General features: G+C 40.5%; 1 protein-coding gene and 1 long non-coding RNA gene across 2 annotated transcripts; one reads left to right on the top strand and one right to left on the bottom strand.

The window, feature by feature from the left end:
* Positions 1 to 8,650: 8,650 nt before the first annotated feature.
* LOC148998820 (uncharacterized) lies at positions 8,651 to 10,612 on the bottom strand. The gene is made up of 3 exons (XR_016171102.1): positions 9,929 to 10,612; positions 8,936 to 9,341; positions 8,651 to 8,783 (listed from the first exon to the last, which is right to left on the bottom strand). It is a non-coding gene; the product is annotated as an uncharacterized LOC148998820 (long non-coding RNA).
* A 19,379-nt stretch (positions 10,613 to 29,991) lies between these two features.
* Positions 29,992 to 62,497, top strand: LOC148998819 (vacuolar protein sorting 38-like). Its single transcript, XM_089141697.1, has 6 exons — positions 29,992 to 30,378; positions 30,688 to 30,894; positions 36,242 to 36,422; positions 36,604 to 36,737; positions 37,006 to 37,233; positions 61,448 to 62,497. The coding sequence occupies exons 1-6, from the start codon at positions 30,193 to 30,195 to the stop codon at positions 61,565 to 61,567; spliced, it is 1,056 nt and encodes a 351-aa protein (XP_088997823.1). The 5' UTR covers positions 29,992 to 30,192; the 3' UTR covers positions 61,568 to 62,497.
* Positions 62,498 to 72,089: the final 9,592 nt, after the last annotated feature.

Raw genomic sequence — 72,089 nt, 5'->3', positions numbered from 1 at the left:
GCCTATGCTTCTCGGCAATTGAAGGATTATGAGCGGAATTACCCCACTCACGATCTAGAACTTGCCGTCGTTGTCTTTGCTTTGAAGATTTGGAGACATTATCTTTACGGTGAGAAGATTGCCATTTTCACGGATCATAAGAGTTTGAAATACTTCTTTACCCAAAAGGAGTTGAACATGAGACAAAGGAGATGGTTGGAACTAGTCTCCGATTATGATTGTGATATTCAGTATCATCCTGGGAAAGCAAATGTTGTTGCCGATGCTCTTAGTAGGAAGAACCAGAAGAAGACTTTGGATTTGAATGCTTTGAGTTTACCATTGTGGTCTTCTATTGAGAGTTTTGGTTTGGAAATCGTCCCCGAGAATTCTGATTTTATTCTTTCTCGCCATGACGGCAAGATCTGGTCTTAGAGATAAGATTGTTGCTCTGCAGAGTTCCGATCAAGAGTTTTTGACCAAAGTTGAGAAGATTTCTTCGAATTCCGAGTCGGACCCCGACTTTGGTATATCCATGGATGGTGCTTTGTTGTTTAGAGGAAGACTGTGTGTGCTCTGCGAACGATGAAGTTAAGAAAGAAATGTTGAAGGAAGCACACCAGTCGGTCTTTCTTGTACACCCGGGAAGCACCAAGATGTACAAGGACTTGAAGGAACATTTTTGGTGGATTGGTCTGAAGGCGGATGTTGATGATTTTGTTGCCAAGTGTGAGACTTGCCAACGTGTTAAAGCCGTTCGACAACCTCCATCTGGATTACTTCAACCCCTTCCTATTCCTAGATGGAAGTGGGAAGATATCTCCATGGACTTTGTGACTAGCTTGCCTCGGACAAGTAAAGGCAATGACACTTTGTGTGGGTGATTGTTGATAGGTTGACCAAATCAGCCCATTTCATTCCTATGAAGATCACTCATACTCCGGATAAGCTAGCCAGGCTTTATGTGGATAATGTGGTTCGTCCCGCATGGTGTGCCATTGAGTATTGTTTCGGATCGTGATCCTAGGTTCACCTCAAGGTTTTGGAATAGTTTGCAGAAGGCCTTGGGAACCCAATTGAACTTGAGTACAGCTCATCATCCACAGTCGATGGACAATCCGAGCGGACAATTCAGACATTGGAAGACATGCTCGGATCTTGTGTGGTGGATATGGGTGGAAATTGGGATGAACACCTAGCTTTGGTTGAGTTTGCCTATAACAACAGTTATCAAGCAACAATAGGCATGGCTCCATTCAAGGCTTTGTATGGTAGTACTTGTAGGACACCTTTGTACTGGACTGAGACAGGTGAAAGAAAAGTCTTAGGTCCAGAGATGATTGAAGCTACAAGTGCTATGGTAGATATGATAAGAGAAAGGATTAAGTCTGCCTGATCGAGACAGAAATCTTATGCTGATAAGAGAAGGACCGATTTGGAATTTCAAGTTGGAGAGAAAGTCTTCCTGAAGGTCTCACCAATGAAGGGTGTGATGAGATTCAATGTTAAGGGAAAGCTTAGCCCTCGTTACATTGGACCTTTCGAGATTTTGGAAAAGGTTGGACCTGTTGCGTATCGATTAGCATTACCTCCGTCTCTTGCTGGTGTGCACAATGTGTTTCATATTTCGATGCTCCGAAAATACATAGAGAATCCGGAACACATTTTGCAGCAAGCACCTGAAGGACTTAGTGCTGATTTGACCTATGATGAAGAACCGGCCGAAATCCTGGATAGGAAGGACAAGCAGCTGGGAATCGCGCCATTCCTTTGGTGAAGATTCGGTGGAAGAACCATACCCCTGAAGAAGCTTCTTGGGAGAAGGAAGAAGACATGAAGGAGAAGTTTCCTTACCTCTTTGGAAGCACAGTACGCTTTCAATTTCGGGACGAAATTTCTTTAAGGGGGGGAGAATGTGAAACCCAGCCCTAACCTTGACCCGGAAACCTTGTTATTTGTAGGTCCGATGACCCGAAGTAAAGTAAGAAGTCAGCTTTGGGCCATCCCAAAGAGAGGACTTGGTGTCCGGCTTTGAATCCATGAAAGTTGATGATGAGGTTCTATTTATGGAAACGGAATCCTGATGAAGATCTAATTAGTTGATGGACTTGGAGTGCTCTCTATCTTGGTTTGAAGGCATTTCTACCTACTAGGTAAGTCACTTGACTTGTGTGCAAAACCCCTTTAGGTTTGGATTTGATCCTGGGCCTTCAATTCCCTGTTTTGGCCTTCTTTGTCGGCATTGGTCGACCGATTGGTCGATCGGGGCCAGTCGACCAATCCACTCGACCAATGAGTGCTATCTTTGGCAATTAGGTTGATTCTTGCTCTATTTAAGTCCAACCTCGAGTCCACTTCGTATTTGCTGCCTCCAAACCCTCTGGAACGAACCAAAGACCTCTGCAAGTCATCTCTCTTGCATCCTTGGTGTTTTCTTGACGGATCTTCGTCGGAACTCTTCTTTTTGCATCAAAAGGTATGTCTACTCTCTCTTCTGCTCCTCCATCTTTGTTTTTCTTTCCTTTTTGAGTTGAGACAGTAGAAGAGATGCTGCATCCTCTGTTGCAAACATCTCTGAACATGTTCTCATGATCATCCTAAGGATTTAAGGCTAGAACAATGATCTTAACCATGATCATTGCAAGCTTTTGAAGGATTCATGATCAAACCATGATTTAATCTCTGTTAATCTTCTAATCTGAATTCTGATCTCTTTGGATCTTCTTTCATTGATCATGCTAGTGGTTAATGGTTGTGTTTTCTTTCCATGATCCATAATCCATAGAATTCTAGTTGTTCTCTTCTACCTTACTATGTGATCTTCATGATGCATGATAGTTACATATATGGTAGGTTTTATTTCCTTATTTAGATTTATGCTTCTAAGCCTTATTCCATGAAGACCTATGCATGTTTTCATGTTTTCATTACCAAAAGCAATGATCCATCCTCCTATAGTTCTTGTCTTTGTTTTCTATTTCAAATTCATCAAGATCCATGTTTGAGTTAATTATGGTAACTTTTTGTTTCCTATTTTGGATCTTGATATCTTGATTTGATTGGTGTTTTGAGGTCCCCTATTTGTTAGAATACTACTGATGTAGTCTACCCCTTGATTAGTACCCTTTTGAACCACCAAATTCGGATTTCATATCTTAAAACTCTGATTTTATAAGCTACTGTCTGCATTGGTCGACTGATTGGTCGACTGGACCACTCGACCAATCCACTCGACCAATGAGTACAGCAACTCCAGATTTGGTCTGTTTCGGATGTGTTGATATCTTTTCTGTTAGGGATCTTTCCTAATATGTTGTATATACTTGTTTAGGACCTTCTTCTCAAGTTTGCCAAGATCTTACTTAATTTCTTAGGATTCTTTGCGAGTTATAAAAGGTAAGGATGGTTATTTCCTTAATTACATAGATAGCATGAATCTAGTTTCTATATTTGAATATCATTAATATGTTTCCTAAATTAGATTTTTACAATGATATACTACTGTTGCATAACTTTGATTACAGTAGCATTACTTATTCATATTGAATTGATTCATGTATGATTTACTTACCAATGTTATACAAGTGATTGTAATTACTGATTTCTTTCCATATATGGAGTTACCATATATGTGATGATATGAATTGATGCATGTGTATGCTTACGTATGGTTTGGAAAGGAGAGGTGTCCTTTCGACACTTCTGTCCTTGGACTACTACGGGAATATTATGGGATGTTTCCGGAGATGCCCTCTGGACACCTTCCTAAACTGTTGGATGACATATCTAGGATTGTCTAGTAGTGTTTGGCTAGGATGTCCTGTTATGTCAGACCCTAATCGGAGGGGTATTGAGACCGAACGACCCGTGGTAGCAATGGGGATTCATGGGCGCTTAAGACCGGTAACCAACCCGTGAGAGGACAGGAATCACATTGTGGGGGCCATTTATTGGTAGGGTTGCATATGGTTAGACTTGGGCTCACGGGCGCTTAAGACCGGTAACCAACCCGTGAGAGGACGTGAGAGCTTCCCGTTTACCATATGTGGATAACCAATAGGGTTGATGAGTCCGTAGTCCGAGCTGGTCGGTGCCATAGGATACGCTGACTCTAGTGTGAAGGATACCGGAAAGGATCGTCAGGGACGAGGAATGGAAGTATCTGGATCTGACTTGATGTAACCAAGTAGAAGACTTGCATTTGGCTAGGTTTTACCCTGACATGCGCCAGTACTTATACCAAATGGTTGTGAGAGAGTGTGTTGACTTAACCCCCTGCCAAGGTTTGTCCTGAGGGATGAAGGACCCATTACCAATCGGCTGCTCAAGACCGGTGAAATGATCCGTGAGAGAATCCAAGATATCTTAAATGGTTGAGGATGTGAGTGGACTTTCCTAAAGAAGTACGGTGCTAAGACTTAAAGCATGTCTGCCAATAGAGACCAGCATCCATAGAGTTAGATTCATTCATTCATTGCTTGTCTCATATCATATTGCATTTATGATTGTTCTGGAATCCTGCCATTTATGTTATTATGGATTTTTAATCGCCTTCTTGAGTTTCTTTGAAACTCATTCCTTTATTGTACAATGTTGTTAGACTATCCTGCAGTACTCGAGTACTATGACGGTCCCTATGAGGAAGCGCAAGGCGAAGAGACATATCTCCAGGAAGGTGATTGCGGTTACCACAATTACTCTGAAGATCCCGCGAGTGGTTATGCTCCGTACGATGCTTAGTCCGACCATTGAGTGGAAGCGTCCTTGTGCTATTTATGAGATCTATACCTACAAGGATGTCGTCTATAAAGTGGAGAATAATTTAGTTACCCAATGTACTTGCTACTGGGATTAGATTTTGTCTAGTTTATTCTTTAGAGCTACTTTTCCGCTGGATGTAAAGTGGGATTTTTGCTTCACTTTACTTATCTGTTTGATACTCTGATTATATCTATTATTCTGATTCGTTTATGATTCATTCTTTCATTATTGGATCTATGATTTATCTTCCGCACTCTTGTTATGATTGTTCATGATTATGTTATTGTTTATGTGGGAGGTTGATCACTCGATACCTGATCTTCGGGCTGTGGATCACACTCTCGGGTATGCCAGATAGGGTACCGGCTGGGAGGGCGTGACAAGCGCTCTTCCTGGCAGTTTTCTTGCTCGAAGGCTTGGACGAATCGGAGCACTGAGGGCCTGGACAACGGGACCAGTCTCTGTGGCTCAGCCTTTCTTCACTGGCTTTCGGGCGAAAACCTCCTTGGTATTCCCACTTGTAATGGCCCGAAGAGCGTCGATGTCCAATTTGTTAGCCACTGCGACAACAAACGAAGAAGATTAGAAGATCCAAGATAAGAAAATCCACAAAATTGAAGAACGTCAATGAATAAGGGGCTCACCCGGAGAAAAGCCCCACAACTGAAGAATAGAAGGATACTCAGACAAGTACCCGTGAACTGCAGCTGAATCTCCTTCAACCTGGATGATCTTTTCTAAAGCCATTTCTTCGGCGGCAGACAACTCAATAAGATTATTGGGTTCTTTAAGATCTGATTTGGATTTCTTCATAAAAGCAGTTGGGAATGGCGGCAGGACTGGGGGCTTGCAGAAGAAAAAGTGATGTCTCCACCCCTTGGTGGACGTAGGCATAGACCCCGACAAAATGATGTTGCCCGACCAGTCAATCGCATCAGTTACCCGACGATGAAGAGATAGCCAACCCCCCTTTGATTGACTCTTAACTTCGAAGAAACGTTGAAGAAGGGGGAATGTTGGTTTGACTCCAACATTATAACAGAAACCAACAAAACAAGTGACATTTCTCCAACTATTTGGAATAAGGTTGGTAGGAGAAATTTCATAATGAGTTAGAAGGTCTTCAATAATTTTCTGGATGGGAAGACCTCCTAAGAAGGCATCATAATAAAGGGAGAAGGCCCCATCAGGGGACTCTCCAACTCGACTGGACGAAGACGGGAGCGAGAAGGAATAATCCTTTGGAAATTCACAGAAATCCCTTAAACGCTCGAGATGGTTCTGGTTAAGATCTCCGGGATAGAATTCAGGACCCGAAAACTTGAGGTCATAATCAATGTGAGAAGGCGTCTTTGGTTTGTTCCTTTCTTCAAGAGTTGCCTCTTCAGAAAGCAACTCAGTAGGGAGAAAAGGTGGCCAACGATTCCGGCAATCTTGAGGACGAGAAAGGGGTGGACAAGGCGAATAATGCCTCTGACTAGCAACTCAGAATTTAGCAGGATATTGACTAATACTATCAACCTCCGGCTCAGCCAGAGAATCCACAGAAGGATCGAAATTGACTAAGTCCGTTCCTAAATCAGAGCATAGGGGTTCTTGGTCAAGAGGGTCGTCCCTAGCTAAGTCAACAGCTGCTCTCACAATATGAGAGTCAGGAGAATCTGAGAAATCATCTTCATTGGAATAATGCATAGATTGAGTTCGGGAAGACATCTCGGGACTTGAGATCTCAGTAGTCGGGACCTCCAGTCGGGAGGTGGCTCGGGCTATTTCCTTGCCTTTTCTTAACTTATCCATAATACAGAAATGACAAAGGAAAGAAATGGAGAAAAGTTAGAGATAACTTACTGGTTGAAGAATTGGATTAGCTAGTTGAAGAAAGCAAGCAACGCAGGTAGGAGACTTCAGAGAGAGTTTGCAAGCAAAAAAATAAAAATGAGGATTGAACCTCTATTTATAGTGAGGAGGAGGAAGATGAAGAGACACATCCAACGGTTGGGAGTCAAGCATGGCGACGGTTGAGATCTGGTACATGAAAGGTCACGATCCAACGACTGAAGATGAAAGGCCACGACGGTTGAGATTGAAAAGACTCAAGATCTCAATCAAACGGCCCACGATCGAGTATCTCAACGGTTGAGATAACGCAACCGTTGGCATATTAGAAGCTACAATGAATGTGAATTAACACAATGGTTGGGAGTTACAAACCCCAGCTTTAAAGAAGGCTTTGGAGAAATAGTGGCTATTATTCAAGACGACGTCTTAAAGTTTCTCCAAGAAGAAAGGAGACTTTCTAAGAAGCCTGAGAATAACATTCCATATGTTCGAGAAGTCAATCGCACAGAATGGGGGGCTCTGTTGTGGGGAACTAAGGTCCCGAGTCTCCCCCCCCCTCGGGAGAGATACACCTCCCTCGGGCTGGTGCATCTCTTCCCTCATAAAGGGTCCCGAGTGCCTCACTCGGGACAGATGCATCCCCTTGGGCTGGCTCGTCTCTTCCTTGGAAAAGGTTCCGAGTGCATCACTCGGGACGGATACACCCCCCTTTTGGGCTGGTTCATCTCTTCCTTGGAAAATGTCCCGAGTGCATCACTGGGACGGATACACCCCCTTTTGGGCTGGTTCAACTCTTCCTTGGAAAAGGTCCCGAAGTGCCCAACTCGGGACAAATACATACCCAACTTCAGTTGGTGGATATCTTCCTTGGCAAGCCACGCTCGAGGCAAGTCTCAGAAGACTCTCTTGACCAAGTCAAGGAGAGTTAGTTACGAATAACTACTCAGCATATCTATTCCGAGAATTGGGGAGATGAGTCAACATAACGGCTCTATCTGGTGCGACAAAGAAGGAGCCGTTATTCCAAGGATACTCCACTCGCTCTCCAACCGTCGATCCGAAATTCAAGGAAGCGCCGCCTCCAGGTAACCTCTATATAAACCCACCTCCTACATGGAGAAAGGTACGAGAACTTCCATCTGATAAATTATTCATTACGTTCTTGAGAACTCTCTCAAGAACTCTTATTGTTGCCTAGGCTAACTTAGGCGTCGGAGGCGGTTCCCCTACCAAAACTAGGCCGGACAGTTCTTGCTTTCTTTATGTGTGCAGGCATCCCAGTTATTCCAACTTAGCTAGAGAGCTCTTAAGGTGGTCATCTCAATATCCGGCCCTCGAAGAAGTTCTAGACGCAACATGTACAAACTCAGGGAGAAAGCTTGACAGAAGAAGAGGTCGTGAACTCAACCGAGCTGTTTCTGCATCTGAACTATACAATCCCCATGATGGGTTGTTTCCGTACTATTGCTCAGTAGAGGCAGGGATGTGTTTTGTAAATTCGAAACCTTTAGACTTTTAAATGTAAAACTCAAATTTTGCTTTTACAGTTACAATCGTCGGATTTCTTTTATCTTATGTGGCTTAATCTTAGCCAGCAACTGCAGCTGTTGCCGCAAATAAAAATCCAAATAAACCCAGGTCCATAAGGGCCTGTTTGGTTACATGAGTCTGGAGATTTCAAATATCTAGAGATTTCAAATCTATAGACTTCAAATCTATGGAGTTATAATTTATAAAATTAAGTGTTTGGTTGTGGAATGAAATATGTGAATTCATTCTAAAAATTTATTTGATCGACATGATTTTTGTGAATGTACAATTGTATAGCTTTTTTGAAATCTCTGGATTTCACCCCTTACCCATAAATCTATAGATTCACCTTTTTACATTAAAAACGTGAATCTGTAGATTTCATGAATCTATAGATTTTTACAACCAAACGAGTATAATTCTCACATTCATGAATCCAGAGATTTGAAATCTCTAGATTCATGTAACCAAACAGGCCCTAAAACATTCTTGAACCTTTTTATTTAAGTAGTCTAAACTGGAAGCAAGACACGTGAGCAAATCACTGTGGGAATAAAAATGGAGCAACTTGATAGCATCCTCTCTGTGTTTTTCCACACTTTGACAGGCTGTCCGCGCAATGAATTGCCAATCACCTTAAAAGCCAATGGAAGTCCCCTACAACCTTTCACTATCTGCAATTTTAACAATTTCCAGTAAAGTCAGTGATTTTTAAAAACGGATGAATTTCAGTACAGAAGCATCCATTACAAAATGTCCAAGTCTTGCCCATTTTTACAGAAAAATTGAATGCATGATATAAGTGGATATGATTAAGATATAAGACCTTGTTTTGAAGATCCCACTCAGGCTCCTCACAGGTTCCACTTTGCCGTTCCCAGGAAAAGCTGACTGACAAAAAAGAGCCATGGCATCTGCATCGCCGAGCATTTTTAAAGAATGTTTACAGTCAAATGATTGACATGCAGTTCTTGAAGTAACCAGTATCTAATATCCTCCTGTTCTGAAGATAAATTTCTGAACAACTGAATCCCAAACATCATCAAGAACCAACAGTAAAGGCTGTTTTTCTCTCAGCATCAGCAGGTTTCCCAGCTTCATCTCTGCATCTTCATCATTTAGAAACTGAGGGACTGGTGAACTTGGAAACATCTGTTCTGATAATCTTTTTAGTATTATTTTAAAGTTAGGTGAGCTTGAAATGCTAAGAAAGCATATGTTCTTGAACCCCTCTGTTTCAATAAGAATGAAGGCATAAAATCAGGAGAGCATACAGTTGATGTTTTCGGTAATACAAACTTAAAGGTATTTAAAGATAAAAAGACATAACTTGGATTGTTTCCATGAGAAAACCTTACACATAAGCATGTGAAATCATATTATGAGGTGAACTGCTGTGTGAAGTTGATAACATATTTTACAATACAAAATGAAAGGAAACAAGACTAAGAACCAGCTTCTTCACAAGGTTTGCAAAAAAAAAAAAAAAAAAGGGATTAATGTGTTTAATGGTGTTTGTAACCCCAATTGATTATGGGCTCCCGAACTGTCCATCCTCTTCTAATCCATTCACTCCAGTCTTGATATGAGTTCATTTCATAAACAACTTGTTCATACATCCAACAGGGGAGACTAAAAGGTAACCGATGTCAAAAAAATTGTTTTATTTGTAGAAGTGTTTGAACTAAATAGAACTAACTAAATCAAAAGGGTTTCTACATAATCAAATTTTAAATGAATATAACTAAAATAAAGCAGGAAAGAAAATTTGGGCTCCAAGAGGGTAAACAAGAAGAACGTTTGCAGATTTTATACACACCTTTGACATCGCTGTCTCGGCAGATCATGGAAGCCAACGTTATATGCCACAGCCACCAGGAGCACAAAGCCCCAGAACCATAATATCCTCTCTAAACAATTGCATCTTCAGTTCCATCAGAGGCACGTCCAAACCAAAAACCTTGTTGCTAATTCGAGGAATCTCGGATTTCAAACTGAACGAAGAATCGAATTTGGCGATCATGTCTCTCAGATTAACCAGAATATGCTTATTGTTGCTTATTGTCAAGCCAGATATCATTGTGCTTTTTGGTTTTTAACAACAGAAAGAATAGAATAACTATGGCGTGTGGTTCGATGAATTACCACAAACGATATTATAAAAGAACAAAACAGAGTGGGCTCGCACGGACGATCAATCTGCTATTCTTAGAACAATGTCCAAATCTAAGGAGAAGCCATTCATGGGGACCTTGGCAACCCATCTTTTGGACTAAAGTCGACCCACCCGAGCGATTCTTTCTGATGTTGTGGGAGAGAATATGCTTTGAGAGGAGAATACAAAGGTAGGCACTGAATTAGGATAACACGAAAGTGAAGTGAAAAACTGGGTAGAGGGGCTTTTGGAACTCCGAGGTTATTGGATCAACAAACAACCCAGAGAACAAACGGACAGTGAAGGAAAGGTGAAAGAAGAGGAAGATGAAGGTTTATGCGAGGTTAATTGTAGTTGCGATGTTGAAGATAGAACGAAGAAAATGTTAGGATTAGGGTTTAAACACAGTTCTACAGTTAGTTGGACTCTCCTACTAAGGCCCATTACACCGTTAGATCGTAATTGATCCGATGGCATATATTAGAACATACGTTGGGTATAACTCAGATACCTCAACCTTATTTGAGTATGACTCAGATACCTCAACAATCTCCTCCTATGTTCTATATATGGCTCTAGCGTTAGCCCCAGTAATGTTCAAACTCAATACAGAATCATTCATAACTTTCCAAAAGAGAATAGTATAGTATTCAATTAAATCTAAAAAAACACTTTGAATCAAAACATTAGTTTTAGAACAAATCTAAACCCAATCTAATTAAAAGTTCTTCTTGGAAGCGAATTACTTATTCTCGCAAAAACAATAAAATTGTTCCTTGCATCCTTGAACAATTTACTCATAAAGTGAATCATCTCTGTCGAGATCCATCCTGACAGTTTTGAGTGATTTTACATGTCAAGTAAATCTTTCCACTAAGCCAGAGGATTGGATTCGCTCCTCCATTTTCGTCATCGATTGCAAATTTATCAAAATATGAATCTCATAATATATGAATTCAATCATTTGCATAAGTATCTAGTTCAATCAAAAAAACTTAGTACAACTCACATGATGACTGAAAATCATTTGAATTCTCAAAAGTTTCTATACAAGAACAAGATCTAAATGGAAATCTTGAGACTGGAGAATATAATTCTGATTCCATAAAAGATAGAACTCAAAACAATACAGGTTCATCTTAGATTTCCTTTCAACAGCCACTTCACCTAGTGTAAAAATAGTCACTAATAGATTTGATGTTTCTATTTCTGAGCAATAGAATGCATTAGAATTATCCTTCCAAAATTTGAGTATGTAAAATTTAGAGAAGAGCATAGTTTAAAGTTCCATTAAGGTATCTTATTAGCCTTATGATATGGAGAAAATATAATCGAACCTGGTTCAATCTTGATTCCGACCCTCGACCCCAGTCGGGACGAAAGGAATCGACTCGCTTCCGAGCGAGCCGGGTCCAAGAGATAGCTTGCTGAGGAAGTAAACTTATTTAGTCACAAGCACGCCCTAATCCGCTACGATCGAAATAGGCTAATCGACAAAGATACGGGTAGCGACATTTGGTAGGCTGTCACTTATCGCTATTATATGGATAACGATCGTATTATCAAAGGAGTCATCTACTAGTCCAACCTAGTAGGGATCTATCACTCAACGGATCTATCTGTTAAGATCTGACGACTATCCGAAGAAGGCTCAAATACATCCAACGAAGGAGATTCGAAAGTAACTCTATATAAGACATCACCTACTCACGAGGTAGAAGGACACATACAATCTTAATCGTATTCTCGTTATTCATTCCTTAGCTCTGTGCTCCAGCAGAGCCGTTTGTGACTAAGTTCATCAACTGACTTAGCCTTTGGAGGTGGACTCCCGATCCCAGCGGTCGGGCCACATCTGACGTTTGTTTTTGCAGGTCATTCTCAGGAGATCTAAGGGGTGAGCAGATTTTGGACGCATTGTCACATCCCCCCGACCGGTACCCTAACTGGCATACTCGAGAGTGTGATCCACAGCCCAAAAGATCAAGTTTAGGAACGATCATATCCATTTAGCACAATAACATAATCAAAAGCAAGAACAAATCATAATGTTCATGTAAGTTAATAATAAAATTCAAGAAAATATCTCAGAAGGATCACTAGAGAATATCAGAGTGCGGAATAACAAGATACCAAATCAAAAGACAATTGTAGAATATAGCGGAAATATACCCTACAAACACATGCAGAAGGTAGATCGAAATCTAAATAAAGCTCTAAGCTAATACAAGTAAAGTAAAAGATAAGTCTAGAAGAATGTAGAGAAAACTATTCCACATCTTCAGTCAGCTCTTCTTCTCCTTCAGTCTTATCTTCTTCACCTTGCGCTTCCTTATATGGACCGTCAAAGAAATCCGAACCTGTAGAGAAGTCTAACAACAGATTGTACAAAAATGAATGAGTTTCGAAAGAAACTCAGTAAGGCAAGTTAACTCATAACAACACAAATAACATGCGGCAGAACATAACAAGATGCAACGCAATATGAAACAGATAATGTATGTATGCATTTAACTCTATGTATGATGGTCTCTATGGCAGACATGCTTTAAGTCATAGCACCGTACTTCTTTGGGTAGGTCACGCATACGGCTCCTGTTGGTAGTGGGTCCGGCATCCCTCAGGACAAACCATGGCAGGGGGTTAAGTCAACACTCTCTCTCACAACCATTTGGCATAAGTACCGGCGCATGTCAGGGTAAAGCCTAGCCCAATGCAAGTCATCGACTCAGTTACATCAACTCAGGTACAGATACTTCCATTCCTCGCCCCTGGCGATCCTTTCCGGTACCCTTTCCACTAGAGTCCTAATAGTCCTGGATTACGGACTCATCAACCCTATTGGTTATCCACATATGGTAAACGGGAAGCTCTCATGTCCTCTCACGGGTTGGTTATCGGTCTTAAGCGCCCATGACCCAAGTCTAGCCATATGCAACCCTCCAATACATGGCCCCCACAATGTGATTCCCGTCCTCTCATGGGTTGGTTACCGATCTTAAGCGCCCGTGAATCCCCATTGCTGCCACGGGTCGTTCGGTCTCAATACCCTTCCGAATCGGGTCTGATATAACAGGGGTACAACCTAACCAAACACTGCTAGACAGCCCTAGGTATGACAACTAATGATTCGGGAAAGTGTTGATGGGCAACCCCGGAAACATCCCATACTATTTCCGATAATGTCCAAGGATAGAAGTGTCAAAAGGACACCTCCCAATCCCAAACCAAACTTAATCAAACACAGTCTCAGATCAGTCATGACATATACAATCAGCAACTCATTATATAAAAAAGAATGTAAAGTCATGATCAAATCATAAAACAATATAGTAATAAGCAATCTCACATGAGTCTAAGTAATAAAAGAAACATGATAAAGAGCTACTGTTCTCACAGTAGTACATCAGAATATAAAGTGTACAAACAGTAAACAACTCATAGTTTCGTAAAGTAGAAACCAGAGAGTATGCAATCTATGTAGTTAAGGAGATAATTGTCCTTACCTTGATTATCGTCGAAGATAATCCAAAGATCAAAGAGAGAGGCTCCAAACTTAGCAAATAAACCCCTAACAATCATAGATATAACATTAGGAAAGATACCTAAAAGATCAGAGAGCAAACGAATCAAACTGAGCGAAAATTGAAGCTACTGCCTTCATTGGTCGAGTGCCTTGGTCTACTGACCCAGTCGACCAATCGAGTCAGTACGAAAATTCGAAAACTGTTTTCATCATAACTTCTTCGTTTGAAGTCGGATTGATCCGAAATTCGAAGGGGAACTTCCTAGGATGTATTAGAATCATATGGGAAGATAAAATCATCAAGTCATGGTAAAAATATGGGTTCTTGATTTGACCCAAGAAACTAGGGTTTCAACCTTATGGTTCCCATAAAAAGGTTTTGATCACGGAAAGAGAGGGAACGATTGTTATCAGAAAATAACAAGAAATCATAGGAAATCTAGTTTAGGTTAACCATAAATATTACCCATGAGGTTTCCCTCACATGGGAGGTTACAAAAGGTTTCCAGAAAGATCATACAAGGGTTAGGGTTTCAAGGAATTTATTTGGCTAGGGTTAAGATCATGATGATGATCATAGATCTCAAAGAATAGAATGAGATCATGGAATAGATGGTTGCAAAGATGCATCATCTTTTTCCTCATTTCAATCAAGAACAAGAACGAAGAAAGAATAATTAGAAATCCTAATTAGGTTAAACATGGATCATGAAGAAAATATAGTATGGTTAAGGATAAATAACTAGGATATGAAAGGTTACAGATCTAGTAAGGAAAACACATTGATTGGATGTTAACAAGATCAAACTAAGGGTTCTTGGTTTGATCCAAGAAGTTAGGGTTTCACCTTTTTTGGCTCGCAGGAAAAGGTTGAGATCACAGAATGTAAGGGAATTAATGATTGGCCAATTAAAACAATAAAATCATAGAAGGTCAAATTTAGATTAACATAAATATGACCCATGAGGTTTCCCTCACATGGGAGGTTACCAAAGGTTCTCCGGATGATCACACAAGGTTAAGGTTTCAAGATAGACTTGGCTTACATAATCCAAAATGCCATGATCTATCAAGTGACTCATCCGAGGGGAGCAAACCTTGGATACGGGCGACTTCTGACGCGGATCTTCGAGCACTTCGGGGTCGACCTAGAGGGAGAGGAGGCTGTCCCGGTTGGGCATGGCTGTACGATAGGTCACAGATTGGTCGCTCAGGTGCACTTACTGGGTGGACCAAACTCACCAGAGATGCCAGCCGAGCCGGAGGACATGGATGTAGAGGCTGATGATGAGGATCATGCAGACTCGCCACCACCTTCCCAGTTCAAGACAGGAGGCACATCCGGGACTCAGGATACTTCGGAGGTCGCACCACCTTGGGCTAGAGGTCTGTTCACTCTGATGGACCAGTTCGAGCGAGGGCGGTAGAGATGAGGGGCCAGATAGCAGAGTGCCTTGACATACTCCGCCAGATGAGACTAGCTCCACCACCACCACCACAGCAGTAGATAGACTTAGGTTTTGATTCAATCTGATTCAGTCCTGACTTTAGGGTTTAGATATGTTTATTGTAGTTTTTATTCGGCACATGTTCATTTCCTACTATTTTGTAAAGCGTAGAGTACGCTCCAAATTATGTAAAGCTTTATCTTATTAATGAAATACAGTTATGTTTGTTGCACTTATATTATTGTCTCTTATGCACTTTCTTGATAATTACAATGCGAGAAATGTATTTCACTTGACTTATTGTAAGTGATACAAAAGAAGATTCACTTACTTTCTCAGTTTGTTCCTAACAAAGATGTTCTATTATTCACTCTAATTCTTTTGAGTCACTTCTGGATCTATGACTCAGATTGCGCATCTAACACTTGTATTAATTATTATTGATTTCGTAAAACAAAGGCTCTGATACCACTCTGTCACACCCCACCCGCCGGTCTTGGTTACCCGCCCGACAACCCGTGGGTCCGATTCGTCACAAGATCCAAGGTTTTAGTCTATCAACAATATTTAAGACAAATAAAGATAATCAATAGCAAAGACTATTCAATAACTGAATTAAATGAATTACAGGAGTCCAAAATACTCCAATAACAATAATAAAGGAAAGAAATAATGAATAAAATGAATAAAGGTTTCAGTGGAAGTAAACAAAAAGGTTATATCAATTTCTTCCCAGTTCCCTTTTCTAAATCTAAAAAGTGTTTTTCATGGATCTCAAGGTAAGGTTTTCTCCAATTCAACTCTATTCGCTGAGCAAACTTTCTGACCACCCTCCGCCTTTGATCATCAATAGGTGCGATAAGCGCACTTCATGCAGCTACAGGAGCTCCCGCACATGCTATTTCCATCTCCCACTGACGGTGCCACATCTTCTTCATATGGGATGGTTCCTTCATTGGAAACTAGTCCATCTTCCTGTAAAATTCCTTCTTCTGTGCAGGCTAATAAACAATACAAAATAAAGACATGAGTTTTAGAGAACTCAGTAAGAAACAATCACAATCCCATCAATTATCCAACAATGCCAAGATACATGAATAATATGAATGAACGCAAAATATGAATGATACTATGATTTCTAACTATGCAGGTCTCTAATAGTTGACATGCTTTAAGTTATACACCAGCCCTCCTCTGGGTAAGTCTCATCACTCTGATCCGGCAAGGACTAGCTACCTCTGTAGGGATCCTGGGAAAAAGGGAAAAGTCCACACCTGGCTCTCAATTCCATAGCTGGGGGGTTAAGTCAACACTCTCTTACCATGACCATTGGTAATGAGTACTGGCACATGTCGGGGTTTCTAATCCAATGCAATGTCATACTGGTTACATGTCTACATGAAGTCCAGATACATCCCCTATGGCACCAACCAACTCGGTTCCGTATCCTTCGCAACCTAGGAGAAAGAATCCTCACGGACTGGTTACCGCTGTTGAACTCCACTCCTTAACCCTATGTGTCACATCCACCCAGCCGGTACCCTATCTGGCATACCCGAGTGTGTGATCCACAGTCCACAAGATCCAGTAGTTAGTGAAATCATCCTCCCACATTCACAACAATATAATCAAGAACAAGACTAAATCAATGTTAATAATTTTATTCAAATGAATCATAGATAAGTAACGAGATAATCATCAGAGTGCAGAAAAGATACGAATAGATATATAAATCAAAAGTAGAGTGAGGCGGAATCTCACTCCACGAGTACAACGGAATGTAGTTCGAAAATCAAATGGGATTACAACTGATTCTAAAGACAGGAAAGAAAGATATAATCTAACTAAACTAGAGTCTTTTCTACTTTATAAAGGATGTCCTCATAAACGTAGACTTCATTGATGATGCTCAGACGCTTCCACTCCACGGTAGGGCTAATCCTGGTAATAAGAGAGACCACTCGAGGGATCCTCACAGTAATCTTCGTAATCGCCAACACTTTGCGTAAGGTACGCTTCTTCGTCTTGCGCTTCCTCATATTGCGCTTCATAGCCATCAAAACCTATAGAATAGTCTAACAAAAGATATTGTACAAAAGGAGTGAGTTTCAAAAGAAACTCAAAGCAAGGCAAGTTATTCCATAATAGCATAAATAACATAGTATCACAACAAAGTAATAAGTGATATGATATGAGACAACAATGCATGTATGAGTCTTAACTCTATGTATGCTAGTCTCTATAGGCAGACATGCTTTAAGTCATAGCACCATACTTCTTTGGGTAGGTCTCATCACACAATGCCGGTTGGTAGTGGGTCCTTCATCCATCTTGGACAATCCATGGTTAGGGGTTAAGTCACCTCTCTCTCACATCACCATTTGGTCTAAGTATTGGCACATGTCAAGGTAAAGCCTAGCCCAATGCAAGTCTTCTACTTAGTCATATCAACTCGATCCAGATATGTCCATTCCTCGCCCCCGCGATCCTTTCCGGTATCCTTCACACTAGAGTCGACATATCCGACTCTCTCAAATATGGACTCATCAAACCTATAGGTCATCCACATATAGTAAACAGGAAGCACTCATGTCCTCTCACGGGTTGGTTACCGATCTTGAACGCCCATGAGCCCAAGTCTATCCATATGCAACTCTACCCACAAATGGTCCCCACAATGTGATTCATGTCCCCTCACGGATATAACTCACCGGTCTTGAGCACCCATGAATCCCCATTGCTACCACGGGTCGTTCGGTCTCAATACCCTTCCGATTCAGGTCCGATATAACAAGGGTATAACCTAGCCAAACACCTGCTAGACAAGTCCTAGGTATGAAAACCAATAATCCGGGAAAGCGTTAAAGGGCAACATTGGAAATATCCCATACTACTCCCAATGAGGTCCAAGGACAGAAATGTCAAAAGGACATTCCCCAATCCCAAATCATATCTAAGCAATCACAATCATAATTCAGTCATATCATCCACGACAAATATCTCATCATATGAAAGAGTATAATAAGACAAGCCTAAATAAATAAGAAAACATACATGAGTAAGTATTCATACATAATCCAATACATAAAGTAAATAAGGAAATAAGATCCTAATGTACTTGCAGCATTCATATCATAATATAAACTAACATAACAGTAGCAAATCTAAGTAGTTCCCCAATTAGAAACTAAATCTATGCAAATCTATGTTAATATGGTAACAACTTTCCTTACCTTAAATAGATTCGAAAGTATTCCGGACGGACAAGAGGATGAATCCAAAGTTAGCAAATAAACCCTAGAATAGCATCACACAATCATTAGGAAGTAGTCCTAAAAGAATAAGCATGAATCGAATCAAATCGGACGAAGAAAACAGATTCTGCTGTTGCGGGTTGATTGGCTGGGTAGCATTGGCCAGTCGACCCAGGCAATCTGCCCAAGAGCAAATCCGAAAATAAAAATAGAATCTTGATCCGAAACCTATGCTACACAAACCGGAATGCGACGAAACTTGGAGGGATTGTCTAACACAGTAGTCTAAGACTAAAAAGCATAATTTAGACATCAAACCACCATTAAAACATTACTTACTAATTTAGAACCATAGTTTCTATTTTGGTAAAAATCATAGTTTTCATTGGAAACATGCTATGAATGAAAGAGATGAACTAGAGATGATTAGATCTCATTCTAGTACAAGAACACAGTAGATCAGAGGTATGAATAATCATAGAGAAGCATCTATAATGCTAGAATGAATCAAAATAGGAAATATTATCATAGTTTAAGAAGAAATCATAAGAATCATGTCAAGAATGAATGAGATGATCTTAGCACAAGAGAATGAAAAGAGATTGTAAAGATATGACTACAAGGTTGCAGCATCTTCATCATAATCTCAGTTCAGAGATGAGAGTGATCATGGAAAGAATAAATCATTAACATAAAAGATAGATTACTAACCTTTAATTGAAGAACAAGAGAGAGAGTTTGCAAGATTGCAAGATTAGGTCTTCTTCTTCACTCTTGGAGGCTTGGAGATGGTTTCCCTTCGTTCTCTAAGTGTTATGGAGGCTAGGGATACTAAAATCACGAAGTCATGGGGTATATATAGCAAGATTCTCAAAACAGAAGATTCTGTTCGAGTTCAGCAACTCTAGGTCGATTGGCTGGGTAGCATTGGCCAGTCGACCCAAGCACTCGACCCAGGCTGACAGCAAGGCCAAAAATAGGGATTTGAGGGTCTTCCACTACTCGGAATCAAACGAAACTTTAAACACATATTCTATAACATACCTAGCATGGAAAAATGGCTTTAAATCATATCCCGCCAAGCTCTAAGGTCATCAACTAATCTTCTATTCATCAAGGTGCAGTCTCTTCTCTATATCTAACACTGTCTTCAAGTATGGGGCATCATCTTCAATCTCCATAGGTTCGGAGTCGAACACTATATCTTCCACCAATATGGCCCATAGTTGACTTTCACTTCTACTTCGGGTCTTCAGACCTACAATCAAAGAGTATCCGGGTTAAGGTTAGGGCCGGGTTTCACACTATGGTCATCCACATATTATTGGGGCAGATGCTCTCATGATTCCTCACGACACCCAGTCCGATCCTTGGACATCCATGAGCCCAACCCTAACATATGCAACCCTACCATTTATATGACTAACAGTGGACCACAATGTCACCTCACTGTCATCACGGGTCACTCGGTTTCAATCCCCCTACCGAAAGGGTAGTAGCATGTGGGGGTACCTAACCATGCGAATCTAGACTCTACCTAAATAATGCCATCAAGTAGTAAAGACAGTGCTGGAGACATCAGCAGGCATGTGTCCCATTCCACAGCCTTCTGATATCCCTAGCTAAGATATCCCAAAATAGATACCTCATCCATCAAAACCATATACCAACAACCATCCATACATAAAATTCATAATCAACACAATATGTATATAAGTAAGACAAACAGCAGTAAAGTAATATGATTTCTATATAAGACATATAAACAGCAGCATATATAAAGAAATATAATTTCAAATATACACTAGATTAACATATTATGAGTCTATTTAAGAGATAGGATGAATTGTCCTTACCTGCATATAATAAGATTGTCCGTAAAATTAAATCCGATAACAATTATATGACTTTTCTTTCAAACAATGTTTACCTATATACAGGGTTACATTAATATATAAGTTAAATGAATCAATTTTAATCAGAACCAAAAACCATTTGGTCTCTGTTTACCAGCCGGTCGCTTAGGTTGAGCGACCGCCACTAGTGACCGCCCCAAAAACAGTGAGTTTCAATCCGAAACTCAGGCCTCTGATTACTCATTTTCAATCCGGATTTCGATTAATCTTGACCTAAGTCTCGAATCTAACACTCCCTAAGCCAAAAGGGTGAGGGAAAACTAACCATTACCATCAATAGATTACCCATAACTCTCCCCTTGACTGGAATAACCTTCTCACGAAAACAGGGTTTCGTTTACGGTTAATTCATCTCAAGTAGATTAAAAAGAGAGTTAAAAATATCCAAGGGGGTAATCACAAAAACGAGGGGATGGGTTAATACTACTTTAACGGACAAAGAGAGTAAAGAACAAAGGATTAATTCATTACCTCACGCCAGAGAGTCAGAGAAGGAAAGGACTGATCTTCCAAGTCACTGCCAGCACTCCAGAGTCTCTTTCGGATCTTCCCCACAGCCGTCTAACCTCCCAAATAAGCAACCACGAATAAAGTATTCGTTAATTAGACGAGGGTTGCCTTTTATAGAAGTTAGGGGGCAAAATAGGGTAAAATTCCCCAAAACAGACCGAGCGGTCGCTTGGTTTGATCGACCGCCACTAGCAACTGCCCCCATGTAATTTGCCATACAAGGGTGCTTTTGCTAGGGAGTTGATACCCAAGGCCAACCTAGCCCTAAAGAAGAGATGGGGGAGATCTTACCTTCATTCCGGACATCTCTGAACAACACTTGACTTCCAGAAATCCAAGATCCAACCAAAGCAGGCTCTTCAGATAAAGGATCCAGATCCATGGGTTCAGGGTATGGATCATGGACTTCAATCTGGACACTCCACAAGTTCACCCGACTAGACCTTCGAGTTCTCGAACCTGAAATACGGATCTCGGGTTAGAAATGGGGGTTGTTACAAGAGAAGTTCGTCTTCCCGACTAAGTACGTCATTACTGATTTGAAATAACTTATATGCTCCTTCGGGTTGGTTTTCCCTTCGAACGAGGTAAACGTTGGCATGATGAAATTTTTGGGGAGAGGCATATTCATGATTTCGTATGAGAAAGGTTCCCAATCAACCACGTCCAGATTTTCATCATGATCCCGATCCTCCAATTTGCATTCGACCTCAGCCATCCTTCTCTGAAGGTGATTCTGCCTTGCTCCATCTCCATCTGATTCAGCGGTGCTTTCTCTTCTGGATTGCGTTCGGGCAACTGATACCCTCGATCGGGTTGCTTGAGGTTGGCTTTCTCCTTGATTCTCGATCTCCTCCCGGCGACTTCTTTGAGGTAGAGATCAAGTCTTAGATGGTATCGAAATACAATCAAGGGCACTAACCCTTCCTCCGTTTTGTTGTCTTTGGCGGTGGTCAGGACCAATATGGATGGATCTTTGACCCTCAGCTTGACCACCTCTTGGGATCCTTCCTCTCGGTCGAGATCTTCTGGCATTCTGAAAGGCTCTCAGTAACCTTCCCGTCTGGGTGTTTCGTCTTGGTCCTTGTACAACTCCAATCCGATGGACCAAGCCTCGCAGCACCCCCTGCATCTCGAGCATTTCCTTCCGGAGTTCATCTACATATGCTACAGTAGCATGCCCCTGGGGCCCTTTGGACGTACCCTCCCCATTTGGATTTTCAAGGACCAGATTATTCTCGGGAGGTTCCTATTCCACTCGGGTTGAGCGTTCGGCCCCATCGTCCTTGTGAAATCCCACCTAATCCTAGCCTTGCTGCTGTACCAAATACATACATACCACATACATTGTTTAATTTATTCTCTGTCATATGAGTTGCTTAGTTTTGTTTAGTAGAAGTCTACCCCGAAACTAATCTTTTCTCCCTTCTATTTCTTCTTGTGCCTTCTTTTCCCTTTGATAAGAGGGTGATCTTAAGACATTCCCATGACTAATCCTCCTACCCTGTTGTTCTAGAGTGGATCTCCATACACTCCATAAACTTGTAAATTCTCCACATGATAATTTCGAAGAGAAATCAAGTGTGAACTTCATGATTGGTTATTCCTTCTAATTGTTTCAAGACTTCAAGCTTTTCATCTCCTGTTCTTCAATCAAAGGATAGTAATCTCCCTTATGTTGTATTGATCTACTCTTACTATGTTTTATTCCTTGTGATTGAGACTATTAAGAAGATGATGCATCCTTGCAACCATCTCTTCTACAATCTCCTTTCATTCTTAAGTTTTTATGATCTTCATATTGGTCTTTGCCATGAGCCTTGTGAAGTCTTCAGGAAGCCATTATCATGCTCTAGATTTGATTTCAAAGCATGTTAGATTTATTCCTTGTTTTCTTACGAAAGACTTATTGTTATTTGTTTTCCGAAGATTTTGGGAGAAGAAAGTCAAGGTAAAAGCGATGTATCTCCATCTCTTTCGAAATCCTAGTACTCTCCCAATTTCGAGGATGAAATTATTTTAAGGGGGGGAGAATGTGAAATCCAGCCCAAACCTAGCCCGGGGCACCCTATTTGTTTTGGGTGAAGAAAGACTTGTTTGATGTTAGACCCTGAAGTTGGACCTTGATTTCAGTGTTATTACCTTGAGAGCCTTAAGAAGTCATGCCAGACCTTTCCCTTAGGGTAGACCTGTAATATCTGGCCTTATCCTAACCTTGACTGGGCCTAGAATCTGTTATGTTTGTAGGTCCGAAGACCCAAAGTGGGGGGAAAAGATACTTCTGGACCTTTTTGGTTGATGATTTGGTGTCGGAGCCCAAGCCCATGGACATTGACGATGATGCCCCTCACTTGAGAGCATTGTCAGTGTTAGTTCTGAATCTGCGCATCGAAGAGGGGTGAATGAGTTGAAATACCTAATGAACTCCTGTGCTCAATCTGAATATATTTCCCGAAACTATACTTCTTGATGGACTTGTAGGAGAAAAACCCACTCAATTTGACTCCGTACAGCCCTCCAAATCCCTGTCCGAAGTTGCTGAACTATGTTTGGCCAATCCTGCCTGCGCATCAAAGAAGATTGAATTATTTGAAGTACCTAATGAACTCCAATGTTTGATCCGAAGGTATTTATGGAAACTATACTTCTTGATTGACTTGTAGGAGAAAACCCTGCTCGATTTGACCCTGTATAGCCTCCCGAATCCACTCCTGAAGTTGTTGTCATGTCTTGGTCGACCAAGAGTAATGGAATTCTAATATTCACTAAATCACATTCCATTTTGCCCCTACCTTTTTGGAACTCGTGAATGAGGACCTAAGTTAAGCTTTGGCACTCCAGAGAACGAGGTTGGACACTCTCTTGGGCTTTTCTTGGTGTTTTTGAAGATCTTTGACTCCAATCATTTGTGTTGCACCTTAATCATCAACTCAGGGTATGATTTCTTCTATTCTTCTTCTAATCTATTCATTTTTCTATCAATTGATGATCTTGAAACCATGGCTGAAGTGCTGCAACCTTGCAAACACTTAACCATGAGTTATCCCCTTTCAATTCCTTGATCCTTCCCCACTCATGCTATGTTATGATTCAATTGAGATTAATTACACTCCATCACTTTGATTCTCTTCAATTTAACCTATTTTGATTCAAATTTGATATGTAGATGCATGTTTAGCTTAGACTATAATGAAATTAAGATTCTAAATTAGTTCTTATCATTCCCTTAATTGATTCCCCATCATTCCTTGCAAATACAATCAATTCCAATTCAATTCTTGATATTTAGCATATAGAACATAGGGCTTCGAATTGGGGGTTTTCAATTGGACCGTTGGATCGTCATGAAATTTAGTGTGTAGTATCCTCATACTGTTGTAAACATGCCCTCCAAATTTCGTATCGATCGGAGAATCGGAAGGTCAGTTTCGGATCAAGTTTCCATTGCTGCCCTGTGGTTAACAAGTCTTGGTCGACTGCTTGGTCGACTGACAGTCGATCAAGCCAGTCAACCAAGAGCTGTTAATACCCCTATACTCATCCGAATTGATCCTTTTGAACCCCGATTCGATTGTTTTCTTCTCTGATGTTACTTGTATGTTATCTAAGGTATCAACACTGATTTTGGGATCATACTTGGTGATCATTGATTTTATTTACGACTCGATTAAGGTAAGGACGGTTATTACCATAATTACATGAATTATGTGAATTATGCCTCTATGTTGGAAACTTGGTAGATTCACCTTAATGGTTGTATTTCTAACATTATATGGCTGTTGTATATCCTTCAAGACAGTAGTACCATGTTACACATCACTTTGATTATCATGATTATGTATTCTTGTTAATTACCTATATGATTGATCATGCTATATTACATCTCGTTCATATGATGAAATATCATTTATGTGTGATGTGATGGAATTGAGAATGTGATTGAATAGGTATGATTTGGGATTGGGGGATGTCCTATTGATATTTCTGTCCTTGGACATCGGAGGGAATAGTATGGGATGTTCTCCGAAGATGCCCCTCGACGCTTTCCCGGATCATTGGATGACATACATAGGATTGTCTAGATGTATGGCTAGGACTACCCTTGTTGTATCAGACCCGAATCGGAAGGGTATTGAGACCGAACGACCCATGGTAGAGTATGGTTGATGGGCGCTCAAGACCGGTAACCACTCCATGAGAGGACTTAAACCATACTGCGGATACCCGAAAGGGGCCATTTATTGGTAGGGTTGCAAATGGATAGACCTGGGCTCACGGGTGCTCAAGACCGGTAACCAACCCGTGAGAGGACGTGAGATCTTCCCATTTACCATTTGTGGATGACCAATAGGGTTGATGAGTCTGTAGTCCGAGTTGGTCGGTGCCATAGGATACGTTGACTCTAGTGTGAAGGATATGGAACCGAGTTGTTCGGTGCCATAGGGAAAGTATCTGGATCTGACATGATACGACTAAGTAGATGACTTGCATTGGGCTAGGCTTCGCCGCGACATGCGCCAATACTTATACCAATGGTGATGTGAGAGAGTGGTGACTAAATCCCCAACCATGGCTTGATGAGGACCTTACCCAATTACCACGGCAGACCTAAGATATCTTATGATTGAGGGGGAGTGACTAACGACCCAAAGAAGTATGGTGCTATGGCTTAAAGCATGTCTACCTTAGAGACTAGCATACTTAGGGTTAGAATCATATATCATCATTGTCTTATATCATATTGCATCATGCTATGTTTTGTATCATGTAAGTTATGTTATTATGGAATGGCCTGCCTTGCTGAGTTCTTTTGAATTCACTCATTTTTGCAACATCTTTTGTTGGACTCTCCTGCAGGTACTACCACTGTTGACTACGATGGTCAACACTTTGAAGACCAAGTTGGTGACTCATACAACACTGGTTACAGTGACCACGTTGGTGGAGACTAGCAGTACAAGATTGTTTCTTTTGGAGCAGTTTGGCCTTCACACTTGTGTGACTGCTATAGGATATCGTCCCATTCCCTTATGACCTTATATTAGATTCATCGAGCCCGTAGTTTAGCTTTGTTTCCGTTTTCATTTTGGGAACTGGTTGTAACCTTTACTTCATTTCGTGTTAGAACCAAGAGACCAGAGGCACAGTACAGACAGACCAATTACAGAATCAAGAAGAAACAAATATATAAGATATTCTTTATGTCAGAATCACTTACCCGAATGTAGTACGAACTTTCACGGGGTGAGTTGAGGTGTACGAACCGTACTTTCCTTAAGGTATTTGAACGCCCCCTTATGCCGCCGGGTTTGACCTTGACGTTCTTACCTCCAAGATACAACAACTCTTAGATCCGAAGGCAGCACTCCAACGGAGTCTACTTGCAAAAGAGATCCGAAGGTAATACACAGCACCGAATGAAGAAAACAAAGAAGGAACTAGTTTTTCAAAATTCTGTTTTTCACCAAAACGGAATGGCCTCTTGTTCGAGCTTAACTCTATTTACTAACTCGTATGGACACCTTCAGGGGGCTGCATATGTCGTAAGGTCATCCAGGAGTTGTGGATCGATCACCTCTCTGGGTTTAGATCCATGACCCGCTTTCTAGATCCATGACCCACGACCCACGTCCCCAAGTCCCAAGTCCCATCATAGACAACTTAATATTATTTATATAATATTAAGGTGCCCTATGGCTTGGTTAGACTAGGGTCTACGGACCACTACCGCAACCACGCCCGCTTGGTCCTTCGTTGCATCGCGTGATCCACACATAGCTCTCTACCGGATACACCCCACTTAGGAGCTATATACGATTATATAATCATATAATCATTCGCTCCATCCGATGTGGGACTAAACGCATATGGTAATCTAAAGCACCTAATATACATCCAGAAGAGTCCTATAGAAACAAGAGTCCTAAAACAAAACTAGGGAGATAGAGTTTTAATGATTTTGAAACTTATCTAAATAGTATATTATATTATATTATATATATATATATATATTTTTTTTAAAACAAAATCCAACATTTCGACCTACCTTCCGCTGTTATTGTAGAATGGGTTTCCCACCTTCTTTTCACACTTTGACTATTTATGTTATTGGTATCATTTTCCGCACTCTGATATTCTTTGTGATCCTTCTGAGATCCTTTCTTGACTTTTATTATTTAATTATTTAAATATAATGATTTGTTCTTGCTTTTGATTATATTATTGTGCTAAGTGGATATGATCGTTCCTAAACTTGATCGGCAGGACCGTGATTCACTCCCCGAGTAATCCAGATAGGGTATCCCCTTGGTGGATTTAGGGCGGGATGTGACAGTTCTGACGTGTTTGGTCATCTAAGTTCGGGTTCTCGCCAGCAATTTTTTGCCAAGCTCGCTGATGAGCACATTTATGTGTGAAATCTTAGGGCATAAAGCATGCATTTTACACACTTAGAGTGGAGCTACCTTGGGTTTTATGTTGTTTTTGCAAATTTTAGGACTTTTCAATATTTAAGCAAATATTTGGAGTTTTGGGTATGAATCATGCAATTTTACACGTCAAGAGGTCCATTCAAATTCTCAAATGCGAAAATGGGTCTGATCTGGAGCATGATGGGCTAGAGATGTGATTATGGGCCAACTCTAAAATATTTAAAACATAAAGAAGGCAAATTTGATCTACGGCTGAGATTATAAATTATCAATCAAATCTACATAGATATAATTGAGAGAGTCCAAATGGAGAAAAGAGTCCTTGCATACTTCAATATCTTATTTCCTATTTGTGATTTGATTAAAGAAAGAAAAAGAGGGGGAAAAAATTATATTCAGATAAGGAAGAAGGAAAAATCCCGTTTTTGAATGCCTCTGTTCAATTTCGATCAAGCCCTTCATCGAACAGTCATCCGGTGTCCAATGGAGCTGATTTTTGGAGGAGAGCTTCACGACTTATTGATCCTCAAATCCAACGGTGGAATTGGGCATTTGATCTCTCTAAGCTAGTCCGATTAGTACACCAAAATTCTAATTGGTTAAGTCAGATAGGAACTCCAAGTTTGATTCAAATTCTGTCAAGATTCATATCCCATGTAAACTCTATAAAAGGAGAGCATACTCCATCAAGGGAGAACGTGTTTTAGACCTTAAGAAGAGCACATTTTCTTTTCTCTTTAGTTTATTTAGGCTTTGTCTAGTTTTCTTTGCTTGCTTTTGTGAGATTCTAATTTCTAGATTGAATGTTTAGGTTTAATTTTTTCTATGTAATGTAATGCAGTTTCAAGTTCAAGATCAAGTTCAAGTTTCAAGTTTCAAGATTCGTTTTTCTCTGGGTCTAGCAATTGCAGATCTAGATTTGGTTGTTAGGGTTGGTTGAGATTCAAATCGTTTGTTCAAATTCTTTTTTTTATTGTTTGAAGTTCAAATATGCAAGTAAGTAACATTCTTCAATAATCTTCTCTCCCCCCTCCATTCCCGCTTTTATCTACCCCTCAATATTCTTAATTTAAGATTTACTTTCAGCATTTATTTATTGTTCTCCCTTCCCTTGGGTTCTTGATCAGAGATGCCTAAGGTCGTGCCTCTCTTTGGTTAAGGTTTCCCTTTCCTTTTATTACTCTGTTATTTACTTTCTGCAATTTACTTTCAGCATTTATTTATTGTTCTCCCTTCCCTTGGGTCCTTAATCAGGGATGCTTACAGTCGTCCCTCTCTTTGGTTAAGGTTTCCCTTTCCTTTTATTGTTTTGATTATTTCTTTTCTGCAATTTATTTTTCCTAATATCCGTTCCCCCGATCGGTGGACTGTAAGCTACGGCAAATGGTCCATGGTCAAAGTCATTATAATTATACTCCCCTTCCCTAGATCCAGAGCTGATACTCGGATCACTTCCCTTTTATTTTTATTTATTTATTATTAGCATTTTTTTCTGCCTTCATTAATTATGCATTGGTTATGTTTGCTTTATTTTTCGTCTCAATTTGATCGCATTAGATGTATGGATTAGGACCGTTCATTTAGTTTAATTAAGTAATTAACAAGTTTGAATCATTGCATTCTCGCATTATCATTAAGAAGTTAATTCTAAAGTGGCATATCTCCTTGAGATCGACCCGTTAGCTACATGATACCGTGCGCTTGCGGTTACTTTTAATTTCATAAACACTCGCCCATTATTAGCTCCTCATCTTGCCATGACTTGAATATTGTCTTTCCCACAGACGGTGCCAAACTGATGTGTCACAGTTTATATTTCTGGTTACGACTAAGCCTCCTCTTGTTCCCGGGATGATGAGTCTTGCAAGAAAGGTTAGACGCAGGCCAGCTCATGTACCGGGCAGCCGCCTCCGATGGCTAAGTCAGACAGTGAACATATTATGAACTCGTGCAAGAGCTACACAAAACTACGTTCATAATGTATTCGATCCTTATCGGAGGGGTGAATCCTTGCTTTTATACTGTATGTATTACCTTTTTTGGATTTGGTAAGTTTTCCCGACAAGGGCTGTTATCTCTCCTGAGATTGTGTTTCCCTGTCGTTGGTCTCGGACAATCATCCTTTGAGTTGACCTTCCATCTTGAGTGTTGTTGCCAAATAAGTCCAACGTATGTAACGCCCTAATTCAGCCGGTCGGTAACTGTCCCTACCGAGCATCACAATCAGCCCCAGCCCGGGCTTAAGTCAGTTGGGTATAAATCTCCCATATCAACAGCCATGGAAGACTTGTATTGATTTGATTCTGCGATTTCTTGTTCAGATGAAATCTTTGAGTTGGACCAGGGTTCCATCTTCAAGTCAACTTGTGAATATTTTTCAGTTGGAAGAAAACGATCCAGATTTGTATAACAAACGTTTGCAAATTAGGGGTTTAGGATCAGCAAAGCTGGGTTTTTTCTTTTTCACAAGTTTGTAAAATATTAAATCTTTAGTGTAAAAAAAGGATCTCATATTTACAACACAACCCCACCCTTTTAATTAGAGACCGTCTGATTAGTTTCTGTAAATGTGTGGCGATCTCGACGGTCTGCTGCAAGAAATAAAAGTCCCAAATCCGGAAAGATTCGCCTGCCGGTCCAGACACTCTCTCCACTTATAACTAATTTTGCCAACAAACAGTCCAATTTCCGTTCCAGCAAATTCCATTTGATTTTAACGATTTATAACGAAATGGATCGTTGATTTTCAAACCCTAAATTTCTCAGTTCACCAATGATGATGAGGTCGTTCCGTGATAACTTTACCTTAAATCTTCTGATCGCATATTTAGGCGCTGTTCTTCATGGGATCGGAGAAGTCTTTATCCTTGGAAAAAAAGGTTGTCGACTCATCATCGGAACCTTTGAAAGTAATCCAATGGGAAGATCTTGAGCAGGAGCTCGCAAGACTGTGGAGTCTTTCATCTGCATTCAATAAAGCCAAGGAGAAGAAGAGTTCCCTCGACCAGAAGCTTCAATCCCTTATACAGGTAAGATCTTTCTTCCCTCACAACCCAAAAATTAGGTATTGTAGCGTTTCTGCCCTTAGAGTTAAATATTTGTTCTCATTTAGAAAAAAAAAAAAAAAAAAGGAAAAAAAAAAAAAAAAAGAGAAAAAGAAAGAATTAAGTGTTTGTTGAATTTCCCTAAATTTGCCGGTTCAATTGTCTCTGTGTGCGCATGACTGAATTGCTGTTTCTGGAAAGTTATGGAGAGACCTTTTAAATTCTTTCTTCCGCGTCAGAAATATTCTCTCTCGCTAATAAAAATTAGTGTTGTGGCTCTTGATTTGTGGGCAGTTAAAAGCAGAAGCATTGAGTAGGTCAAATGAACTTGAGGAGAGGCGACAAAAACTTGGGACACGAAAGTTGGCGATGGATAATATGTTGAGGCGTTCAAAGATTGTGGCAGAGAACGTGAATACCCGTGAGGGGCGGCTTAAGGTTGAAACTAAAACCCTTATGGTTGCAGGGAAGGCCCTTTCCATAGCTTGTAAGCAATTGCAGGTAACTTGTAATCGTTATTGGGCTTGTGGTTTGTTTGTTCGTGGAGTTTTAAAACACTCTTTACATGATTATTGCAAATTTGAGATTTGTTATATATTGTTGCCAGTATTGTCATTATTTACTAGAGAATTGAACTGTACTTATTAGGCAGCTGCAGGTAGGAAAAGATGGTTTGTCGCAGGCACCTGTAATTCATAGATTGATTCAATCAATGACTGGAGTTACAATGTTGCTTTGATTAACAGATTAGTTTTTCCTCTGAGGTAGTTTAAGTGGAATGTTTTAAGACTTAAGACAATGGAGGCCAAGTGGCTAATATAGTATAACAAGGAATTGTCTCACGAATAGTGGTCATAACTGAATCTGGCTTGCAATACAAACTAGAAAGCTTGAAAGAGAAAAAAGAAATCAGTATACTGTTGTATTGCTGAGTCATTAGGCATCAAAACAAATGAAAATCCTACCGAACTATTGGGTTTCAGCAATTTTTATTATACTAATATAAGAATTTTAGACTCGATATAAACCTTAGCATTAGAAAGTTGAAAATTGCAGCTGCGTTTGAAAATTTAGGAACCATCTGATTACCCAGCTAGTGTTTCTGCTGTATATGTGTTTGATAAAATATTTTTTTCTGGAAGCATTTTTAGCATCAGCAGTGCAATAAAATCTGTTTGTTGATGCAAATTTGTAAATGTGATAAAATTTATGAAAAATTACTATTGTATGCTTTAGACCAATATTTGTCATGTTATAAATGTCCATCACACTTTGATAATTACTAATATAGTTCAATCATAATAGTTCGGTGATATTACAACTCAAACAGCAGAGTGTTCAGTTCTAGCTTGTCATTGTTTTGTTTGAGTCAATGTTCTTAATAATAGCATCTAGATATCTATTTCCTTGCCTTAATGTTCGAGTCTTCAATCCTTTTCTTTATTTTTTCTTTTTTATCTACCTCTTTTTGTCTATATAAATAACCACTGAAGTAATATGATCAAATGAAGTGATGTAGCCTCAATGGGTGAGGACCAATAAACCAAGATCACTTGATGAACAGCAGTTAAATTAGGGTTTACAAAACCCTGTGCATTCAAGGGCTGTTTAGGTCTTTTGGATCTCTCATATGGGTTTATAGGGTCTGAATTAGGGTTATAGGTCTAGGGTTTAAAATCAGAAATCTGATTTTTATTATTCTCAGTTTTGGATTTAAGTTCTTAAGTTTTAGGGTTTTGGGAGGGTTTCAAGGTTTTTGGTTAGAAGGACTGGGATTGGGTGTTGATGGTAGTGGGGAGGTTGTGGATCTATGAGGAGGGGGAATACTGATGGAGTGTTTGAGAGAAACGGAGATTAGGTTTTGGGTAAAGAAAAGGGAGGGCCAAAGGTAGGGAATGAAAAACAGCAGTGTGAGATGGGGGAATAATGGTAGGAATGATTTGAATTATTACTTACCAATTCTAGAAAGGCTAGATGGAGATGGAGATGGAGGGGTGAAGGCAGACCAAGAATTCTGCCAAAGGAGATTTCCTGCACTCTGAAACCCTGGAAGCTTCACTCGACACTTGGATCTTGCTGCAACAACTATTATTGTATTCTGTATTCTGTGTTTTATTACAAGCATAGGCTGTCTGTTTATAGCCCTTAATAATGACTCCTAATGACATAAAAAATTGAGTTCAAATAAGACTTCTACTTATCTCAACCTAGATTGATTTAAATAATAATTTAAAACAGAATTGGACTGCTAACAAACTCCTAATCACAATTATGCCCAGCTGGGCTCGAGTAGGACTTTCAAAAGAGCCAAACTACTGCTGGTATTGATGGAGCTTCTTATGCTGCTGGGCTGTAACCTAGGCTACTGGCAGCCAGCCTAGGACTTCTTTCGGGTCTTGGGACTTTTCATGGGGTGGTTTAGTGACCTACATCATGGAGATTCATGTTATGGACCCTTAAATGTTGAAGTTTCTGCATAGTTAACAAATAGTGAGGTAGGTTTGGTTTTAACTTCGTCGTCTATCCAATTGAAATATCCACAGCCATGATTGTTAATCTTTAATCAAGTCATTCATGTGATTAAAAAAATTTGATAATCAGAAAAGATTAATCTCATTATATGAGTAAATAAGCTATCATACTATACTCCAGTTGATTATGGACAGCACCAGAATCTTTGATTTTGGGTTTGCTTATGTTTTGCAACTCGCACGTACATTGCCCAAGTTCAGTCACGTAGTCTTAAGTCGTCAATCCACATGAAAAGGGTGAGATTGATGGACATTCAGAAAAATGTCGTCCCATGTTTGGATCTTGAATGTTTCCATTTGATAGTATTCTGATAACACATTGATGTCCTCACTTTTAGCCATCTTGTCAAGAAAAGAAAACATTATATAACATGCATATAATTCATAGAGATGAAAACTGAAAAATACAAATGTATAAAAATAGATATCCAACAAGCAATTCATAATCAAAGACAACAAATGATAGCCAAAATATGAAATTACAAAAATAAAAAACCAAAGCTAGATGATAGGAACCTTGGTTAACCCTTGATGATTACAGCAATGCCCTGCTATCTCCTCCTGCGATTAGCACCACAACTCGCACTCACACTCTGCAATTCAAAGGCAAAATAGAGCTCGAGAGAATGTAAAGGAACCTCTTCTTGTTTAATTCATTCATTGAATGAATTCAACTGTATTACAACCAATAACTGGACTCAACTGCATTATGTGACCTCTGTAACTTGAATGCTCACTTGAACTACCCTTAATCGAGGGTCTTCCTCTCTTTGCAAGCAACGTTGCCCAAAAACACCAATCCAGTCTTCTCCCCTCGCTCTCCCCACTCTTTCCCCTAGTATACCCAAACCCAGTACCTCAAGACAAATCCTAATTAACCCCTTTCCACCTCAGCCATGCCCTCAGCCAGTATCTGCTCCCCATTGAGTCCCTGCCACATGTCCTTGTCCTTGATTCTGTCCCCAACATGGTTGGGTGGAAATGACCCCTATATGTTGGTGTCTTTGGCAGTAGTTAATCATGTAAAACTTAAAAGGTTGTTAAACGACATCCTTCATGTGCCCTGAACTGAAATTTGAAGCATCCCGCTTACACTGCCATTTTGTTAGCAATATTTACTACATTTGACCTTTTTACAGTCCACCGCATGTAATGACAATAGAAGTCTGACCTTCTAGAGTGTATGCTCTCACTTAGGTGAATATTGGAAATCTGTCTTTCAAAACACCAGAAGTCCTTTTAGTAACATTCCTTAAAGAGGAATATCTCTATTTATTTAACTCCTTTGCCGATCGTGCATTCCATTCTCCAATTTATTCTTATATGTTTATCTGTCACAACAAAATGCTATAAAGTTACCAAACTAGTTCGTATACTCTGAATCCATAATGTAATACTTAGCTTGAAGTATTATGGAAAAAGACTTGTTAGTGCATTATTCTATATAATATTAATGAACAATAATGTAAGTGCATTACTCTACATAATATTAATGAACAATAATGTATATTATATAAGAGCAAATTGCACTGGCACCCCAAAATGGAGGCTTTAAAACAGTGACACCTCACTTTATGTTTAAAAAGCACAGAGACCCCAAAATTGGATTTTCATTGGATATATTTGTCTAATTTGTCATTGAAAACCTTTCAGACACTGTTTATTATACATATATATTTTTAAAATAAACAATGATTTAACCGTTTTCAATGATAGATTTGACAAATATATCCAATGAAAATCCAATTTTGGGGTTTCTGTGCTCTTTAAACATAAAGTGGGGTGTCAGTGCTTTAAGGCCTATATTTAGGGGTACCAGTGCAATTTTCTCTAATTTAATTAACCTGGTGGAGAATGAGGGCAACCTAAATACGCTTTTCTTCTTGCTGCTTCAAAAACTTAAGCAACATGTGCACTTCCTTCCCAGCCTAGGCACATGAATCAGAAATGTATATCGAGTGCACACACACCATGACATTTTGTGTGGTTAGTCCCTTTCTAATCCTGTATCGGGGTTGCTTTGATTTCTACACTACAGTACTATTGTGGGTACCATCAACAAGGTTTTCTCTAGTTAGGATCCATTTTCATGAAAGCATGTATCTGACTCAGCAGTAATGAAGAGTATTTGATGGTGATAGATCTGGAGGTCGGAGTGATGCTGGCGGTCCTCTGTCTCTTTCTGCTTCCTCTCTGCTTCTCGTCCTTTTACCCTTTCTGTTGGTGCAGAATCATCTCTACTTTCTCTTCCTCCCCCTTACCTGGGCTTCTCCTCCTCTCTTCCGTTTTCTGTTTCTTCTCCTCTCCTTCCTCTCAAGTAGAAGAAAGGGGGGGGGGGTGGAGGAGAAAAAAGAAACTCCACCTCTTTCTCCTCCCTCTCTGCTTCTCCTTCTTTCCCCCTCTGTTTGTGGAGGTGATTTCTTGGAGTCGCTTGGCAGTCCTTCGCCTCTCTCCTATTGCCAGTCCTTCGCTTCTGTCTCCTCCTTGCTCCTGCTTTGTTCCCTCTCTGCTTCTCCTCCCTCTCTCTCTATTGTGGAGTTGAAAGTAGGGTAAATTTGTCTTTTGGGATGACTTAACAGCAAAATTAATAAATTGGGTACAGTTGCAACATATTCTAGGTAAGAGTGGTAATGTCATTATCTAGCTAAGACGGTTGGTACTTGTCATTATTAGTCTAGCTAGCTAAGGGGGGAGATCAAATGGAAAAAAAGGAGAAGGAAAAGAAAAAGGGACATCTCATGGCATCATATTGATGCCTCACAATACCATTACATATTGGCCAAGACAAGATGAGTTGAAACAGTTCAGTACTTCAAAATTGGATGAATTAAGTAAACATTCATCAATAATTGAAATATAGCGCAATTCATAGCTGAAAAATAGGCAATACTAACTGAAGAGATCTTGCAATGAGCAGTGGAAGTTTAACTCATACTCGTAATGAATTAAAATAGATAGTTGACGGTCTGGCTACTGTTGAGTGCTGGTCACATAATGAATTTAATTAAGTGTGAGTTTAACTCATGCTTGTAATGAATTAAAATAGATGGTTGACAGTCTGGCTACTGTAGAGTGCTGGTCACATAATGAATTTAATTAACTGTGAGTGCGATGCCCTCCCACCCAAATTTGAAGAGGGAATGACTTCTGGTTTTTTTCTGTAGAAGAGAGAAAAACATGAATGTGAGGCATCATTAGAATGATGTTTGAAATAGATCATAGATGAAACATTGGGTGTGGTTTATTTTCTTCATGTACTACTATGGTGTAAAACAAATGTGATGTATAGGTAATCTCATGAAGTTTTTTGGTTACAGGAAGCAAAGAGATTGCTAGCAGGAGAAAGGGGTCAGATTCATCTTAAAAATTTACAGAGGATGCTAAGAAAGAGGCAACAATATATGATAGCACAGGTTGCATCATTGTATCCAGTGAAGACCTCAAATGAACTGACACACAGAGAGAAGCTTGATACATCTTCTAAGGGTAGCAAATCAGGTAAAAAGGTTTTTGAGTATCTTCTTATGCTGGACATTTATGTTAATGCACAAAGTAAATAAAAGCAGTTGCAAATTACAAAGTGGGTTACATACCTGAGACTTGACTGATGAATCTTTTGGTTTCTATATCCAAATTTTATGATGTTTTACAGTGTACTTAAAGAGTGGTTAATTTACAGGTGATTCTGCTGGATCCAAACCCTTGACCATTTCAGGTCTACAACTGAGTGTGCATCCTTTAAAGAAGGCCAGCTTTTTCAGTGACAAGAAAGAGGCTCAGAAGTATGCTTCTGCCTTGGGATATATTGCACATGTAAGGTTTTGCTGTCTCTCACAGTTTTTCACTTGTATGTTTTAAATTTAAATTTTCTGTTTTCCTATGCCGATGTTTTTGAGGCATTGTAGGGGTCACGAATATTTTTTATTTGTGACTCTCTAGCAAGCACTTTTTTAACTATTTTAAAGTTCATAATTCCCTTGCATATAATTTGTGGCCTCATTTGATTTGAGGGTTGTATTTTCATTTTTCATGAAGTTCATGGGTTAGCCAAGAATCATTTATTAGCCTCAATACCATGCAGGCTGTTTCGCTTATCGCCTCTTACTTAGATGTTCCTTTGCGGTACCCTGTGCTTTTCAGAGGTTCACGTTCATATGTTAATGACTATGTGTCCTCGGTCGATCCTTCACCTTCTGACTCCACATCAAGTTTGTCACTTGCAACAATTTCAAAACCAACGGAGTTTCCTTTGTTTTTAGAAGGTCAAGACATAACAAGAGCGGCTTATGCTATGTTCTTATTGAATAAGGTATGGTTCATTCCCCCCTCTCTCTTTTCAGTTATTTGGTGTTTTTGAGGCATCTTATTAAAACTTATTTGTTTTCAATCTTTTAGTTTCTGTACCTCATTCTTTATTTCGGTGATGGATCTGGTCCATTATCTTAATGAAAAAGAGTCATATCTATTTAAGATTGAAATTGTATTAGGTGCTGCACTTCTTGTTGAATAGCCTTTTGGCTGCTTGTTAGTAAGTTGTTTTTTATGCTGAAATCTCAGGTATCTTGTGATGCAGCCTTGCTTGAAGAGGGCTGTCATGGTTTGAGATTTCGGCCGATTTTGCTTGAGATCTCGTTTTTCTGAGAAGGCAAGACGGGATCTCTTGCAGGATCTCAGAGTTCTCACAACTTACTCAAGATCTCAAGTTCTCACCAATATATCTCGGTTGGACCGATATCTGGTCCAGCCACACCCTTTTAAGACTCCATCTCAAACGAGAGAGAGAGAGGTCATTTCTCAATCTCTCGCTCTCTCTTACAAGATCTCCCCAAATCTCAACCCGTACCCTCGCTTTTCACCGGATTTCTTGCGGATTTCCGATGGATCTTTAGTTGCAACTACTCTTAGTACATCTACAACACCAAAGGAAGATCAATCAAGCCCCCATTTCGAGTAGTTCTTCAACCAAGGTGATATTTCCCCCCACAATAGCTATTCATGGGCCCAATCCCATATTGCGAAGGAAATTGAAGTAAACCAGGTCTAGGGCTAGGGGTATTTTAGTAATTTCCCTAGACTTAGTGTTTTTCTGAAAGTTAGAAAAATTCTGCAAATCCTCTTAAAGAAGATGAAGTGCAGGAATTCTCTAAGTCCAGAAAATTGGGTTGATTTGGGAAAGTAGGGTTAGGACTATAACCTAATACAAGGGTCGACCAAAAGGGAAGGAAAAATGGGGCTGGTTTGGGATTTCCTGATAAGACTAGGTTGCTGTATCATGGGAAGAAATGGGAAAGGGGAGGCCCACGAATGCTATAGGGGAGGGTTAGGGTTTACTGGAATTGAAGGGGAAGGGGCAGGGATTAGTTGTGATCATGGTATGAAATGTCTATGATATTACATGGAAAAAAATTCGAGAGAAACTCAAGTTTCAACCAAGTGAATATGGAAAACTTAGGTGGAAACTTGGGAAATTTTGAGGAAATTGAGGACTTTTTCGTGTAAGTTTCGATAGGTTTTATGGAGGGATTTTGCATTTAAGCTAATTAGAGTATAATGAATACATTTGCACATGCATTTTGCTAAAAAAAATAAAATTTAGATCTATCATTCAAAGTGCATAACATTAATATAAAGTTGACTGAGAAGTACACAATAAACTTAACTACTTAAGTACATAACATTCAATGTATGACTTCTAACTTCTATGTTTAATTCAAAACATCAAATAAACTTAAAACATCAAATACAATGTAACTAGCAAGAAAAATAAAAGGTAGTATAACTCACTAACTCAGTGCCAAGAGGAGTGCCTCGGTGGATCCTTCCTGTGACTTGAGTAGTACTGTGCTTGTAACATCCTCTCCTTTGACCAACAATCATAGACATCCCATGATATGTGATGCCTATGGTTGTGGAGGTAATCGACAACTGCAGCTCTATAGGTCTGGTCATCAACATGCATAAGATATCCAATTTGAGGGAATACACAATACAGATAGGGAAGTCCTGATTCAGCCTCAGGGAGTAGGGGTTGTGGTTGCACGCCGAAGATCTGCTCCATAAACGTCTGTGCCCCCGAGTTAGCATCCATATAAGTTGCACCCTTGTGCATGTATACCATCCTCCCGTCAGACGTTGGATAATACATCCTAGTTTGTTCGACTAGTTTCTGTCTCCCTTAATCCTGAGGAAACCCATGACCATAAGATGTATGATTGTAAGCCCTATAAGAAGATGCAACACTTCCTATACCACTCTCGTACGAGTGGGGATTTGCTGCTGCTTGACTCATCTAGACTAATAGATCCCATGGAGCTTGCCAAACTATTCACATCCGTGGGATGTTAAGACCTGTACAATGAGGTGTCATCCTCATACCCATGTCTATGCTGCTTCCCTTTCCCCTTCCAACTGTAGGTGGAAGTACGACCTCAAGATGCTGGTGGACCGTGATCGACATCTTTGGTAGCGTGGCTGAATTGAGTCTCCCCCGTGAACCTCAATGGCCCTCCCTGGCCCTAACTCTCAACTGGGATCACTGCTGGTTCTGGTGGTGGTGGTCTTTCCCTAGGATCAGCTGAATCCTGATCACCAGGTCCATTATGATGATGATGATCATATCATCACTCCCACTATCATCCCTGCTACTAGGTCCAATATCATCATCATCATCGTCATCCTTTTGTGCCTGACTAGTAGGTGGCTGAGTAACCTCATCATCATCATCATCATCTGACCACACAATATTATCCTCACTGACACTGGATGCTCTAGGGTGTGGTACAAAGGGACGACTAGGCTCGGTGTGCACACTCCCATCTGTGGCCAAGAACTCTTCCACATTAACTCCCATCTCTCGTGCAATTTGACTGTTGGGTCGACCTCCTGCCTCATCTAACAGTGGCTCTCTAACCAACTTAAATAGGGGGTCCTCATCATCATCAATGGCAATGTCAGCCAACTCAATCTTGTCCCTATGACCTTGATCTTGAGCTTAATGTGCTCTTCTCTGAACCTCATATTATAGTGAACATATACAAGATTCTCTAGCCGCTTCACCCCCAAACTTTTCCGCCTCTTAGAATGTATTAAATTGAATGTGCTCCAGTTACGCTTGCAGTCGGTGGCAGAAGATGTCTGGGAGAGCACTTTAAGTGCAATATTAATCAAGTATTCCAAGTCTAACCCATATTGCAGCCACCACTCAGCTACAAGAAACATAACCAACCAAATTAATCACGCTAAAAATAAATTCTCTAACCCACTCAAATTAATTAATGCTTGTTTCACCTCATTTGGTTCCAACCTTTCCACTACTTGTTGGAGTGCTTGATCAAATCTGTCCTCATCCCAAGTTCTTTACTGTAGGGGTATATGGGATTCTAGGCTATCAAACAAGCCAACAAATGAGACGGTAAAAAACTACAAAACAACATAATAAGTATTAACTATTAAGTAATAACTTTCAATTGACCAGCCAAATGCAATGGATGTTTTAACTACCTCTCTCACCTCTCCTGGATGATATCAAGGAATTTCTAGTTGCCCGTAGGATACCTTCCCAACCATCTCCATCATCATCTCCATTACAACTCATATATGTGGTAAAGTTGGTTTCCTTTGTTGATTACCAACTTCAAAATTGTCACCACAGGGTCTAGAAGCTTCACAACAACTTTTAGATTTACCCAGAAGCTATCACTAGATATGGTAGCCCGTGCTGCTCTCGTTACTGGTGAATTTGACTGGGCCAATTGAACCACTCTTGTGATGCAAACATCGCACGTAGTTGGTTTTTCTTCTTTTCAAAACTGTTTTAAGGCAATCCAATTTGTAGCAAATCTTGTGACCTAGGCCTCACCAAGTCACCACCACATATCCTCCTTAACATATCCAATGCATATCTATGGTTACATACAAATGTGGTCACATGTCGATCCCACTTGAACAACCTTCTTCACGATTTGATTTGCCCCATGTTTTTCAACATCAAATCAATACAATATGCCGCATAAGGAGTCTAGAAGAGCCTATAGTTGGGATTCTCCATCGACTTCATCCCTTCCTTCTTGAAATTAGAGCCATTATCAGTTTTGCACCACGTGCTCGACTCCAATGTCTTTCATCACACTCTTCAGCAACCTATATATGTATTTTGCATCCTTCTTATAACCTGATGAATCAACAGACTTGATAAACCAGTCTCATCACAATTCAACATAAAATTGATGATAGATTGTCTAGTGGGACCAATCCAACCATCACACGTCACCGTTACCCCATAGTGCCTCCACATCGGCTTAAGATGATCAATGTAGGTCTTCAAGTCTTCCTTATGCGTGGGAAATATACATTATATATCTTTTATTGGGTTGGCTCAACCACCCTTTGTCTAAGACCATTGATCTCATCCACCATCACCTAAGGCCCCTTTGCAACATTTGTAGGAACACTGTGATATAATGCCCGCTTAGAAAAAAGGCCATCCCCACCTCCTTCACATTACCTAACATATGCTTTAATTTCTTTTGTTTTGTCTATGGCCTCCCAAACAAGTCAGGATCAGTGTGTAGTATCTGCACATTGGGATCAATGGCAATGGGTCTAGAAGAAGCAGATGTGGCATTAGGTCTAGGTGCAGCAGATGTGGCACTAGGTTGAGGCCGTGTGGCCCGTGGTATGGGAGCTACTCTCAGACACTCTTGCTCCGCATACTGGAGCTCCCTCTGCTCGCCCTCTCAAAATTCGGATCTCTAGATGTCCCTGCACCCATGGTCCGTTGTGTCCTCTTGATCTTATCGAGTCTATGAGACTCCCTACTCATCCTTAGTACTCTCTCCATCTCTAGCTCTGAGGATGATGCATTATCTGAATCCATGTTCTGCTCTCCCACCTCCTCTAAGCATGCTATGTGGAACTCATCCCTCTTTGCCTTCTTCTCTGCCCTCTTTTCTTGCCTCCTCTCACATATTTTGCCATTGTCATTTTAACTTTATAAGGGACATTAGGGCATGCAACCACATTGCGGTCCCCTCCCGCTAGATGGATCTTCAGTTGAGTGGCGACACCTGATCCTTTCTTTTCAAACAATATTTACACTCTGACTTCTTCTTGTCATCCGCCATAGGCTTACCATGCTACCAAACTATGTTTGACATCATATTTTTGAGTCTCTGACTCTAAAGTTTGTGCCTGATGCAAACATACATAATAATCATCGTTACAACACAAACCCAACACTTTAATTTTAGCCTAAAAACATTAAACACACATTACTTGTAAACTAGGGTATTCACAAACTCTGCTTGCTTTTCTAAATTCCTCGAGAATTGGATAAAATCACTGATCTGACATCATCCACCTGAGAACTACTACCGCTCTGAGAATTGGATAAAAATCACTGATTTGATCCATCTTTTCTTACGTTTAACTGAAAACCCTAGTTTCGCCGCTCTGAGAACTACTATTGCCGCCGCTGTGTCTTGAGGTGGAGAGCCTCTCTCCACCTCCTCTTCTACTTCTTCTTCCTCACCTTCTCTTCTTTTCTGGTTTTTTCTTTCGTTTTCTTTCTTTCTTTCTCCACCTCTATTCTCTACTTCTCTGTTTTCCGTCGCCCGTCTCCTGTTTCTCAGTCTCTATTTCTCCTATTTCTTCTTCCTCACCTTCTCATCTTCTCTGTTTTTCGTTTTCGTTTTCTTCTTTTCTGGTTTTTATCCATCGCCGCTATTCTCATCTACCTTCTCATCTTCTCTGGTTTTTGTTTTTGTTTTCATTTTCTTCTTTTCTGGTTTTTATACATCGCCCCTATTTTATGGTTTCTTCTACCTATTCTTTTGGTTTCTCATCTACCTATTCTTTTGGTTTCCTTACCCATTTTCGTTTTCTCTCAATTCATTTGTTTCTAAGGCTCTATTTCTCTCTGTTTCTCTCTATTCACTGTTTTTCTTTTCGGTGAAAGCTTCCGGTTATCGAAAAAGAAAAAAAAAAGGTAGATGCGAGATCCGGTTGTGCATCCTGCAGATCTGAAGGTTTTGCGTTGGAGCTGGAAGTGCCTCCTGTGGATCTGGAAAATGTGCTGCTGCAAGTGTCTCTTGGTACTGGTCTTTCCACCCTTGTGGCGTGTTATCTTTCTGCCCTTGTGGCGTGTTTTTCTGTCCTTGTGGCGTGTCCGTTTCCGCCTTTGTGGTGTGTCGCCCAAAGTGGCGTTTGTGTTGGTGAATACGATTGTCGTATCACTTGTGCGTAATTGTGGTTGGTACAGCTTTTATTCTAAGGATTTATTGGGCTTGACCCATTACTTAGCCTGGATGACCTTGTCTATTGTATGTACGACATTTGGTCAATTTCCACTCTATGGTTCGGATCGAACCTTGTGTTTTCGTGCATCTATCTTTTGTATTTCTTGCTTTTCTTTGATGTGTTTGTATTTCCTTTGGAGTTCATGAATGAAGATTTCTAACTTCTTACCAAAAAAAATAAAAAGGTATTCACAAACATTTGAATTTTTTCCTAATTAAAAATAATTTTTATCATTAACATATTTTTTATAATAATTATTAAATACAAGAAAAAATAGCAAAACATAGTAAAACACTTCAAAAATCAGATTCAATCAATTACATATGTAAATCTACCTATTAGAGACAACACATAATAATTTCAACTCAATTCAATGTGCTTTGCGCATGACGCAAATAAAAACTGTAAATTTTTAGGTATTTTTAAAAAATTTTAAAATAAAAAAAATAGTAGAACACTACAAAGATCAAATCCAACAACCACTTGTAAATCTACCTACTAGAGACCAGGGAAAAAAATTTCAAAACATTTGACCATGAAAAAGGAAAAAATAAAAAAAGGGGAAACTTAGGTTACCTTGCAACAAACCTTGAAAACAAGGAAATAATCCACTAAGAGGGGCCGAAATTAACAAAGGAGTGCTTAAAAGTTCTCGAAATGATCCAAAACCATGAAAAAAAATGCCGAAGTCTAGGGGAAAAAGGAGGTCAAACCCCTTTGGTTTCACCATGATGTCGTGCTCGAAACTCTGCTTTCTCATATTTCGACATTGGTTTCTACCCAATGTCGAAATTTCGACAGTTTCAACCCATGGTCCAACCGGTTTTGTTCTCATTTTGACCCAGTTTCGACCAAATGTCGAAATTTTGGTAGTTGCGATCGAAACTGTGAAATTTCGATAGTTTCAATCTAAGCTTGTGACTTTTTTTTCGGTCCCCTAGTTTTTTGTTTTGAGGTTCCCAAAATGTGAAATTTCGGCTTTCGACCGAATTTTTTATATGGTTGGGTAGTTATGAAATTAAAGTATCTACAAACTCACTGTGTTGGATTTATCTTTTTGCGAAGTAGTTTATTTTTTGATTTTCAAGCGTAAAAAATTGTATTTTCGTAGACTAAAAATGCTTTCTTTACATGATATATGTCTTGTATAGTAATGGAAAAACATATGTGGAATTCCATGGGCAAATCTACAGACTTAATGAGTTGAAATATTTTTTCCAACCAATAAATCATTATTTTATTCTTAAAAAGTATTAAAAATATTATAAAACATATACATATTTATGAAAAATATAGGAAAAAAGGGTTTTAAAAATTATAGAAAATTATGGAATAGCTATGTGTGTGTTTTTTAAGTACTGCCCATGTGGTTTAATTGCTGGTTTTGGTATGGGTAGCCTATTTTCTTGCCACAAAAATTTTAAAATCTATTTTATATTTAAAAAAAAAAAAAAACATGGGCAAGGGAAAAATTGCTAGCTAGTTGCATGATTGTTTCTTTGTCTATAGAAAATTAATTTGATGTGGTACAATGACTTATGTAATCATTTTAGCTGTAACAGTTATCATGTCTGCTAGTGGGAGTCATGAGGGGACAACCACAGCCATAGGGAGAGCCACAGAGAGCAGCAATAGAAGGGAGGGTTGACCCAATATGGTAGTACTATGTGGCTGTTGATGGAAACAAGAATAAAACAAAATGTAATTTCTGTGTGAAGAAGTTCAATGTAATTGCCATCAGCAGTTTCAAGGCTTACATTATCGGGAGTTCAAAGGATGTGGTCACATGCATAGAGGTCCATCCAAATGTAGTGAAAACAATCAGGGAGTTAGAGAGAGCAAAGGGGTATTGGTGATGCGGTGCAAGGATTGTCATCATACAGAGTTGATTCAGATTCAAATTGGGATGTGGATCCCAATGCTGTGGGGAGAGATCAAGAGGGGAGGGAATTGAGGCGAGCCATGGCAGAGAGCAGGGAGATGCATTATTAGGAGTAAGCAGGGCCAGAGTTAGAGCTACAGGAGCTTGTCCCTTTAGGATTGTAAGGGCTGGAGCATCTAGATCTAGGGGGAGGGATGGTATATATGGCATGTTTAGCAAATTACAGTGTCAAAGGGCCACTCCTCTAACAAGTCTAGCACCATGTGATTATCTACGCTATGGGGGCCCAATCCTAAAGCAGGATCTTGAAGTTTTCAGGAGGAAGGGGGTCAAGCAGCCCAAGATAATAGGTGCATAAAAAATAATGGGTAAAATGGTTAAAAAGGCAGTGGCAAAGTGGATCCTCTAGAGTTCCATTCTTATAAACATAGCCCAAGGTCCATATTACAAGCACATGATTGATACTATTGCATATACAGGTCCTGGATATGAGGGTCCCACCCTAAAGGCGTGTTTGGTAATGGGCCAATGAACAATTTTTGGCGTTCTTTCGTTCTTAGAACGCTGAAGAATGCCAAAAAGTGTTTGGTAAAAATGGGTCATTCTTTTGTTTTCAGGAAACAAACCGGTCCAATTTTCGTGTCTCAGAATGCTTTTCTGGACACTCTACCCAAACTTCATTCACAAGAAACTTCTAACTCCTTCCTGCCTTTATAAGATTAAATTTTTTTTTTTAAATCTCCATTGTCTCAAGTGTTCTTAGCACATATTTAACCAAATAGTCAAAATTGTGCTCAGACCACTATACTTTGATAAAAACGCTAGAAAACAAGTCTTGCAAAAAACGTCATTCTCAGAAAAGGCTGTTACTAGACGTGCGCTAAAGAGTTGATGACCGCCTTCCTATAGGAGGAGAAGGAGGAGCTGCAACAATACATTGATATGAGACCCTTCTGGGATACATATGGATGTACCATTATGTCTGGTGGATGGACCAGTCTGATGAGAAAGTCCATCATTAACTTCATAGTGTACTGTGATAAGAGGACAATTTTCTTGAGATCTGTGGATGCTACTAGTTATGTGAAAGACTACAAATATATACTTGCTCTCTTACAGGATGTGGTAGATGAGATTGGGAAGAAGAATGTTGTGCAAATTGTCATTGTCACCGACAAGGGTTCCAACTTTAAGAAGGCGGGTGAGGCGTTGATGAATTCACCCAACTATCATCTTTTTTGAACACCCTTTGTAGCTCATTGTGTCGATCTCATGCTAAAAGACATTGGGAAGATCAACATTGTCCAAACCACAGTGGATAAGGCTAGATAGGTAACAAATTTTAGTTATAATTATAACACTGCTTTGGACATGATGAGGCGATCATGCAGAGGTCAGTTGGTGTGACCTGGTCCAACAAGATTTGTGACGAATTTTGTCGCCTTGAGCAGTATGTAGGAGAAAAAACCGTGTTTGATCTATGCTTGCATCCAAGGAGTGGTTTGATTGGTTGGATCCAAGTAAGATAAGTATTTACTATTTTATTTTACAAAATATAAAATGTTTGTGAAGCGGGCACTAGGTATAGTGCACCATCTCATCTCATGAGTTCTAGAAAATGTGATGGTTGTGTTGCAAACCTTGGAGCCCATCATAAAATCTTGCGTATGGTGGACTCCTCTTTAAGGGGGTCCATTATGCCCCACTTGTATGCAACCCTTAAGCGTATGAAGGGTGCCCTAGAGAGAGCAAACCCCAGAGGCGACCAAGCTTTTTTATGGATTGTTGATAAACAACGGACCGATCATCTTATGCATCCGTTGTATAGGGCTAGTAAGTAATTATTGTGGGTTGTTGCTTGTTGGCTTTTAGGTATTGGTAATTCATTCAATCTTAACTCTAATTGTGATTTTGTGAATTATGCAGCCTATTATCTCAACCCCAAATATCAATATAGCGAACATTTAGGATTGGACGCAAACCTACTCAATGTGGTGATGTAGGTGATTTCAAAGTTGAAGCCGGATCCCAACTCCAATCATTTTTCCACATTGAGGTGAGATAGTAGGGATTTTGGACTTAGAACATGCATTTGATTTTTGGAAGAATTTAGCTAATCATCAATACAAATGATTGTAGATAAAGGTGTTTAGGACGCATTTGGGTCCTTTAATTTGGATGCTGTTATTAGGGGACAAGAAAATGCTGATCGAGGTTAACATTCAGATAGGTAGATTATTATTATATATTAAGTATTAAACTATTAAACTATTAAACATTAACTTAAAGTTTTTGTGATAATGCAGCTGAGTGGTAGGTTCTCTATGGTAAGAGTGCATCGAACCTCAAGAGAATGATGATCATGATCCTCTACCAGACTTGCTTTGCCTTTGGGTGTGAGAGGAACTAGAAATACATTTAGTATGATCCGCTCTAAGAGGAGGAATGGGTTGGGGAGCCAACGTCTGAACAATCTAGTGTTTTGCCACTCTTAACACAAGGCTGAAAATATAACATGACAGGGAATAGGTTGAGAGTAGTCGACAAGACATCAACCTCCACGACATATTCGAGGTGGGTTCCACGATATATTCGAGGTGGGTGTAGAGAGCAGGAACCCCTCATTCACTGGTTGATAGATAGGGGTGAGTTGGTGTTGGCACCAGCGTGGAGGGAGGCCTAACCCAGAGCTTGCTTGAGCTGTGGGGGTTGATGTGGATGATTAATGGCATCTTGAGATGGGCAGGCACATGCATAGGAGACAGCTGCTACTGTGGATGAGGATTGGATGGTGGCACTTGGCATGTGTGATGGCAATCCAGATGACACACTCGTTCCTAGTCCAGGTCCAACTCGAAAGGATTTTAATGACGATGACGGTGGTGGTGGGGATGATGATGCACTTGGCATGTGCAACGATGATCTAGATGACACGCTCCCGATCCTAGTATGCCTCATAAGGATTCTGATGGCGATGATGGTGGTGGTGGGGAAGATGACGCACTTGGCACATGCAACGATGATCTAGATGATACACTTGCTCCTAGTCTTAGTTCGACTCGTAAGGATTCTGCTTACGATGGTGGTGGTGGGGATGATGACAATAGTCATGGTGGTGGAGGACTTAGGAGTGTTTACATATTCCATTACTAAAGACACAACAGCCTCGAGTGCGATTCATCGGGAAGTCGCATTTCACACGTCACTCAAGATTAGGATCATGGTGGTGAGTATCAGCATGGTCATACTGTGATTTGTAGCTGGAAGGGGAGGGGCCATTAGGAGTAGCACAGAGGTGGTTGTGATGATGCCACTATTACGTATGGATCGTACGGTTCTTTTGTAAATCCTTCAGGCTTGAATCTAGCAGATAGCTTGGCCAGAGCGATGGGATCCATGAGCTTGGATGAGTCTATAAGCTTCACATCTACTTATGGGGCTATTGGTCTTTATGGTATCCCTTCCGCTCATGGACATTATGGTATGGGTATGGGTATCCATTCCAGTGGTTTGCCCTATGGGCACAGTGATGGATATTATGAGCGTGGTCTTTCTAGGTCAGACTTAGATGCTGAATCCATATTTGGATGGTAGATAGACCATCCATACGCACACTAATAGACACCACTAGCACCACCACAGCCACAACAACACCTTCCTTGGCACTATTCTCACTTCCCTCTCCTATTGGAATTCTCTTGGAGGCGGAAGATGATCGCTATAGAGCTGCAATTCAAGACTATCTAAACAATCATCAGTATGGAATGACATAGGTCCAGTATGTAGATTGGTTGGGGGAGAGGATGATGTACACTATGAGTATGACAAAGAGTCAGGAGGAGATGGATCCACCTAGGCACATTACTTGGTTTTGAGATTTGAGATGATGGGATGATTACTATGCACTTGCCTACATTTGTATACTTGTGTTGTATCTATACACTGCATTTGACTAGTTGTATAATGAATTGTAGACTTTAGTACCTCTCTTCTTTCTTGAAAGTTAATGAATATATCTGTCTTCTCTTGCATCATTTGCATATTTAAATTTGTTTGAATTCATGTTACAGTCTTACAGATTTCCAGTTTCCCCTGCAAACAGCCGGGCATGTGCTGATTAAGAACAACACCTTAGGTTAACTTTTAGGCCACAGTAACACTCTTAGTGTGTTTATTGGTCTAAAATTAGGCTAGACAACAAAAACCAGCCCAAAATGACCTCAAATACCCCGCCGAAACTAGGGGGCGAAACTCTCACCGAAACCTTCCCAAATGTCTCTGAAATGTTGGGGACATTTCAGGATTTCAATGGTTTCGCCACCTGGCTAAACCCCTTGTATTAGCGAAATTTCGTACATTGGTTGCGATGGGTTGGGGATGGTTTCCTAGGTCAAAGAAGAGGGGAGTGGACTGGGGATGCTATGGTTGCTAGGGAGGGCTTCTAGGGTTTGCGCAAGAGAGGGGAAGGGTGGGAAGGCTGCTGTACTTGGAGATTAGGGTTGCTTGCTAGAATGGTTGCTTGGATGCTTTGTTGATCTTTTGAGCTGCTGAATTGAAGAAGATAATGAAGAACTTGGAAGCTTTTTTACTCAACCAGGGCCTACCCACATAGAAGACCTTGATCCTCAAACACTCAATTCATTAATTCATCCAAGACCGAAAATAACAATACACAGAATTGCTATTTATAGCCTAAAATAGCAGACTTATACTCCAACTGGAATATCCTTATTAATAAGATCCCATTACATATTGGATTGGACTCTTATCCAAAACTACTAACAGATAAGATAAGATAAGAATCATCTAAACTACTAAATAGGACTCCTTCAAAAACAACTTTAACTCAACATAAAATATTCCAAACAAGTCCTAATCTGACTCAACAAAATTCTGGAAAATTCCAAAATCAATTTCAGAGGTAACTAAAATGCCCAAGATACCCCTCATTAAGGGTTCAGCCAACTCATGGAGGTTTCTTGGAGCCATCCTGGGGGCCCCACTTAGACTTTCAGCTGGGGGAGGGGGTCCTTGCACATAAGAAATCTTGAGGCCCAAACTAGTATGAAGGTCATCAACAACAGAATGTGAACTCCTCTGTTATGAACTTATAATTTGTATTGAATTTATGATGGTTGTATTATTGTATTCTCGAGAGTTGAGAATGTGATGTTCTATTGTACTCATATGGATGGAATTTTATTGCTATTTAAGTTAGTATCACATCACTTGCTTTTCATTTATATGTCCTAATGGTTCTATATTTCATGTTTTATAACTTTACATATTCATTCTTGTAACATTTTGGTTTCAAACTTAGGGTCAAATTAGAACTCATACTGAGTTGTTTTCCCACAAATCTAAAGCCACAGAAGAATCGAATATGAGAAAGAATAAGATTTTGATTACTAGAATGTTATGAATGAACACTTAGATAACTAGGTAAAATGATTACAATGATGCCAGTCACTCCCGACAACAACTTTTCTGCCCTCAGCCAAAGGCTGCCCGGACCTACACAGAATAGCCGATCCCCTTCTTACGATATTTCCCCCCTTTTATAATCTTTCAGTCAGCAGTTGGTAGTGATAATCCCATTCTCTCTCTCCTCCGCATGGCACTCCCTTAGGGTCCTAACATTCTCATCCCCTTAAGATTCACTTTGTCCTCAAGAAGCTTGCTTCACATGCTTGCCTTGATCACCATGCCAATTCAGCATCCTTAAGAACAAGACTCCTTGGAACCAAACAGGTATAGTATTCGATTGACTTGAAGCAGCCCATATTGGGAAAAACCTTGGAAGCTTCAGTGATGGGAAGAACACACCAAGAATATTCTCCATACGTGTAGTAACAGCAACAACATCAATCATAGAATCAACCATTGACTCTATGAGTTCAGGATGATGCTTTTTCAGAATCCCTGTCTTTAGGACACATTGACCAAGTGAATTTTGCCACCTTAAGCTCAACTAGAACTCTTTGTATATAGTCTGTGATAAACAATGAGTTAACCCCCAAAGAAAATTCCCAATGTGAGCGTGTTGTTCCTCCTCCACATACTGATGAAGCCTTTCTAACTCAGATTCTGCTTCACCTGGTAAGTACAGAGCTGTCCCTTAGCATGCACATCCTTGGGAGAATAATATGTGCAAAAGCCCGCTTCAGAACCCACCTATGCCAACTATATGTACCCAGGCTTCCATATTGAAATTAAATGGAGACTTGGGTTGGGGCGCCTCCGATTTATGTATCTTCTCTTTTGCGTGCTGAACTTGAACCCCTTTTAGGAGGAGTGGAGGACCAATGACAGACCCATAGTTATGAGCTCCTCCTTGTGTACAACCCGCAGTAGATAAATTGTACCTTCATGGATTCCCAGTGTTGGCATGTGTGTGGAAGGAAGTCACTGCGAGGAATCAGAAAAACACAGAGACACCAACTACTTATTCAAATTTTTCCTGAAATGGCAGGTCTGGAGTCTCTATATCACACTGTAAGTTCATCCATAATGCCCAGATATTGGGAAACTGATGTATCTTTCTGTGAACTGGGGCATCATCCATTGTTGTCTGATATTCTTTAAGTGCAGCCCCCATTTCAATGACATCTGATGCTACCACTTCATATTCTTCAACATAAATATATTCTTTAACTGCAGCTCTGGTTTCAATTACGTCCAGTGCCACATGCTTCATATTCTTCAATATAAATGGACGAAAGGAAAATCTCTAAAGGTCACCCAACAGTCCCGCCGAAACTGATGAACAGCGCTGGTTGCTGGCTTTCGCTGGCGGAGTACACAGAAGAAAAATGAAAACTAGTGCAACCCGCGACATCCACTCCTTGGATTGGAGAATCACGCCCGGGAAATCTCCAGCCTGAGTCCTGGCATCAAATAGGCTATCAGAAACTCCCTGGTGATTGAAGTCTTTGGGGAGTTCGACATCAACATCCCACCCTCCAACGTTGCCTTCGACCGAGAAGTGCGAATCTGCTGCCACCTCTGTCTTCTTTTGCTGGACCCTGGTTCACACAATTGCTCAATATGATGGAGGAAGAAGATGAATAACAGTACATTTCCAAAAATACCCTTTTTCAAAAGGTATGTCAAATGGGCCATTTAATTTCTGGTCCTTTTTTTCCATGGGCACTGATATGATTTCAGTGCTGGGCCCTTTGGTTCTCTTTAAAGTCCACTGACTTGAGAATTGGACCAAGCAGCTTGACAAGAACCGAGTTAATGGTCCAACCCCAACTTGGTTCACCTTCTTCTTCTCCTTCTCTCTGCAACTGCAACCCTATTTTTTTCTGCCATTTGCGCATCCACGTCTGTAACTCCCAGTTTCATCACTTGAACGTGGTCTCTACAAATCAGGGATCCTCTTTGTAACTACCCGATTCTCGCGAGTAGTTTCTGCCAAAATTAGTTTTGTAATCAATCACCGTTTCCCACTGCCGCTGCTGCCGCTGCCCTCTGTCGAGGAGGTTTCTCCGATGGTTGGGTCACCCAGCCGATCTCTCCTTTGATTCGACTTCGCTTCTGCTTCTCCCCACTTTCAACATTCTCCTCTTCATTCTCTGCTTCACTCTTCCCCTTTTCATCCTTCCCAGAGTCCCTCGTTGCGGGCCTAAGGCACTTCACTGATTGGTCTTTTTCTGGGAACAATGTACCTGAATCGAAATCCATTATGGCAACTGGCATTTCCTTTTGAGCTTCCCTTGCTGAAAACTTGCTTTTCTCTTTCTCAATGGATTCCGTGCTTTGTATAGGGCTTGAAGATTGATTAAAATTAACTTTTGAAAGATGTTCTCTCTCACTCATCGCTTTAGTATCTTGCTCAACCTCAAAGTTGACTTGCTCTATGAACTCTTTAGGTTTCAGCAGTTCATTGCTTTTCTTGACTGTCTTCCGACACGGAAGTCATGTTGCAAGGCCTCCTTGAAGCTTGCCTAATTGAACTCTGGCCATTTCCTTTGATAGACCCAATACAATGTGCCCCCATCTAGATGTTGGAGAGCCACACCGAACCAATAATCATACTGAACCTAGTGATTCCAAATACAACTTCCATCAACCATCTGTGCACACCCCTTTTCTAGAAAACATAGATAATCTGGTCTCCATCTCTTCCCGTGGATCGAAGTGCGCTCTAATAGAAATTGTTAGGAAACCGCAAATTGGATACGAGAAATAATAAGATTTGATTACTAGAATGTTATGAATGAACACTTCAATAAGAAAATCACCAACATAAATTGGTTACTATAGTGCCAGTCACCCCCTACAACTACTTTGCTACCGTCAACCAAAGGTTGCCCAACAACAACAACAATAAAATGCCTTGTCCCAACTAAATGGGGTCGGCTACCTGGATTCTTGCCTTCCAATCTGTTTTGTTTGAGGTCATGCTAGATACAAGGCCTAAGCTTTGCATATCCTTTCTCACCACTTCTCTTAAGGATATCTTAGGTTTATCCCTAGCTCTTCGAGTTCCTTCAATCTGGCTTATTTCACTTCTCTGTACAAGGACATTTATAGGTCTCCGTTGAATATGGCTGTGCCACCTCAAATGACCTTCCCCAAGCTTATCACTTATGGGAGCAACTCCCAAACCAACTCTAATATGACCATTCTTTATCTTATCCTCCCTAGTTTTGCCACTCATCTATCTTAGCATCCTTATTTTTGCTACACTGAGTTTATTTATATAATTCTTTTTAATAGGCCAACAATCTGCATTGTACATAATAGTAGCCAACAATTTGCACCGTACATCATAGCGGGTCGAACAACGTTCTTATAGAATTTTCCTTTAAGTTTTAACGGAATATGTCAATCACACAAGACCCCGAACGCACCCCCTTCATCCACCCTATTTTAGTTATTTGGGAAACATCATCCTCTATATCACCTCTTTTGTTTATGATTGAACCTAGGTACCTAAAAGAATCACTCTGAGGAATCTCCTTATTGTCAAGTTTCACCATCTCATTATCTGTTTGATCATGACTATAGGCTGCCCAAACTTGACACAAAATAAACAATCCCCTTCTCAAAATATTTCCCCCTGTTATAATATTCCAACTACCAATTGGTAGTGATATTCCCATTCTCTCTCTTCCTCATCCGCATGGCATTCCCTAAGGTCCTAACAATTCAGAAGGCCTAAAATAATCTAAAGACCAACTTTGAGCCCAACTTGACCCTTTAAACACCCCGAAATAGGCTGTTGAGTTCACGTGAGTTGGCCGGGAAAAAATACCACATCTCAAGGGAGATCTCGCTTTTTTAGCTTGACGAGATGGGTGTCGAGAGTGAGTCCTTAAATCATGGGGCTGTAATTTCAAGGATCTCTAGGGCTAGACTTGAACTCTAAGCCCATAACTAGGGTTTGGGATTAAAGTATTTTGGTTGGTTGTTCCTTAATTGGTTTCTAATAATTTTGCTTTAGTTTCCTTAGTTAGGGTTTGGTTTGTTTGATGGGTAATCGATGGTTAGGGACAGAAGCATATTTAGGGTATGGAGGATACTTGGCCCATCCCTTGGGCACATAGATACCCTCCACCCAACTACCTATCCTCCTATCTCCCTCCCCTCACATCTGGGCTTGCCTATGTACCACGGGCAGGCTTGCGTCAGGGCCCATTGTGAGGGTGGGGGCATGGGAGGACAGTCTACTTGGGTGGAGAGGATCTGGATCCATCCCGTGGGAGGTTGATAGATTCCTTGATATGGGGTAGAGTTAAGATGGGATGAAAATTTAGGGGAATGGGATAACACTTGGAAGGAATTTATATTTTGTTCCTTAGAATAATCTTCAAGTCTTAATGGTTTTGGATGGGTGGGACAGATCTAACAATTAGATTGGCGTTTGACCTTGATAATAGGTTAGGCTTTTGGATGGTTTCTAATGGATTTTAATGGTTAGTTTGGGCTGGAGATAAATGCCTATGGTTTGAGGAAAACGGGAATAAAATGAAAAGGGAATTTAGGGTGGGGGAATTTAGAAGTTTAGAAGAATTTGGGATGGGATTATTCAACCAGTTTTAGAGAAGAACAGCAGGTTGAATTGTTGAAGAGAAGATTTGGTCTTGTAGGAAATTCAACTAACAAGAAGAAAAGAAGAAATTGCATACGAGAAAGAAAGAGAGAGGGGGAGGGGGGGTCGGGGAGATGCTGTCATTGTACTCCACCGGCAGCAACAAACAAAACTCAAAATTTCAATTCATCAAACCATGGCTCAATTGATCAATTACATCCATATTTATGCCTACATTGACTAACATAGTTTCAAAATCAAATTAGGACTCAAAGTTAGAACCGACTCTAAAATAGAGTGCTATGCTAAAAAGGAAAGGCCTAACCCAATTCTTAACCCAGTAAGTAATCTACACTGATTAGGAAATTGAAGTACTAAAGGAAGCAAGGAACAAATTTTGACCGAAATGGAAATTTAGACCTTGCAAAAGTCCAAAATTTCGACCGAAACTGGACATTTTTTCTCAGACTCTTGGAACCTCAATTTCGGGCCTCATATGCACTTAAATTGATTTGGATTCTTGCATACTACCTATTTCAAGGATAATAAGCACTATAGAACTACTAATTTACTAAAAAAACCAAAGAAAATGTAACATCCAACTTTCCAAGTATATAATACATAAGAGAAGAAGCAAGAATGTTATTAATTACAAGTCTATTCTATTCAATGTCTCCCTCTTCCGTCTGCACCCCATACAAATGACAATACAAGTCCCATGATGTTCGCCCCATATAGTTTTGGACGTAGTCAACAACTGCATCTCTGTACGTGACCTCATCCACATGCATAAGATTTCCTGACGGTGGGGAGTTGTGAATCTCCAAACAAAGAACTGGTGGTGGTGGTGGGCCTTGTGGTTGTGGAATAGAGTGGAAGATCTGCTCAACAAATGAAAGAACACCCTGGCTGTCAGGAGAAGGATAAGGTCCATACTGATAAGGTCCCAGTGGCTAACTCCGATAGGTGACAGTGGGAGGGACACTATAAGCTCCATAGGCTGCTCCATAACCATAAGGCTCCACTAGTGGCTGACTGGCCTAATTCGGAATCTGATAGCCATGAGGGACACAATATGCTCCATAACCATAAGTCGACTCGGTAGAACAAATACTCTCCACAACAGTATCATATGAGGACTCTGTAAGCCTATGCCATCTGGATCCTCTGGAGGTGGAGTCTATAGAATCATTAATGCTCATCGATCTCATAGATCCCACCAAGCTCTCGGCATCGGCTGGAAGGTAGGACCCATATGATGGCGTGTCCTCTGTGCTACAGCCGTGCTGTCTCCCCTTCCACTTCCTTGAATATGTAGAGCATTTTGGCCTCGAGATGCAGTTCCAGTGTGGTCTGAACCCTGTGTTGCGTGGGTGAACTGACTCTCGCCTGTGAATCTCGGTGGTCGTCCTCCCCACCCTTGACTCTCATGTACTGATGATGGTGGTGGTGTCTGTCTCTAAGATCAGATGAATCTTGATCACGAGGTCCAACACCCTCCTTATCTCCTCCATCATCACCGCCATCGTCATCATCACCATCGTCGTGTCATCGCCGGACGCCTGAGTCACCTCATCCTCAGTGTCAGACCAGACAATCAAATCCTCACTTTGGGTGGATACACTAGGGTGTGGCATAAAGGGACTGGCGGGCTCTGCATGTGCACTCCCCTCCTGGGCCATGGAGTCCTCCACATCAGCCCCCATCTCCTCTGCAATTTGTCTACTGGGACGACCTCCCTCCTCATCCAGCAATGGCTCTCCACTGTCCCTGATCCAGTCAATTACTGGGTTATCATCATCATCTATCTCAAATATGTCGGCCAACTCGATATTCTTACTCTCTCTGTCCATCCCCTGTCTAATATGATCCTCTCTCAGTCTCATATTATAGTGTATGTAGACAAGGTCCTCTAAACGCTTCACACCCAATCGGTTGCGCCTCTTTGAGTGAATGAGGCTGAAGGTGCTCCAGTTTCGCTGACAACCAATAGTAGAACATGTCTGGGAGAGCACTTTGCTTGCAATCACACTCAAGTAGTGTGAGTCACATCCAAATTGCAACCACCACTTAGCTGCAACAAACATAGACTCCAAGTCATTTTAATACTTAAATAACTAAATTAAAGATAGAATATAATAATTAAATATATAATGAAATAAATGAATGAACTTATACCCAGGGGCGGATTCCCGTCTCGATGCGGCCACAGAACGACCGAAGCTCCCAGTGGCATCCCTAAATGCTTTTATCTAATATATAAAGAGAAAAAACAATAACTAGTTACTAGGTTAATGACTTAGTATAAAACTATAAATTGTGAGTATTAAATGATTCAAATCACTATCTCACCTCCATAAGGATGACTGCTTGTTTAGATGGATCCAGCTCAAACTTCTCCACTACAGTTTTGATGGCATCCATCAATCTTGCCTCATCCCAAGATTGTCCTTGTAATGGTAGTTGGGATTTAAATAGTATGCTGTGTAAGAAAAAATGTCATAAAAGGGAATAGTTAATGCTTAATAGTGTGATAACATAATGAAAATTAAATTAAATACTAGACTTAACAACTCACCAGCCTTATGCAGTGGATTGTGCAACATAGACTGCCATCTAAATTCGATGATTTGGAGGACTCTCTTGTTGCCGTGTGGGTGGACCTGAGCAACTTCCTGCTTCATCCTCTCTACTGCAGCAAAAATGTGTGGTAGAGTAGGTTTTCTCTACTGATTTACCATTCTCAACACATGCACCACAGGCTCAAGCATCTTCACCACTATTCTCACATTATGCCAGAAAGTCTCATCAAGTATGGTCAACTATGCTCTCTTTCCTCCCACTAATGAAGAACCCTCCTAGTTAAACCACTCCTCTGATGCAAATATGCTCCTAAGGCCAGTCTTCCTACTCTCAAAGCTTTGCAGTTGCTATCCAATCAGTAGCAAATCTAGTTATGCCTGATCTCACTAACTCACCCTGACACTTGTCCCTCATCATCCTTAATGCATATGTGTGGTTATAGATGAAGGTGCTAACTTGTCGGGCTTGCTCCACGGTCTTCTTCACAAGCTTGACCTTTTTGATATCCTTCAACATCAAGTCAATGCAGTGAGCAGCTCATGGAGGCCAAAAGAGCTTATATCTGTCCATCCATCAAGGCATCAATACAAAATTATAAAGTGTACAAGTAATGTAAATATATGTATTTAAAAATGAAAATTAATACTATATGTTTAGATACCTGGAGTTCTCCTGCATCTTCAACCCAGCTTTCTTATAGTTGGAGCCATTATCAGTCACAATTTGGACCACATTTTCCACTCCAACCTCCTTCACCACTTGCTTTAATAATTTATAAATATATTTTGCATCCTTCTTCTCACCGGATGCATCTATTGACTTAAGGAACACTGTCCTCCCATCACAATTCAACATGAAGTTGATGATGGACTGTCTAGTGGGACCAGTCTAGCCATCATAGTCACTCCATAATGAGCCCACATGGTCTTTAATCCTTTAATATACTCATTTAAGTTCTCTTTATGCTTAGGCAAATAGACATTATATATCTCATATAGAGTGTGGGGCCCTGTACACCACTCCTAGCCTTGCATATCTCCTCAATCATATCTCTATAGTAGGGCCCCTGGGCTATATGTGCTAGAATACTATGGTAATAAGCCTATTTGGAGAAAACCATCCCCACTTTTTCCTTCACACTCCCCCATAAGTGCTTCAACTTTCTCTGTTTATGCTCAGGCCTCGCAAATAGGGCCGGATCATTGCAAAGAATCTCAAGATCCGGATCTGTAGGATGTGCTAACGAAGCTTGACCCCTTTTAGGGCCCCGTGGGATAGGAACCTTCTGCCTCACACTCTGAGTCCTCCTCATAAGGACTTAGGAGCCACCTGTGCCTCCCATACCTACTGGCTCTCTAGAGGACCCACAACCCAAACCCCTCTGTTGCCTCCTCATGTCATCAACCCTCTGTTGCTCCCTACTCATCATTATCGCCCTCCTAATCTGATCGGCCTCTGGATCACGGTCACATCCACTCTCTCTGTCTCATCCAGACCATAATCCTCGGGCTTTGGAAGGTCATCTAAGCATGCATCCTCGAACTCCTCCCTTTGTGTTCTCTTCCCTTTCCTCTTTTGCTTTCCCCCACTAATATATGAGGCCATTGCCCTCCTGACCTCTACAAGCACCTTTGGTTACCCTACATCTACATCCCTGTTTCCACCAGCTAGATGCACCTTCAGTCTAGTGGCCCCACCTCCTCCTATTTGTTTCTTGCAGTAATTACACTCGCTCTTCCTTCTATCAGCTGTCAGTGGCCTCCCGTGTTGCCAAGCTATGTCTAACATCTTTGAAAGAGTGCCTGATACAAGAAATACACACTAAGTATCTTGAAAAGCTCCACAATATGCTCCAAAAATGACATACATGCTTCTAATAACTATATAAGTATTTTTTAATATATAAATAATTTAATAATATTTTATATACACACTATCTTAAAAAGATCCACAACATGCTCCAAAAATTGCATACATGCTTCCACTAATACTCTCCTATTTTTAAATTTAAAACAGAAATTAATTAGTTTTTTTTAATATTTAAATATTTTTTAATTATTTAAATATATATTAAATACAGTAAAATTACATAATTAACAGAAAAAAAATTAATTCAACACCATAACAGCAATTTTAATTTGAAGCTCTCACATACATTAATACATTAATTTGAAGCTCATACATGTAGCCATGTAATATACATATACATTTTTAGCAATATACATAATTTACTAAATATTTTTTAATAACAGAAAAATAAAAAAATAGTAGGAAGCATAAAAAAATAAGTTTGATGCTACAAATTCATAGATCAACACTCTAAAGTAAAATACTTAAATTTGGAAGCAATCTAAGATGGTTTAAGGCACAAACAAAACAAAAATAAAAAAATGAGGAAGTTGGTAACTCACCTTGCAAGATTTGAGAAAAGGCACAAATGGATGAGCAAATCTAGTGTTTGAATGAAATTGAGTTGTAGAAATTAGGTGAAAAGAGGGATGAAAGCAAGAGAAATAAAAAAAAAAATTCAAAAAGAGCTCAAAATGTCGTAGGCAATGTCACTCGATATGCCTGAAACCAGTGATAGCTCGAAAATGAGCTCGAAATAGGACATTTTAAAGGCTAAAGATGTGTTGTTCGGCCCGATACCATATCGGGCCAAAATATCATGTCGTATCGACCGATATATCGGTCGATACGACATGATACAGACACTTTTCGTGCCCTGTACTTGTATTTCTTTTCGATTTCAGTTTTTGCAGGCATTTCGGTCGAAATATCGACCATATCGGTCAAATTTTTTTCCATGAAAGGAATTAAATTTAAAATAGGACTCGAACTAAACCAATGAAGAAAATCTCGTTTTCTTACCTTCGGCCCATCAAATTAACCAATTACGAAATAAACCCATGGAATCAAAGGCCAAATGCATTTATGACATAGTATTAAGACTATTCTTAAAGAAAAAACTGTAATTTGGTGAGAAGGATCTTGAACATGTTTTTTTTATTGTTTTTACAGATCAATTTCTTTTTTTATCACTTTTTTTTTAACTGTGGCTTATTGGATAGAATTTCATCTAGAAGTTCCTATTTGAAAACATGAACTGATGTCCATAAAAAAGTAGGTGGGAAAAAAAAGAGAGAAAATAAAAATCAATAAGACATAAACCTTTTTGAGATGCGAGGATTAGGTTTTTTTGGGGATTTATACCTCTGGGGTTTTATTTGTACTTCACTGAAGGGGAGGGATAATGGGTTGTTTCAGGATTATAGTTATGTAAAATATCCTTGAAACGGGATTGTAAATTATAACTGTCTGCTAGGAATAAACTGAGAATAGTCAGTCATGGAATTTCCTCCCCCTCCTTTTGTTTCTCCTCTTGCCACTTCATCCCCCTCCTTCAAGCACAATAAATATATTTTTGGACACGCATCTGAGCAGTTTGTAACCATGCAAGCCTTCTCCTTGTAATTTTGCCATTAATTATGTAATTAGGTCATCTGTATTTCAGTAATTATTTGTTCCTATGTAGATCTTTTAGATGCCTTAGAGCAGGCATAGTTTTGTGCTAGTAGTCCCACTATTTTCAGATACATGACGTCATGCTGTTTTCCAATTTGAGTATAAATATCTGAATTGTATCATTGATCTTTGCCGGTGTTGCTTTTTCATGATTCATACATTTGCCACTAAATGACCATATTGTTTCTCGTGTAGGACATAGAGCAGCTCTTAAATTTTATAGGTCTCAACAGTGTGGGTCCACGCCATGTTTTGGCCAATTTGATGGAGCTTTTGTGTTCTGTCCAATCTCAAGAATATATAGATAAAATTTGATCTCCTTTGAACGATTGCCTGTAACTGGTCGTGTGCCACTAACGATTTGTGTATAACTAAATTGTTTCTATTCTTGGAGGGGGTGCATATTTTTTCTCCCCTGGGAGAACCTTGGTCCTACAACCATGTAAGCTCTTACTTTTAAGCATAAATGTGAAATCATATTTCTTCAGTTCCTGTAAAATATTGACTCAGCTATGATGTTTGTAACGAGGTACAAAATGATGCTAAGCCTCAATGACTTGCTTGATCATTGATTCTTGAAATTGGAATGAATGAAAGGTATTGAAATGCACAAGACATTTGAGTCTTTTTCTTTTTCCCATTGTTGGTGGGAAACCATTTTACTCTTTTGAAGTTTCAGATGTGTTAAAGATATGAAACCAGGAGGGAGCGATGTGATTTCATCACAGCTCTGGGACAAAACACAATGACAAAGGAAGAAACCAAGGACCCATTTGATGACAACCCACCGAAAACAGTTTATGGTGCTTTTTCTTCAAGAAATAGAAAAGTCGACCAACAACCTTAAAACTGTTTTGCTTCAGGTGATTTTGATCACAAATTAAAATATATGAAAATTTGTTGTGCCAAAACAGTTTGTTGAAGCAAAACTTTAATACGGGCTAGGTTTAAGGGAAAGAGTATAGAGCATGGTACTAATTAAACCAAACATACAAAGACATTCGAAACATAAGATATCTGCTTAAATCCTACTGATTCCAAAAGCAAGTTCTGTCAAAAGTCGAAAGAAGTTTCTTTTGCTTCCATGAACAACGAAAAACGTTTCTGCAATGTTTATTCTATTTAGACTCCTGGCTGAAGAATATGTCTTATTAAGATGGACTCAACAATTAGAGTTTATACAGGAGTCTAAATAAGGTACTAGTTCGACACACTCGAATACTAGAAAACCTAAAGAATAAAAAGGCAGGTAGGCAAGAGAGAAAGGTACGCTGAATTAAGCAATCACTATTGAGATTATTATTGTTTGTTGCATTCTTGTCAGACCTAGTCGGAGAGAATTCTAACTTGATCGTCAAAGGTGATACTCAACCTCTACGGTTGAGCACATTCTTGCAGGTATATTTGGTCGAGAGGACGAACAGGAATACGTAGCAACAACTCCAATGTTAAGTGATTTGGAAGTGGATGTAATGGATTTTTGGTCAAACAAAATAACTTCTAACCTGAACGATCGCATATATTACGGAGCAGAAGTATGAGCTCTCTCTTGAAATGAGATGATGAAGCCAAAAACAAGGGGTGGGGGGAGAGGGGTTGGTTAAATTTCAAGGACATAGTGCTTCAGATCAGAATATCACACCAGTAGTACTTCCTGGTAGAAAAATTTAAGCTCACTTCACAAGTTAAGACTACTTAATAAAAATCATTAGTTGGTTTCAATCAATTCTAATTGGGTTGGATATCTATCTGTGATTGGTCTTGTTTGTATATGTTTGGTAAAATTTATGAAACTTTTAGGTTAAGGCCCCATCTGCAGTGACTAGAAAACAAAAAGAACCTCAAGTGAAAACACTCTCACCCCTTCCCCCTATTTAAGCCGTCTCTGCCCGGTTATGTAGCCCATGCACAAATGCAAGGCTAATGAAAGCCCGTAGAAAGGTGTCAACATGAATGAGATTTTATATTATTAGGGGTAAAAGAATAGCTTCACGTCTTCATTGTGTCTTAGTACAAGATACACATGAGCAAAATATATCTTTTGCTAAGATGAGACTACAAAAAGGAGGGTAAGTTTCACTTGGACTCATTTGTCCAAGTAATTTCTTTTGGTAGCAAATCTATTGAGGCATTGATACGGGAAAAATATGAAGAAACCGGGTTCACCCTCGGTTCAACCATTGACCCCGGTCGGGAACGATCTGACCGTTTGAGGTTCGAACGAACCGGGTTTGAAGGTAGCATGCTAAGGAAGAAACCTTGCACGTTCAATATGTGAGCACACGCCTAGGAATCTTAGGATGGATAACCCACCAAGGGGTGGTTATTAGCGCTCGCAGTAGCAGACGATCATGCAAACTGGGGTAACTCCATCACCCATAGCAAAGGATTGTGTGATCAAGGGAAGTTGTCCATCACCCCACGATCGGGTCTAACCGTAAAGATTCGTCGGCCACCAGAAGAAGGCTCGAACGAGTTCAACGGACAGGATTAGAAGGTAAACACTATATAAGTCATAACCTACATACAAAGAAGGTAACTGAATCGTATTCCCAGTAATCGTATTCATACTTTTGCTTTGCAATTAGCCAAAGCCTTTGTGATCAGTTCATTAACTGACTTAGCCTTCGGAGGTGGCCTCCTGACCCCCACGATCAGGCCACGTCTGACGATTGTTTGCAAGTCATACATCGGTGATCTAAAGGCTAAGCAGATTTTGGACGCATCATTTGGGGCCGTCTGTGGGAAATGCTTTAGAAAGCCATGGTTACCAGGTCAGCAGTAGCACTTATGGCGGCTTAACGAGAGCCTAGCATTCGACTCCCAGAAGGGAACAATCTAGAAGATATCCTTGAAGGAAGTCGTGCTCGTGAAGTGCTTGAAGATGGAGGATTGGGCGGTAACGAACGCTTGAACCCCCCAAATCCTCTCCAACAACAATTGGATCAAATGCAACTTCAGTTTTTGGAGATGAACCAGACGCTTCGCACGTTGGTCATGCAGGTGGTGGCTCCCCAGGCTCCTGGCCAACGGGAGACTAGAAGGCATGTGGGAGAGGCAGAGATGCTTATACCGCCACCGCGAGGGCATTCCCATCAGGAAGGCCAAAATTATGGCCCGAACCTGCAGGGGGATTCCTGAGGGCGAAATAGGGAATTGAGAAATGGAAGGGACGATCGTCATGAACGCCCGCGAATGAGCCAAACCCGGACGGTAACAAGGTTGGGCCGAGGAGTACGCACTCATTCGCCAACCTCCAGGCGTTCGGGACGAGAAAACATTCTGATCAATGGTGGACGTTCGGTCCACATCGGTCAAGAGCTTGCTGATATCAACTAGAGGCTGGGACAACTTTCCCGAGGGAGGATGACTGATGACATATATTTGGTCATCAGAAAGACCTCATTCGTTGAGGCTATAGCTGGATTTGAGTTTCCTCATAATTTTCGGCTCCCAACTTTCTCCTCGTTCGATGGTTCGGGAGATCCCATCGCCCATATCAGTTATTACCAGCAGACTATAGTAGTAGTTGGGAATTCTGATGAAATCCTTTGTAGAGTGTTCGGTTCCTCCTTAACTAGGGTGGCACAGAAGTGGTTTTCAAATCTTCCTTCGGGAAGGATTGTCGATTTTGAGGAATTGATGCGAAAGTTGATCGGTCGTTTCCAAAAGTGGAATTCAGATTAAGAAGATGGAGGAGACTCTATTCACTATTAAGCAAGGGAAGAATGAGTCAATTTGGGAATACCTAAAGAGATTCAACAAGGTCACTATGGAGATCGAGAATTTGGATGAACAGGTAGTTAAAACTACTCTGTTCACTGGACTTACAAACCGGAGGCTTTTGGAGTTATTACTTCAGGACATGCCAACCACCTATGCTGAATTGGTGCAAAGGTGTCAAAAGCAGGCGGAAGTGACCGAGATTCTGAATGCGCGCCAGGGGAAACAAAGACCTCTAACAAGCAAAAAGCTCCTGAAAGAAAGCAAAAGCCCAAGTAGCTCAATCAGGATCGAGCGAGGAGGCCCCATTTAGCATGGAGGCAACGTTCTCCCGATTAAAGCGAGTACACACCATTGAATACTCCTCGGTTTGAAATCTTGAACATCATAAACAATCAAGATATTTTAAAATGGCCACCAAAGGTCATATCTAAGCCAGGAGAGCATAACATGGAGAAGTATTGCCGTTTTCATAAAGGTTACGGGCATTACACCAATGAGTGTAGGCACCTGAAGGAAGATATTGAGAGATTGATATCCCAGGGGCATCTCTCCAGTTTTATCAAAGGGCGATAGACTGGTCTGAGAGTAGTTGTTGAGAAAAGAGAACGTTCGGGAAGCCGAGAATGACAGGTCGATGTTCCCAAATCAAAGAAGGGAAAGGAGCTGATCGATGCTAGCCGATCTCCTATCCTAACTATATTTGGGGGACCCGAACCGGAGTCCCTCCGAAAGCTGAAGGCCAAATCTAAGTTCGTTGGGACTAGAGAGACATAGAAACAGAAGAGGCCGAATGTTGAAAATTCGATTACCTTTGATGATGAAGACGAAAGAGGTGTGTGTACGCCTCATGATGATGCCATAGTAATCAAGGTGGAGATTGGACGTCGGGAGGTGAATAGGGTACTGGTCGATACAGGAATCTTCGACGATCTTTTGTCCTATGAAGCTTATCAGAAACTAAAAGTCGAGAAGGACTTAATGGAGCCGTCGTCCACGCACCTGTATGGTTTTGCTAGGTCGTTGGCCATAGCTGAAGGATCAGTTCAACTAGACCTTTTGGTTGGAAATTTCCCCAAGGAAACTACTATTTGGGTGAATTTCCTGGTGGTTCCGGAGCTTCCGGCTTATAATGTCATTCTCGGCAGGCCATCCCTAACAAAGCTAGGTGCGGTAGTCTCAATGAAGCATATGAAGATCAAATTCCCAACTGATAAGGGAATCGGTCAAGTATCTTCAGATCAAAGAATCTCCTGACAGTGCTATGTGACGTCTCTGAAGGACAAGGATGGCCCAAAGAAGGCCATGGCATTACCGATTGATATACGTGACGATTGGGATGAAGAAGAGATGAAAAGGCCTGAGCCGGTGGAGAAGTTGGAACGAATCCAGCTGGATCTTGATGATGAAAAAAGAATGACTCATATTGGATCCGAACAACTGGAGGAATTCAAGACAAAACTAAAGGATTTTCTTTGGGAAAATAAAGATGTATTCGCATGGTGTGCTGGAAGACATGCCAGAACAGATCGAAAAGTAGCGGAACACAAGTTTTGGATTGACCCAAAGGCAAAACTTGTGGTCCAAAGGAGAAGGAACTTCTCAATGGAGAAGTACGAAGCTATTAGGGGAGAGGTTGAGAAGTTGAAGAGTTCAGGATTCATTGAGCCTATTGAATGCCCAACCTGGTTGGCCAATGTGGTAATGGTCAAGAAGGAAAATGGGAAATGGAGGATGTGTACTGATTACACAGACCTCAACAAGTCTTGCCCAAAGGACTGTTATCCCTTACCCCGGATAGATCTCTTGATAGATGCCACAGTAGGATATGAAACCCTGAGTTTCATGGATGCCTATTCGGGGTATAACCGATCCTAATGAGTCAAGAGGATGAAAAGTTCACTGCTTTCATAACCGATCGTGAAAGTTTCTACTACAAAGTCATGCCGTTCGGCTTGAAGAATGCGGGAGCTACTTATCAGAGAGTAGTGAACAAGATTTTCAAAGATATGATCGGGAAGAACATGGAGGCTTATGTGGATGATATGTTAGTAAAGAGCGTGGCACGTTTGGGGCATATTGCTGATTTAGCAGAGGTATTTTCGGTGCTACGAAAATACCAAATGAATCTGAACCCGGAGAAGTGCACGTTTGGCGTATCCTTGGGAAAATTCTTGGGATTTATGGTATCTCAAAGGGGTATAGAGGCTAACCCAGCCAAAATACAAGCTTTGATTAACATGGAGCCTCCAAAGACCGTTCAGGATGTGCAATGCTTAACAGGAAGAGTAGCTGCATTGAACCGCTTTATATCACAGTCGGGAGAGAAGTGTCTTCCTTTCTTCAAAGCTTTAAAGGATTTGAGGGGGAACAAGGAGGCCCGATGGACTGACGAATGCCAAAAGGCTTTCGAGAACTTGAAGGAAACACTTGGCAGACCACCTCTCTTATCTCGACCAGAGAAAGGAGAAACCTTACAAGTCTATTTGGCAACGTCTTGCTCAGCTGTGAGTGCAATTCTTGTTCAGGAGAAGGAAAGAAAGCAATGGCCAATCTATTATGTTAGCCATGTGCTCCTTGATGTAGAAACGCGGTACTCCCAAATTGAGAAGTAGCCGTTGGCCCTTATGATGGCGGCTAGGAAATTAAGGCCATATTTCCAGGCACATCCTATCGAGGTATTAGCTACTTTCCCTTTGAAAAAAGTTCTCTATAAGCCTGATCTATCTAGAAGAATGGTGGCATGGTCGGTTGAGCTGGGGGAATTTCAAGTAAATTTCAAACCTCGCACGACGATTAAGGCTCAAGCACTGGCGGATTTTGTCGTGGAAACTACAACTTCGATGGAGGAAGAAACCGAGCCGAGTATCCCCACCATGTGGGAGGTTTACGTTGACGGTTCGAGCAATAAGCATGGAGCTGGAGTGGGAGTCCTACTCAAGAGTCCAGCAGATTTTATCATTTGTTATGCCTTGAGGTTTGCCTTTGAAGCAAGCAACAATGAAGCAGAAATGAGGCTTTGACAACTGGACTCCGTTTGGCTAAGGCCTTGGTAATAGATGATGTAACTGTCTTCAGTGACTCACAACTTATTGTCAATCAAGTGCAAGGAGAGTACGACGTCAAGGAGCCCCGATTACAGAAATATCAAGAAATCGTGCGCGTGTCACATCCACCCAGCCGGTATCCTATCTGGCATACTCGGGATGTGATCCACAGCCCGAAGATCCAGATCGAGTGGCCATGCCTCCCACATACACGATAACATAATCATGAACAATATAATCAATGTATAAAGAAATAATAGATAGATCAAATGAATAAGACAAGATAGATAATCAGAGTGCGAACACATTTAAGTATCAACTTCAAAGTGATAACATCTCAAAGAGAAGGAGTGATCAGAAGTCACTCCTTCACAAATAGCGGAAGCAGTAGTAAATCAAGTTTAGTTACAGACAGTATCATAATCAAATCCATAAAAACTGGAGAGAGAAGATTCCAATGATTACAGTCATCCAGGGAAATGGGGCCTACACATAGGTTCTTCTATCCTAATAAAAACTTCCTCGTAGGTATGGATGAAGTGAATCCAACGTGGCCGCTCTCTCACAAGAGTGGGGCTAACCCTGGAACGAACTATAATCCTCCTCGGCACCGAAATCCTGACTCTCATAGTAGCCATCACCCGCAGGGTAGTATGCCGGATCATAGCTCTGGTCGTAGGACGCGCCATCAAGATCGTCAGTACTGCAGGGAAAATCTAACAAATTGCACAAAAAGGAATGAGTTCAAAAGAACTCAGTAAGGCAAGTCATTTCATAATACATAGTCCATTCGATACAATTCACCATACGATGCGATATGATATGAGGCAAAATGAAATATGATTCTATATTAAGTATGCTGGTCTCTAAGGTAGACATGCTTTAAACCGTAGCACCATACTCCTTTAGGTCGTTATTCACACACCCTCAATCATAAGATATCTTGGGTCTGCCCGGGGAAGTTCGGTAAAGTCATCTCATAAACCATGGTTGGGGAATCAGTCACCGCTCTCTCACATCACTGTTTGGTATAAGTACAGGCGCATGTCACAGTAAAGCCTAGCCCAATGCAAGTCATCTACTCAGTTATATCATGTCAGATCCATATACGTCCATTCCTTGCTCCCGGCGATCCTTTCCGGTATCCTTCACACTAGAGTCACGGATATTACTCTCCGGACTCACCAACCCTATTGGTCACCCACATATAGTAAACGGGAAGCTCTCACGTCCTCTCACGGATTGGTTACCGGTCTTGAGCGCCCACCAGCCCAGGTCTATCCATATGCAACCCTACCAATAAATGGCCCCTTTCAGGTATCCGCAATATAGTTCAAGCCCTCTCACGGAGTGGATACCCGGTCTTGAGTACTCTTGCTCATATTCTACCACGGGTCGTTCGGTCTCAATACCCTTCCGAATCGGGTCTGATACGACAAGGAAAATATCCTAACCATACACCTAGACAACCCTATATATGTCACCCAATGACCAGGGAAAGTGTCGATAGGCACCATCGGAGAACATCCCGTACTATTCCCTCCGATGCCCAAGGACAGAAGTGTCGAAAGGACACCTCCCAATCCCAAGTCATACGTAATCAATCACAAGCTCAATCTCATCATATCATACTTAAATCAATAATTCATCAGATAAACAATGTATATCATAACATGGTTGATCATACTTAAATTCATGAAGCATAATTGAACATGATATTCTAAATGATATATGACATTATATTATTGATAAAAAAAAAAACATTTAACAGTCATGTATGGTAAAGGAAATATTCATATTAACATAATCATTAAATTCCCATAATATAAGCATGTTGATGTAATTAACATACTTAAGTTAACGACTGTCCTTACCTTAATCAAGTTGTAATTAAATTCAAGGATCACCAAGAATGGTTCCAAAGTCAGTGTTGTTACCCTAGATAACACACAAGCAACATCAGAGAAGAAAACATTCAAATCGGGGTTCAAACGGATCAATTCGGCTGAGTACATGGCATTAACAACAGTCGACCAAGCAGTCGACCAAGACTTGTTAACTTCTGGGCAGTAATGGAAACGTGCTCAGAAGCTGCCCTTCCACTGCTCCGATTGACATGAAATTTGGAGGGCATGCTTATAACAGTAAGAGGATATTACACACCAATTTTCATGATGATCCAACGGTTCAATCAAAAATGCCCAATTCAAATATTAGGTTCTATATGGTAATCCTCAAGAATCAAAATGGAATTTATAGAAATTGTAAAGGATGGTAGGAATCAATCAAATAAAGGATAAGAATTGAGTTAGAGTCTTAATTTCAATATAGTCTAAGCTTAACATGCATCTACATATCAGATTGAATCAAAATAGATTAATATTGAAGAGGATCAAAGTGATGAAGTGAAATTAATCTTAATTGAATCATAGCATATCATGAGTGAAGATGATTAAGGAATTGAAGAGGGGAAACTCATGGTTGAGTGTTTGCAAGATTGCAGCACTTCAGCCATGGTCTCAAGATTATCAAATGATAGGAAAATGAATAGATTAGAAGAGGATAGAAGGAATCATACCTTGGATTGATGATTAACACATACACCAATGATTAGAGTCAAAGATCTTCCCAAACTTCAAAGAATAGCCCAAGAGAGTGTCCAACCTCGAGCTTTGGAGTGCCAATGATTAGGTTAGGTCCTCATTCACGAGTTCCAAAAAGGTAGGGGCAAAATGGGAAGAGATTTCATGAATATTCGAATTTCATGACTCTTGGTCGACTGTCAGTCAACCAAGCAGTCGACCAAGTCATGACAGCAACTTCAGGAGAGGATTCGGAGGGCTATACAGGGTCAAATCGAGCGGGGTTTTCTCCTGCAAGTCAATCAACAAGTCTAGTTTCAGAAAATACCTTCGGATTGATCACGGGGTTCCAAGAAGTACTTCAACTAATTCAATCTTCGTCGATGCGCAGATTCTCACTCAATACCGACAATGTGCTCAAGTAAGGGGCATCATTGTCAATGTCCATAGGGTCCGCTTCTAGCATTGAATCAACAACTAAGAGGGCCCACAGGTCTCTTCTACCACCACTTCGGGTCTTCGGACCTGCAATAGCATAAAATCTGGACCGGGTCAGGGTTAGGATAAGGCCGGATTTTACAGCGGGCATTACGAAAGGAATTCAAAGATATGAAAGTATGCCAGATCCCAAGGAAGGAGAATACAATGGCGGATGATCTCTCAAGATTGGCTAACACCAAAGAAAAGACGCTCGAGCCTTCGGTCTATATGGAAGAGTTAGCACTCCCAAGCAATCAGGAAAAGGAGGTATCCTACATTGAAACCGAGCGTTGCTGGATGGACCCGATTGTGGAATACATTCGGGACGAAAAATTGCCAGAAGACACAAAAGAGGCTAGGATGGTTCGGGTACGAGCGTTAAGATTCACCATGCAAAACAGAAGATTATACCAAAGATCTTATGCAGGGTCAGTCCTCAGATGCTTGGGGCCTGAAGGATCAAGAATCGCTTTGGCAAAGGTTCACGAGGGGATTTGTGGGGCGCACATGGGCGGTCAGGCCCTGGCTCACAAAATCCTTAGGCTCGGACTATATTGGCCAAAAATTCAAGAGGCCACAATGGAATATGATCGCCGTTGCAAGAATTGTCAAATTCATGCTACAGTATCAAAGAGGCCTGTAGAAACCCTGACTTCAATTCTTGATCCCATCCCATTTGCGATGTGGGGAATTGATATTATGGGTAAATTCACCAAAGCATCTGGCGGTCGGGAATATCTCATTGTGGCAATTGACTATTTCACAAAGTGGGTAGAGGCTAACCCTCTGGCGGCAATTACTGAAAAGATGGTGGAGAAGTTCGTACTGGAGTCTATCATTCAAGGTTCAGGATCCCAAAATCATTGTTACCAATCACGGGACATAGTTTGACAACCCACAATTCAAACAATTATGCGGCACTTACCTGATCGAGCACTAAATGTCATCAGTTGCATATCCTCAGAGCAATGGTCAAGTGGAAGTCACGAATCGAACATTGCTAGA

This window comes from Hakea prostrata, unplaced genomic scaffold, assembly GCF_041222555.1.
Source record: "Hakea prostrata isolate BN-2017 unplaced genomic scaffold, UWA_Hpros_2 contig_125, whole genome shotgun sequence".
Lineage (NCBI taxonomy): Eukaryota > Viridiplantae > Streptophyta > Magnoliopsida > Proteales > Proteaceae > Hakea > Hakea prostrata.
Note: the sequence above shows the minus strand (reverse complement) of the source record. Positions and strands in the feature narration are given on the sequence as shown.

What these genes read in the sequence shown, in the direction of transcription:
- LOC148998819 (XM_089141697.1), top strand. Translation starts at nt 30,193, where the DNA reads ATGGGATCGGAGAAGTCTTTATCCTTGGAAAAAAAGGTTGTCGACTCA. An exon ending in AGCTTCAATCCCTTATACAG is followed by an intron (nt 30,379 to 30,687) that starts GTAAGATCTTTC and finishes ATTTGTGGGCAG; the next exon opens with TTAAAAGCAGAAGCATTGAG. An exon ending in CCTTGGGATATATTGCACAT is followed by an intron (nt 36,738 to 37,005) that starts GTAAGGTTTTGC and finishes AATACCATGCAG; the next exon opens with GCTGTTTCGCTTATCGCCTC.